Source organism: Hipposideros armiger, unplaced genomic scaffold (assembly GCF_001890085.2).
Source record: "Hipposideros armiger isolate ML-2016 unplaced genomic scaffold, ASM189008v1 scaffold_1, whole genome shotgun sequence".
In the NCBI taxonomy this organism is placed as follows: domain Eukaryota; kingdom Metazoa; phylum Chordata; class Mammalia; order Chiroptera; family Hipposideridae; genus Hipposideros; species Hipposideros armiger.
The window spans coordinates 3,844,209-3,916,297 of NW_017731351.1; positions in this window are offsets into that span (position 1 = coordinate 3,844,209).

Sequence of the window (72,089 nt, forward strand, 5' to 3'; positions counted from 1 at the left end):
TTCAGCGGTAACTGCCCTAGTCCGGGGTTCACAAAGGCAGAGCATTAGAAAAAGGACTTGGGTGCTCGCGTATGGTTTGAAAGGTGACCAGAGGACGTAGGAGATGGACTTGGGGGAGTGAAACACGGAGAAGGAAAGCCAGGGAGAGGTGTTTCGAAGGTTCCTTTAGAGGCAACACTGACGTACTTGAGGAACTTTTGAGAAAGGTACAAATTATTTTTTCTTCCTCGTCCATCCTAAGAATGGAGGCTAGAACATTTGTCGCTTGGCTTCCACGGTCCCTCATAAATTGAAAATCATCCTCAGAGGCATTAGCTCCTCTCCCACATTGCCTTTTTGGGTTTCCGCCACTGGAAGTATAAGTGAGCTTTACCCTTCAAGAGAGCCCTGACGCGGGAGCACAGGTAGCCTCAGAGCTTAAGGGAGCTGAGGGGCCTTTGGCATGTTCAGAGTTGCCCACTGCAGTTGTGGCTGACGTTAGAAGCTGCCCGAAAAGCATGTGACATAGGCAACAAAGAACACCCATCTCAATGACCAAACAGATTTATCTCACTATACAGTTAGAAAAAAATCAATATACTGAGATTTTTTATTGGAATCATCTAGGGCGTGGATATATCCATTTCAAACTAAACTTCTCCACTTGTAAATTTCCATTTAAAATTGGAACCACTTATATGAAATGACTGTGTTTTTATCCCTATTCTTATACCAACAAGCTTTATTTACTAGGATTGTGGGCACTTCTGCTGTAAGTATAGGTAAATATCTTTAAGCTAACAATGAAATGGAAAAAGTAGAATAAGATATTTTCAGTTTGCCTATGTCAGGATTTTTTTCTTTAAAATATTCCACAAAGACTTAGGTGGAATTCTGTTTTGTCTGATTCAACTTGCTATGTATCTTTCATCCCAAATGGAGTGATGTCAGAAAAACACAAAGCGGTGTTGATTCTAGGCAGGCTCTTGATTTAATGTTGGTGAATTAAAACTACATCAGTTTGGTGGCTGTATCTGTGATGAATGGCAGAGACCTGAATCCTGTGCAAGTATGTGGCAGTCGTCCACACATTACACAGAGGCGTAAGCACATTGTTCTCTGGGCCTTACCTCTGGCAAATGAAATGTGGTATATCCCGTGTAGGAAACATGTTGTTCAGTATCTGTGCCTACTCTGACAGGAATAAAGTCAAATATTGTTTACCCATCTTGTCTGTATGTAACGTCAGTGCAGCTGTAAGTCTTGAATTTGTTTACTCTGAAGTTTGGGAGGAAAAGTGTCTAGACAAAAGAATGGTTTGTTAGCTTCGTGCCACTGTCAGTCAAAAGCACCACACTCTTTGTGCCACGGCCCTGCTGTTAGGTCTGGACCCTGCAGATTCTACCGAGGCCGCTCAAGTCGCCGCAGATATAGCCGGTTCACTCAGTGAGAAAAATAGCTGTTCTGTCCTGCAACCAGACAGCAGAGAACAAGAACAGTTATAATGTTAAACACTTGAGAATGAGAATCAATTTTTTTTTCTTTTCTCTTACTGGCACTGATGCAAATGTGTAGATAAGTCCAAGAAAAATACAAAACATCCAAATATTATGAACATAAATTATGCTAGTCTCAAAATCCCTACAAGATACATCATACATAGCAGTTGGCTCACATGTCCTTGAAATGAAAAATAAAATGTTGAACAGCTTTGCATATTCTATGAAAAAGATTATTCAAAGATGTTGACTATTATTTAAAAAAATGATTTGGCCATTTTGTTATTTTAGAGTAGAATTGGGAGGTTTCTCGCAGCCTACTTCCCAGGTTTTTGATGGCTCCATTTTGTCCCCTATAGATTTAGAATTATAGTGTAATATTCAAAGAGTGTTTTTAAGAATAGCATTGTGAAAATAAAACTTCTTTATAAATTCTGGGCAACAGTTTTCCTCAAAAATAACTTTGTTGCATATAACATTTATCATAACAAATTCTGAAAATTGCCTGTTTTTACATTTTATTTATTTGCAGTTTTCTCCATATGATCATGAAAACAGGCAATATAACTTTTTATTCCACCGATTGTGTTGTATGTGAACTTTTTTTTTTTAATATTAGGAAAATGTTTCTCTAAATCATCTGAAAGAAAAGTTAACCAATACTGTTTAAATGTATGGTAAGAAATTCAAATCCTAGGATCGCCTTGGAAAAAAGCATGTGACCAGGGTGCTGGAATTAATATCTAATAAGCTGATAAATGTGTAATTCCTCTTTGTGTTAATATGACTAGAGAAGACAGGAGAAAGGTAGAGTGTCTTCCCAAGTGAGGCTGTATGTGCCCGAGCTGTTGAGACAGACACCACCTCCAGAATACACGCTGAATTTATCCACTTCCCTCCACCTTGGCCTACCTTCTATATTGTCTATGCTGCCCCGATCACTCTCACAAACTACTGAAATTGTCTCCCGGCTTCTACTCATGCATCTCAGAAATCCATGCTGCCAATATGTTCGAGGTGTGATCAAAAGATATGGTGAATGTTTAAATTAAAAAAAAAAAAAATATATATATATATATATATATATATATATAAAACAGTAAGAGCTACATTGCCGTTAATCCCATTCAGAAAACTCCCCCTCACTTTGAGCACAATTATCCCATTGTCCGTGCCACTTTCTGAAGCAATTCTGGAAGTCCTCTTTTGTGAGTGTCTTTACTTCATCCTCCATCATGACAACACTCCGTGTCACACATCGCCTCTGGTGTACGGCAATTTCTGTCCAATAAAAACATTATCGTGTGTCCTCATCCACCTTATTCACCAGATCTGGCACCGAGCAACTTCTGGCTCTTCCCCAAAGTCAGAATGATTCAGGGAATTGAGGCAGGGACAACAGCACAACTAAAGAAACTTACGAAAGAGGACTTCCAGAACTGCTTCAGAAAATAGCAAGAATGATGGTATAAGTGTGTTCAAAGTGAGGGGGAGTATTTTGAGGGGGATTAGTGGCAATGTGTCTTTTACTGGTGTGTGTGTGTGTGTGTGTGTGTGTGTGTGTGTATAATATATATATGTATATATTTTTGTTTGTTTGTTTTTGTTTTGTTTTGTTTTGTTTTTTCGCTGAGCCATCCTGCCACCTGTTGGCAGCTCAGCAGCAGCTCAACTCAGGCTGGGAATCGAACCACTGGTTGCTCAGAGCCCGCACTGTTGAGCAAGCTCTTAACCAACGGAGCCACTTGGCCAGTCCTCACTGTATTTTTTTATCATGCCCCGTAAGTAGAATAGCACCTAACTTTGTAATTGGGTGATACTCGGCTTATACTATGTTGTTCTTGACTCTTTAGTCTTCAGTCAAACTGTATGGCCTTTTACTGTCCTGGTAATCTTAGAAATCATACACCTGTCTGCTTAAAGTTCTATCAAGAGAAATCATTTAAGTTTAGGTTTACTTGTGAGTGAAAAAGTCTCAAAGTATCAGTACTCTAAATAAGAGAAATTTGATTTTTATCTCAGATAACAATACAAACGTAAGAGCAGGTCCATGCCAGTATGATGACTCCATTCTCACAGGGTCCTCAGGACCCTAGTTCATTCTATCTTACTATAAAATGAATGACTTCCAAATCTAGGATCACTTCCTGGTCAAAGATGGCTTCTCCAGCTGTAGTCATCTTGTTCACATTCCAGCTAGCAAGGAAGAAAAATAAATGGAGATAAACGGCAACAGGAGACACATAATATCTTTTTTTTTTAAGGAATGTTATTTGGACTACCAGTCGACACATCTGCCTGTATCCCATTGGTGCAGACTTACTCATATGGTTGTGTTTAGTGCAAGAGATGTTGTTAAATGCATCCCCCCAACTTTGGAAGGCTATATGTTCTATCACTATGGAAGTGTAATGCATATGGGGAAATGACAATTATGAGTCTCTTCCCAACTTCCTATCGCATTTTGAATGAACTCTAAATCTCATAGTAGGCCTCCAGAATACAAGGTTATCTGGCACGTTTTCAGCCTCATGAGATGCGCTCCCTTCTTCCTGTGTTCCAGCCATATAGGAATACCTTCTGTTTCCAGAACATTCCAGGCTCTTTCCTAACTCCTACTCTGATGCTTGTACTTCTTTTAACCTAGAACTGTCTTTCCTCCAATCTTCTCATTGATAGCTCCATCCAGTTGCATCCTCAACAATGCTTTCTGCCAACAACTTATCTAAGTCAGGATGCAGCTCTCTTCCCATCCCCATCATCACTCTTCAGTATATTTTATTGCCTACACAGAAGTTATGTCACTGTCAGAAAATTGTCAGAAATTGTTTGCTTTTTAATTATCTGTGTCTGCAGAGGGTATTGTCCATCTTCTTTGCCATTTAACCTACAGTCCCTGTTGATCTGCCAGGCATGTAGTAGGTACTCAGTGTTTATCGACTGAATGCGTGCATATATTAATGGTACGTTCAGTGTAAAGCTATGCAAATGCAGGTGTTTGTATCTGAGTGCTTTATAAAATATTCTGTGGTGGTAGTGTGGTTGTTGGTTATACTCACCCATACCCCTCAAAAAGCCTCTTCTTAATAGCTAGTTTTTCAACTAAGGTAATCCTAATGTTTATTTAAATGACTTGAAAATAATATCATTTTCCAGGAATAAAAACCAAAACAGTTTGCTTTCCTTAAGAACAGTGGGCTATATCACTCTGGGAACATTCAACAATCTAATTTCCTACTGTTTTTTTTTTTTTTAACAGTGTATGAACCATAGAATTAATATTCCCATTTAGATAAACCACAGAGAATTAAAGTGTCCTAATTTTTGTCCCTGTTAAATTAAATTGTAATATTTCAATCACAGGTTTAGTTTTATCCTTTTACTTCCATAGGTAAAAATAACTCTCAATAGATACTTAATGGTGTAAACCATAATGCCTTTTTATTCTTAAAAATACAATTGTTTTCCCCTAAAGGCTCCTAAACCATGGATATTGCCTAGACGTATAGCTTAACAATACTAATAGTGTTACTTTTCTCTCTTTTCAGTGGTTTTTTTTTCCCCCCACAAATTCTTAGGACAAATACTAGTATGACCTTTTGTTGTCATATTTTGAAGCTTGGGTAAGAAGCAATGCATTTTTCCATTGCATATGATTCTCCTACTGTGTTATGTGATTATTTTAAAAAATAGTGTTGCTGTTTATTTAAAATTGAACAGTGCAAGACAGTCTTACATATACAACCTCTGACACTTGGAGGTTTTGAGTCACCCGAACTGCTTCTGTGAACTGATTTGCTGTGCAGGGTTTCTCTAGCTTTTTCTTTTAATGTGTTTATACCATGGACGTCATCAATTTATATTTTCTATGACCATGTATTAGGTCTTTTATATACATATTTTATAGACTTTACATATGAAAACTATCTCTAAATTGCCTGAATCTTCTGATCATCTCTAAGTATGCACGTTTTTGCATGTATCTAAAATACATGTGTGTGTAATGGACATAGGCAGCACCTATTCGAAGCACTAGCACGATGCAGCCTACTTCGCTTTGCTTAATTTCCACATTCTACCATTTTTGTTTTTCCATGCGAATGGTTTACAGAATATTTTGTGGACACACATTATGCTTTTATTTTTCTTCATCTTTAATAATTCCCTCTTGCATATTCTCCTTATCCTTGCCTTGTTTGTGTCCCGTGTGTCTGCCACCTAGGACTCATCTGCACATGAAGAAGCTTTGTTCTCAAGGAGGGTGTACCCTCTTCCTCTCTACTACCCAAGCCTTTTGAATCTCCTTTGTTTTAACCAATTTTTTTTACCTTAAATTGTGCATTACTGAAAATAACTGTATATGTGTATAAATAATTAGTTGGGCAATATCTTAAGATATTGATGATTTTCTGTGTATGTGTCTTGATAACCCTATTAACTCATAAATATTTGGTGTGCAGAATCCTCATCTTATTTACATTTTATCTGATAAAATGCCAAATAAACTTGCTTGCCTTCAGTAAAACTTTGGTAGCACTCATCTGAATACATATGAAACCTATTTTCTGTGAACTTCTTTAGTGCCTGAGTCAGTATTATCAAAATCATCATTTTGCTATGAGCATCCTGGTAAATCCGTGCCCCCTGCCTTCCCCCTCCCTTATATCGCATCACCCTCATCTGTATTCTTCAAGGCAGGTATCTTTACCTACATTTGAAAGCTAGCATAGTGCAAATGTATATGAATACAGTAACTAATAAAACACTTTATACTTTTAAGCATAATATTTCTTACCTGTTTCATAACTGAGAATACTAAGTTCAGTCAGGTGTGGAGCCTCCCAGTTTTAGGAAATAGGGAAACCACTGTGGGTTGGAAGTTTGTGATTTAGGAAGACTATGATATCCAAAGGGTTGCCATCTAGAGAAAACAACTGATGTTAGGAATCAAACTAGTAATATTAAGAATTAGTATAGAGATAGATCATCTATAAAACAACATTTGAAAATGCACAGGTGGGAAGGTGATGGGTATCAGAGAAGTTTACCATCAGTTAGGGCTACCAGATACTTAGAACCATGACATTAATCAGGGAACCCAGACACATCAACACAATTACAATGAATTAAATAAGGAAGCTGTTGCTACCCCTATGGCAAAAGTTAAGAATTAAGGTTTCAGGAACAAGTTGAATGTTAGTGTCTCAGATTACATTATCAGGTCAATAATGGAGAAGTAACAAGGGACTAGTTACAGAGATCTCAAAATTAGTCCAGAATACCTAATGGATCACCTGCCTAGGATTAAGATGGATTCTAGTGACCTGCAAAATGGGTTAACGGGGTGGAGCAAAAGGGAGAAAAAGGCTAGTTAGCTTAACTAGACACGTTAGTGTACTGCCAACATAATCTTAAAACATTGTCCTGTATTCTTACTGATTTGTCCCATATCTGAGTAGCACCACTTTCTTTTAAACTGAGTTCCTTTAAAATTTTAAATAGTTTAAATATATATTATATCATAACAATAAGTGAAAAGTCTGTAAGAGGTATCATCAATTAAAGTAACTGTGGATATAAATAAAAATAAAATAAAAATATAACACTGTTAAATTTCAGCTAGTTTCATTTGCTTGCCAACATCACAACTTCCGTGCCTGCTTTGCTCCATTAAAAGGGGAGATTAGCATGTGCTTAGAGGGAGACTAAGTTTCCCCACTGTATAAGCAGAAGATTAAAAGTGAATAATTTCATAACATTGTGGTTCAAAGTTATTTAAGTACAATGTCTCTGCACCCCCTAAGGTCTTCTGCAGAATCACCAGAACCCACTCTTTTTGGCAAGTGATTCATGGAGCCAAGTTGTTTCAATGCAAATTTTAATCACCCTGGGTTCAAGGAAAAATGAATAAAAAGAAAGAAACCCTAACCACAAATTTTCTATTCAACGTTTTTTCAAACATTAGCCAGATTCTTTCCAATAATTGATATTTAGGGTTATTGTCTTTAACTGTAGTATTAAAACTCATACTGAGAAATATATTTAAATACTTGGGTCTTTCAATTTTAGGTTAACAAGATTGTTTTTTTTTCTACCAAATCTCTCCCTCTCTCTAGCATGTATTCTTTCCTTTTCTTAATCATATATAGCTAAAATCTCAGTTACATACATACATATATATTTAGAAGGAAAAAATTAAAATATGATGTTTCATACCATGCAAATGATTAATACCTAAAGTTTTCTAAATATGAATATAGTGCCTATACATAATTACTTTGCAAAATGTCCTACATAGTTAGATGTTTGAAAGGTGAATAATAACTTCTTATTCTGAAGACATATTGATTCAGTGTCATGAAAATATGTGGGGAAGTAGCTATCCTCATTTGAATAGAAAGTTCAGACATCACTATTCTTAGTCCCTCACTTTTTATTAAATTTAACCAGATGTTTTCAACTTCTGTGTGAAAACTCAGCATCCACCATTTATCGAAGGTCTTTCTTTGGGGATATAAATAAATTATTTCCAATTGGAATGAGGCTCATCTCATCTGTGGTAGACACCTGTCTTCGGTAACAAGACTAAACCCATCACTTCATTATTCAGATGCTACATGGCAGATGGCAGATGACAATGACCTTTAGTCATTTTGTCCAGTGAGAGATTAAAGTTAGCTCATAAATTGCCAATCTGCTGAGCCATCTGGTCTTTCATGGTGGATTTTTTTTAAGCCATTCAGAAGGCTTTGGGACATAATTTATTGACCACCTATGTTCTATATGTCATCGTCTTACAATGAAAACCTGTAAACATTTGGGGATGTACAATGGAAGGTACTCTATAAATCCTCCATGTGAAATATGGGTCATGTATCTTGTACATATACGTTTAGAATATTTTAATTTCTTTTACATTAGGTGTTTTGACATCTCATATGGTTTCTGCTATGGGAATGGGGTGGGATAGAGTATAATTATGCTCATTGTGAACTCAAATAGTGAAGAACTTTTACTTAGAATTAGCCATAAATTTCCCTGAAATAATTTTTGCCATACTGGTAAGTAGGTAGTTTATGTATTTTTTAACAATTATGTATTCTGTCATTATTGCTATTGTGTTAAAGTGGAATTGGAAAGAAAATTACTTAAATTTAAGACCCAATGCTTTACTTTGTAACATGGCAAAAGATTTCAGTAAGTCCATCTAAACTTGCTTTCCATCAGGTAATTTGTAACTTTCCATATTCTAGATATGAGGGCTCTGAGAAGAGCAGATCACCTATACATTAGGTGTTATTATGCAATTTTGGGGGATTTTGTGGTTGTGAACATCCAAACCAGTGTACACTTTTGTGAAACTCTGAGATTATTTCAATTTAATCACTTTACAATGAGAAATAAATTACATATCAGTTATTATGAAAATAAATATGATGATTGAAGACCTATCATGTTATATTTTTTTATAATTCCTAAAATTAATATACCAAGCAATCATTTTCTGAAGGTAAAAGTGACAGTCCTGATTCCATAAAGGTACAGGCAACCCTTTAAGCCAACTGCTTCTTGGACAAGCAGGCAATAGGAATTATTTATTTGTTTGTTTTTTTAAATGTATCATCGCTATTATTATTGGTATTATTTTATAAAATAGGGATCATAGGCAGGAATGATCCACACTTTTTTTCTTTATTTCCTCTCCTTTTTTTTCTTCCCTTTTTAATCCCAATTCCGTGACTGCTATATTGGTAATAGTCTCTGACTTTCTAGTTTTGCCAAGTGAGAGAAGTGTGAGTGTGGTACTGGTTCCTCTGGGTCCGGCATTCCTTTGGGAGGCTGCTATTCACTGTGATGATGGGGGTCTGAGAAGATTCTGTCCATCTGTCTGCTGGCTCAGTCCAGATGCTGCATTTGCCATTGCTAAAAAGGGAAGACAGTGGGAAACACTGAGCATAAGGGCACAGAATCTGGGGGGCTGAGCAAGATGTAAAATTATATTTGGCAAACATGTGGATGTTCACAAATGCTTTATTTTCAGAATCTTTCCTAACAGTCATCCTCCCTCACTCTGTGTGTAAGGCGGTGGGGTATCCTGAACTCAGGCAGGTGACTGCTTCCTCTTCATAGGTGATACACATGTGCTACCACCTTAACTATCATTTGTTTACTATTTTCCTTTAAGTTGGCTTGCTTGAGATCTGAAAATTTTAATGTAAACATATTAGTAAATGGAAAACTAATATCCCTGCCCACTAATTCAACTAAAAATAAGCATAGTGAAAAGGAAAGAAATACAAAAGTTTCTATAGATGCCATTGCCTACCAAAAGCTCTAGCTTGAGACCTTCTGTTTCTTTACTTAAAATGGGAATCGCCTGATCCCCCTTTTCCTTATTTCATAAATGATGAAAACATTACTTATTTTAGAAGGAAGTGGTGAGGATTGAATGAGGATGTGTGTAAAAATTGTTCTGTAGGTGCAATGTACAGTTTCTGCAACAGTTAATAGCTATTATAATTGTCGAGAGAACATTGGATGAAAGCATGACAGTGCTAGTCAAGGCATGCCGATCCGAGTACCGCCCAAGAAGTCTGCCAATGTCCCATTTCTAAAAATATGTCCATTAGCATATGTGTGTGGTTCTTTGACATAATTTTTCCTCTTCTTGGATTCGTTTTTCTTTCCCTCTTGGATTACTTTTGGGTCCAAGTGAAATATTTTATAAATTGACATGAGTTTTAATTAAAAAGAAAACATTTTTAATAGAGTTGCATTTTTCAAAGATAACCTCAGTGATATCTGCCACCCCACTTGCTCTTCTTACAACGTGAAGGTGACACTTAGAACTGGGCAGGGTTTTGTGACTGTTTCCAAACTAGATACAGTGGGAGTGATGCGAGGTGGCTTCTGAGGATGGGTCAGCAAAGGCCATGCATCTGTCACATTGTGTCACATGCACTGAAAACGTCAGTTGCTGTGTGAGGAATTCAGTGGTCCTGCTGGCTGCAATGTGTGAAAGTCCAAACCAGGTCCACAGAGAGCCCACATGGGAAGCCCTGGCAGGACAGGAAGAGTGAGGGATGCCAGGGCAGGCCCCGGCTTCTCCACATCCCCTCCACCGGTCCATCTCCAGTCCCCATCTGACAGTTACCATGTGAGAGACCCTGAGCCAGAAATCCCAGCCAAGCCCTCCCTGCAGAAACCATGAGCAAAAATGAAATGATTTTCATTTTTTAAGTCTCTAAAATTTGGATTCATTTGTTATAGAACAATAAGCTGTACAGCGTCCAATTTTTGATCCTTTTGCGCGTACAGCCATAGACTGCAAATGGTTTTCTCTCCCCTTCCTCTTTCCCAAATGGCGGTGGGCTACTGATCTCTCTGGAACTGTTATTTCCCAAATGGTGCCTTCTGGGAATCCCGGGACCTCTTCTGTTGTTCGACTTTCTTTTTTTTTCTGGCAATGGTATTTTTTAAAATATGTTTTATTTTTATTTAAATAATAAAATACTTGAAAACTATGAGATAATTTTAAGTAGTCAGTTTACAGTAATTCTAAACTATCATCTATTTCTTTGAGGTTGGAATGAATTTTTTTTCTTTTGATTAAAGGTTCACATTAGAAAAATAATCAGAAAATGCTGATATTAAAAGACCATAAAGAAAATACATACCATCTTGAAAAAAGATCTTTCCCAATTTCTAATTAGAGGATACTTGGGTTATTCTAAATCTCCCTTTCTTTTTGCAGAAGTCCAGAGAAGGGGAAAAAAACAAAACAAAAAAAAACAACAACCTGGCAACAATAAATCTAAAACATATTTTTTAAGGAAAAAATATTTTAGGGAAAATAATTGTTTGGGAAAATAATTTTGGGTACTTATAAATAACTGAGACTCTATTCCCATAATATGACAGAGTGACCAATATTAAAAGAAATAAAAAGAATGGCTCAGGGAATATTATTTTTTAGCCATCACCTTGGGGGAAAAAAGTGGTTAAATTATTTTTGGAAAAGTATTTGGAGCCATAACAAGAGTTCAACATTTCTTGAGGTCTAGTGTCTCTCCAGCTGACCTCTCTTTATAAACCACTCCCCAAAGTTTCTCTCCTTCTCTCTCTCTCTTTTTAAAATAATGAATAGAAACATGTGGTTACCTGGTCCATTTTGCTCTGAAATTTTTCAACCAAAATATCAATTTAAGAAGCAGTTTTGTTGGAAAATAGTTTTATGTGCTTCTACTTTTAAAGACTGATAACAAACAACATAGAATTTTTACAATTTTAGTTTGTTTTGAAAGATAGACTCTGAATTGCCTATGAAGATTCTGAAGATCCATTTTATGCGAGCAATAAGCAAAGCTCATGTGAATTCATTTTGATATCTTCTGGCTTCCAAGAGAGTAGTAAGCTGGACTTCCATGTTTTTTGTCTGTGTGTTGTTTTAGCTCCACAAACGAAGTTTATAATAGGCCATCACCCAGGTAAAGTAGCATCCAGTCCTGGCCTAATGAGCTGCATTTTGCTTCCCATTTTAGCCGCATTTACATCTTACTCCTTGCCTCACAGAACTAGGGGAGTTTGCACTTTAAAATACACATTTTATAATGGGGACTTTCTGTTGTTAAAAATATCCCTTTGCATGCAAGTCATTGCTTGTATATTTCCATAGAATACAGCCATGTACACACATGAGAGGGGGGAAGAAAGGGTGACAGGAAAAAAGAGAGCGAGCGAGCGAGCGAGCGAGAGAGAGAGAGAGAGAGAGAGAGAGAGAGAGAGAGAGGAGATTGTTTTCCCTGTTTATAATCAGTCATATCTCCATCCATCAAGATCAGGCCATAAATATTTTATAAATATTAGGTTTTTTCCAGATAATTATAGTAACATTCTCTCTGAAGCCAAGTAAAGACCGTGATGACAAATCTAGTCACATGAAAGAAAATATATAATAGCATTATATGACTCAACATTAATGGAAAAAAATATTTCCTTCCTAATAGGGTGAGGTATGCTAAACCCCATTGCTTTTCTGAGCTAAGGGGGTTTAGCATGCCACACACAGTCACCCCCTTAATACCACGGAGCTTTGTCATTCTTGTATTACGTTTCACCATGATTTGCTTATTCTTGACCCAGAAAAGGAAAGCCATTTCCAGTTCTAACAGGAAGATGTGAAGATACTTGCCATGTATTTCCGGTTTTCCCCCCTTTGAAACATGATAATGTGTATTGGTGGCTCAGCAAGGTCTACAAAAATATCTTCCAAGAGAAATTACTAGAATGAAAGTACTATGTACATGTCTGGACAGACTCTGAAGGTTCAATTAAGAATGAATTTCCTCAACAAATTTACTATGATCATCCTCATGGCTACTTCCAGTATTTGTTTTTATTTTTCCCCTCCAATGCATCTCAAATTCTCAGGAAAGTTTATTTATAAGAGTACTGTATAATCACATTGACATGAAACTTTAAAAAATGAGTATTCATAAATTTCTTCAAATTAGCCTCTCTGAGTTAAAAGTTTTAAAAATTCATGTAGACTCTGTCTCATGGCATGGACATTTTGTCTGAAGTTCTAGAACTTTCATTGTTTAAGTGTCCAAAACGATATATTAAAGTAATCTTTTGTTGAAGACAAGTTTAAAATAATCATTATAGCTCTTTATAATGCCCAATCAAAATAGAGAATTTTAATTGCTGAGCATAGTATGCAGTTAGTGCTGATAAAATGTTATGTGCAGAACACAAAGGTTTGTTTCACTAGAAAATATTTTGCAATAATTTGCCTTTTACATTATGCCCTGATGGAATGGGGCATTGCCTACTCTCAGAATTCAAATAAAACACATAATTTCAAGTTAACCTAAATTTGAGCCATATAAACATTTAATTAAGAATGAATGAAATATTGTACTTGAACAGATTATAAATAAAAAGCATCTGTTGGGCAATTTCTGAAAGACGAGCTGTATTACATTCTGGTACAGACATTTTTAAAAAGAAATGTATAACATAATTTAAAATGGCAGACGTTTTTTTCTTATAAATACTGCCAACTAGTTTTATAGATAGTGTTATTCTAGAATGCTACCTACATCTTGCCAAAGTACATACCAAATAATCTTTTCCCCCCCTGGACTTACCCACCCTGCAGAATTTGACTTTTGTTAGGAACTGGAGCACATAAGACCTGACATTACCTGCACTGGATGAGCACCAGATGGAATCAGTTTCAGTTTATGCAAAGATCGGCTCTTATTCAGATTTTCAAATTCATTTTTGGTCATTTACTCAAACAGATATTTGTTTTCACTTTTAAATACTATCCTTTAAAATGATAAAAATGTAGCTACACACAGTGGAGGGCATTTTTTGGTGAAGTGCCGTTACGGAAATTTATGGAAGATATTTTTAAAAGCCCCTAACAATTTAATTATTAAAACAGTAATTTTTTTTAACTTGCTAGTTCACACTGAAATCTTTTCTTGTTCTTTTGTATGTGAAATTTGAAGACAACTGTTTAAAGTTCAAGTTTTTTTTTTAATCTCACCTTTACTGAGGTAAAATTTACATAAAATAAAATTTACCATTTAAGGGTTTGATCCAAAGAGATTTGACAAAAGTATTCAGCTATGTTACCATCACCACAGTCAAGATATAGACCATTTTTATCAGCCCGAGATGGTTATACAATATCCCACTTAGTCACTCCACTCCTCTACACCTAGCTCTTGGTCTCATTTCTTCCTCTAGCCTTGTCTTTTAGAGAATAGCATATAAATGGAATCATACAGTTTGTCACTTTTGGCATCTGGCTTCTTTCACCATGATGCTTCTGAGATTCATCAAGATTGGTGCATGTATCCGCAGGTCATTCCTTGTAATTGCTTAGTAGTATCTGAATGTATTTATATATCACAATCTGTTTATTCATCAGCTACTTGATTCCTTACAGGTTTTGGCTAATTTAAATAATGTTGCTTTGACCATTGGAGTACAGATTTTATTCTGGACATGTGTGTTGGTCAGGGTTCTCCACAGAAACAGAATCGATAAAATATATAGAAATATCTTGATAACTTTGAGGTCTGTGGTGAAGTTTCCTTTTTCTACTCCCACCCAGTAGCAGGAAAAGAGCTGTTTCTCAGAAGGGCTGTAGTTACCTGCAGAGGCTGGCAGAGCTTTGCTCCACAGTCCTAAGGGCTGAATCAGCAACCCTAAGGGATAAATCTGCCCCCGACACTTCAGGCCCCATCGGAGCTGCTGGGTCATGTGGCCCAAAGGGCAGAGCAACTCACACAGAAGTCTGGACCCTGTTCTGGGCCTCACTTGAAAGTAGCAGCTTTTTGGGTCACTCAGTAAATGGGCCAGAGTAACACACCCAAAGAAGGGACATGTTACCTCCAAAATCCAAAGAAGCCCACTCGGTGTTGTGCCTCTTTTTCAATTGTAGGAGGAGCCAGATGTCACAACGTAAGCTTCACCCTAGAAGGTGTATCTCACCATGGCCCATACTACTGGAGCCCTAGAAATTTCGCTCAGGTAGAAGGCCTCTGTCAGGTTTATTTCCCACCCTCTGACATGCAAACGTCTTACCAGTGAGTCTAGAGTAGCTGTCACTTCTCGCTCTCTAGGCTTGATCAGCATAATGTCATTCGTGTATTGGGCCAGCATGCTATCTTGGGGAAGGAAAGACAATCAAGACCTTTGCAAACCAAATTACCACAGAGAGCTGTAGAGCTGACATATCCGTGATGTGGGGCAATGAAAGCATATTGCTGGCCATATCAACAGCTGCATACCCGGAACCAGAGGGTGCGTTCATTGATCCAAGCAATGAAACTACATCTGGTGTAGAACCTTCAGTTGTAGTCACCACCTGGTTAAACTGTGGTTATCCATGGTTATTCCCTGAGATCCATGTGACTTCTACACAAGCCAAAAAATTAAGTTGAATGGGAATACAGTGGGCATCATCACCCTTGTTTCTTTGAAGTCCTCGATGGTGGCATTAATCTCTGCAGTTCCTCCTGTAATGAGGTGTTTGGTTTGGTTTACTATTTTCCTAGCTAAAGGCAGTTCAGTGGCTTCTAATTGGCCTTTCTACCTGTTACAGCTCTCACTCCAGAGGCCAGGCTACCCATGTGGAGATGTTGCAAGCTGCTGAGTGTGTCTATGACAATTAAGCATTCCAGAACCGGGAAAATAACCACAGGATGGGCTTAGGGACCTATTGGCCCCACTGTGGGGTGAACATGGGCTAAAACTCCATTCATCACTTGACTCCCAGAGCCCCTACTCTGACTAGTGAACCACAGTGGGCCCCCGTGAATTACTGTCAGTTCAGAGCCAGTGTCCAGTGTTCCTCAAATTCTGATTATTTCCTTTTTTCTAATGTAATTGCCCTGGTAGGAGTGTAGGTCCCTTTATAGAAGTCTGGGAGAAAAATTAGTCACATGAATGTTTAGCAGTGTACCAGGTTCCTTTTTCAAAGGGACCCACTCTCGCCTTCAGTTAGGAGGTGCTGGGTCAGTGAACTTGCTCACATATGGGAATTGATAAAGGCGCTGTGCCTTTCTGTCATGATTCAGGTTAGAATTTATGCACTTGACCTAGAAATTTTTTGTTTATACAGATCAAGTAAGACTTTTGTAGGCCCCTCTCTACTTCACTTTAAAAAATACCGTGGTCAGGCAGCCCGTGCATAGATCTGAATGAGTCAGATTCTTGTTACTGATTCTTTGACTCTGCTGTCTATTAAAGAAACCACACCCACTTTGTCTTCAGTGCTGCACTTGGCCCCTGCCACCCCGGGATCCTATTGCCCCATTGCATTTAGGTTTCCCTGCTCAGTGACCGCAGTCCCCACTGTAAGGTCTGGCCTACGGAGAAGAGCAATCACAGCTCCCCTCCAACATTTGTTTCTCACAGTATTGGACCTGTCTTCTAGACTGTCCAGCACCAGTGAGGAGGTCTTAAATGGCAAATCCACTCTAACATTCCAGTCTCCCTAAGCCATTGAATCCCTTCCTTTACATTAAGCTGAGGCAGAGCTAGTATTTCCAGCTTGCTCACTTTGGGTCACCTTTTGGCCAGTATGTCAGCCAGCCAACCAACCGACCAAACTGTCAGAGCCCCTTCTGCCTCCCAGAGTTGCAACGTTAAATGAAGAATCTCGACTTTACATATCAATAAGTTCTGACTGACTGAACTTTGATTTTCTTTCCACGATAATCTTGTACTGTTAACATCCATTCCCACACATGTTCCCTTGGTTTCTGTATCAATTAGAAACTCAGACAGGTCTTTTGGAGCACAGTGTACCTCTGCTAGGTCACACTTCGTACATCATCTTCAGAGCCCTGCTGGGACTTGAGTCTAATTCTAGATCTAGAGTGGAGCATCAGGGCGTTTCCTGAGGACACTCAACACTGTCTTGCATAGCAGCTGCCTTATAAGCGGCCTTTACAGTTTCCTCAGGCAGTGCAGGATGAATCTCCTCAGATAGCTGTGGTGAGGCCGCTCCCACTGGCAGAGATGACTCATTGGAATTTAGGGGCTCAATGTCCCTAGCTTCATCAGGGTCCTCCCACATGTTCCTATTCCAACTTTAAGGAGCTCATTTCTTCCCAGTCAATGCCCTCACATTAACAATAGACAGCCTGTGAGATTGGGAGTTCAACTTGGGTGGTGGTTCAGCCAATCACAGGACGGGGTTATGAGTTTGATGTCCAGCAGTCTCAGTGCTGTGGCCACAGGAGAAGAAAGGCTCCTTCAGGGCACGTGTGGAACTTTCCAGATCACTTATGTGGCACTTGAGCTGGAGATTTGAATTCATGAACTCATCCTTTTCCTTTCTGACTTAGGATCAACCAGCCAATCTCTCATTATATTTGTGAAATGTCTACAAATGTTTGAAGGTGTATACATGCATATATAGTCATCCAGTTCTTGCTTCTTCTAAGTGGTTCATTATGACTATGGATGATCATATTTTGTGTATCTCTATTGCCAGATCATGCCGTGGACTATCAGTGTTCTCTTTACTACTGTAAATAGAGTCATCAGAGTCTTTAAATGTCATCACAGATGATTTCACAAATCCCAGAATCAGTCAGAAAACTTATTTGTGAAGCTCTTCCTTTAGAACCACTCTTAGAATGAAAATCTGTATTGGTCAGGATTCCATAGGGAAACAAAACCAGTAGGATACAGAATAGATGAAGAACACACACACACACACACACACACACACACACACACACACAGTGCCAAAAAATGTATACACATTTTAAGAAAGGAAAAAACTGTATTAAAATTGTAATACTAAATATATACCGATAACAAAAGATTGATACAAGTCATGTGTATACATTTTTGGGGGGCACCCCCAGTATATATCAACAAGCTGGACACCCAGGAGAGCCAACGGTGTAAGGTCCAGTTGTTGTTCAAAGACCTGAGAACCAGGAGAGCCAATAGTGTAATTTCCAGTTTCAGACTGAATGCTTGAGAAAGAAGAGAGATGATGATGATGTAAGTTCTAGCCATGGGAAAAGACCATTGTCCCAGCTAGCAGTGAAGCCAGGGACTTACCCTCTTACTCAGTCTTTTCATTTTATGTAGAGCTTCGCTGATGGAATGAACACCGCCGCACTAGGGAAGGCAGTCTGCTCTACTCGGTCTGCTAAACGCATCCAGAAACGCCCTCATAGACACATGTGTAATGATGTTGGACCACATATCTGGCCCAATCAAGTTGACACATAAAATTATCTAGCAGAACAGGTTTTTATTTCTCTTGTGTAAAAACTTGGGATTGAAATTGCTCAAACCTGTAAAAAGTGGATGTTTTCATTTCTATAAAAAGACCATGAAACCATTTTCCTAAGTGTCTGTACCATGCAACATTTCAACCATCACTGTGTGAGAGTTCAGTTGGCTCAGACTCTCGCCAGCACTTGGTATTGTCAATAAATGTCATTTAAACCATTCTTCTTGAATGTGTGGTGGCATCTTTTTGATGACATCTAACAGTAGTGTTCTTGATATATAATTGACATATAATACACTGCGCTTATTTAAAATGTTAAGCTTGATAAGCTTTGACATTCTTTGTATAGCCATGAAACCACTACTACAGAAATTATGAAAATATGCATCATCCCCAGAACTTCTTCCATGCCCCTTTGAAATCCATACTTCTCTCCTTGACTCACACCCGCTCTATATATTATTTTTATTTGGCTTTTTTTACTCAGCATAATTATTTTGAGACTAATTTGACATACTACCAAAACAAAGCCCTTTTGAAGACTACTCTGTACCAAGTGTATTAAGATGTCATTTAACTCTGGTTTGTAAATACACAAACTAGTCCCTTCTTTAAGAGAGCTTCAAAATTGTTTCACCTACTATTTTCTGGTGGAAAGCTTAAATTATATCATTTTGGAAAAACTAATGATATTGTTTTTGGAAATACTAAAGTAGGTTATTTTAGTTTATTATTAATTAATTTTACTATTAATTAAATATAACCTATATATATGTGTATATATATATATATATATATATATATTATGTGAAGATGTGGAAATTTTCAGAGTATAATTTTAAATTTACATTACAAAGTATTCACAATAATTTATATAGTATGGTCCCTTGTATATAAACATGTTATTGCAGGTATCTGCATGTGTGATGAGTGTGTGGTTTTATATGTAGAGAATGAGATGGGAAGATATAAATCACAAGTAAACAATGTGTTTATATTTTGTTCTGGAAAAGGGCAGTAGAAGTTAGAAAAAGGAGGTTGATGAGATTTCCAAATTTATGTACAAAAAGTTAAACATTTTTTTAATGTACAGAAAGCGTTTTATTCTGATCAGTAATGTAGTCATTTATTAATTGAAAACTAACAAGTAGCATTTGATTCATGATTGAATGCTATATGTATTTTCCTTCACACCTTAAAGCACAATAAAATTGAAAAAATAAAACAATAAACCTAGTAATTTTTGCAAGGCTTAGTTGCAGGCACCTGACCTTACCTAGAACCTACATATAACCGCTCTAAAATGACAATAACAATCGCAGCACACGAACCCTTCTCTCCAAAGAGTCTTATTGTCATTTATAATGTCATTGCACTTACTGAAAACATCTGTGTGTGTCCATGTCACTTTCTTTTCATTTCCTAAACAAAAATTCCAATAAGCTTTAAAATTGAATATGGACAACTCTGTATATGCCCACAGTTGAGAAAAAAAAATTCAAAAAGGAAGAATGACACATTTTTTTCAGAAGCCATTAGATTTGTGACAGGTGCTTTTTATGAGTGAACATTGCAGATACACAGTTTTGCATTTGTGACAATTTTTATAATCTAATTTTTTAAATGGCTGTCTTTTAAATTATATGTTATACAAGATCCTTTCCTAGGATATTATGAAGTAAATTTTTAAGATTTAAATTTGTGTCTGGATAAAAAGCTGAAACATTTGAGAAATGAAATTTGCCTCTAAATATAGTTCAGTTAGTTAGCCATGATTATGTATTTATCATTTTATTTCTCGTGTACTGCATAATCTTATGGAGAGAACTCTGATTATAGATAAGGGAAATTTTAGAGAAGTAAGTAATTTAAATCAAATTATATGATTTATTTTATTCAATCTTCAAGTTTTATGGCCGGCCAATAAAATTCTGGCAGAATCCCTATCATTTTCCAGTAGTTTTGATTATTATCACTTATAGAACTGAATCCAGTGTTATTGAATCAGGTGAATCTTTCTGCCTTGGCAAGAAAGAACATTAAAACTTTCTGGACTTATTAGAAAAGTATTTGTTTGAATTATTAATTATCTAAATCTCATTAACAACTGAAAGATGTGATACTCTGGGGAAATCATTTGAAGGATGCTCACTTTGCTACATCTCTGTTTATTTTATATTCTGTACTTGTGTTCAGCTGAGCATCATAAAAATGAAGAATATGTCCCAGTTATCTTAACCCAGTGGTTCTCAAGCTCATCAGAACAAAAGCCTCCTCACTTTTTACATAAAATGTTTTGTAATAAACATGCTACCAAAAATAAATTAGTAGATAGCATAAGTTTACTCTCATATAAAACTTCAAATTAAAAACTGAATAAACCCTACCTCGAGCCCTAATTTTAATATAAAGGGTAAATAAGAAGGAAGTAATCCATAATAAACTAATACTTTTCAATGTGAAAATATGTGGGCATGACTATACTGGATGGTGTCACAGGTACACACACTTGTACCTACCTAGTCACTGAACCAAGAACCAGGGTCAATAGACAAGTATAGAAAGAGACTGATGCAGATTTGAGGTTGGCGATGTGATTTTTGATGTGATGATATGATTGTCCCTAAATAGAAGAATAATTCTGAATATGTTATCAAACCAAACAAATACAATTTCGATTGTTTTAACAATAGTTGCATTCTGTGCATAATAGATTGTGAAAGAACTATGTATTTTTGTGTAAAATAGAGTTAGTTTCTAAGCTCAAATATGTGAAAATACATTTCCCATCTAGGTAAATATCCAGCATGGCATTTGCCACTCAGGTGGGTTTCTAGAGCTCTCTTTCTTGGGCCAGAGTGCTATGCACATTGGAGCGTGTCTGCTATCTCTAGCCTCTTTCCACAAAACACTGGTGGTGCCTCCCTCACTTCCCTCACCACCACCTCCGCCCCCCGGGAGAATGTCTTCTTGGGAATAACTTTCTTCATCACTTGATAACTCCTGATTAACCTTTTAACCATGTTGAATGTTGATGTTGTTACTGTCTGTGTCATATTTACGATCCCTAAAGTAAACGTAGTGGTGTTCAGTTCATTTTCCAGCTGCTGTGCGATTGTTGCTGTCCACTCAGAACTGTCCTGTGTGGAGCTCCATACAGTAAACTGCATTTTGTATCAGTTGCCAGGATACTCAGAATTGAACTTAAAGCTGAACTATCACAATTATTGGGACTCTTCATCCATGTTTTAAAAGTGACCTGATTTTGTATTTTGTTTTTGGCTGGAATGTTTGCTACTTTCTAGTGTGCCATCATTTTTACTTCTGTGTGTTCAGTAAGCTGCTTCAGTCCTGTAGGGCAAGGTTAGAGAGAAGGAAGTACTGAGAGAAAAAATATTGTCTAGGCAACGTTTACTGTCAGAGGACTTATCTAATATTGAAGCATTCCACAGAGATTTTGGAATCTAGAGCCTCAGTTTGACAACTAGGTGGCCTTGGTACCACCATTGGACTAATAAAGTATCTCCCTCATACATTGTTACAGGGTTTGAATGAAATTAATTAATTAGAAAAATGTTTGGTTCTAAGTGTGGCATAAAATTAATATTGTCTATTTGGCTTAGGTTTTGACGTAATAAAGGTAAGACACTGTCTTGGCTCTTTTAAAGCAACAGTGTCTGCCAGAGTATTAATGTATTGGGAATATTCAAAATAATCATTATGTTCTTCTTGATGGTCCTAGTTGAATTAGAATCTTAGATTCTCATTTATATACTGCATGAACAAAATTGCTGATTATATATTGGTGTTTTTTTTTCTCTCTCTCTCTGGGAGATCATGGTTTAAACATAATAATATTTGCTATAATACCAGACATATTTTGGACTATGGCAAATGTTTATTTCCTTAGGAGAAAAAAAACCAAACAGTTATTACATTTTAGCACTTTGAAACATTACACATTTTCCCAGAAAGTTCACTGGTATTTGCAAAATAATCAAGCAACTGGAAATAATTAAGTAGCAGAGAACCTTTAAATTCAAGCATCAGTAGTGCTTGATGCACCACATCATGAAATATGCTATCCTTATGACAATGCTTCCTTTCGCAGTTCTCTTTTCTCTCCATACCCAGAACATAAAATAGCAATCAATAGTCCATCAAGACTGGTTAATATAGTCATCCATTAGGAATTCCTAAGTTCGCTCAAGTAATATTTTAACAAAAAGACCAGCATTTGTCTTTATGAGATAATGCACTTTCCATTAAGGAAGATAGCATGAGTATTTAAGTGTGATGCTCAAGTCTTAGATGAGAGACCTGCGTCCATTGGTTCTACTTATGTAGAAAGAAGGCAAGATACAGTTCTAGCAAGTGATACCATATGTTTATTTCTCAAATCCATGATGTTTTAAAAATTTTTAGTGGCTTAAATTCTGACAAAGACTCTGTATTTTATTCTTAATGACATATGAAGAGGAGTGACATGATTAGGTAAATATTTCTCAAGACTTATTAACGTGTTGTTTGAGAAAATACTGAAGATGACAAGGGTGGGGGCAGGGCAACGAGGTGAGAAACAATTATTATAATCTGTTCAAAGGATGATGATGACGTAGAATAAGAAAGTTGCAGAGAAAGTCATTTTACATCTATTCAAGAAGCATTTATAGAGAATGAATGAAAATAGGCATGCAATAGATGCCAAGAAACGAGATAACAAAAATGTTAGAATTAGTTTACAAAAAAATTTAAAGCAGCCGTTATAATAATACTTCAGGTAATTTATGACTATTATTCAATCGTCTACCTGATAAAATGTTGTTTATACTATTGAATAACTACAAAAGTAACAATTAGAAGAAATAGTTAAATAAAATATTGCATAATTTGATTTATCTGAGGTGTGATCAGAATCTACAGTGAATGCTTAAGTATAAAAAAAATTACAGTAAAAGACACATTGCCATTAATCCACCTCAAAATACTCCCCCTCGCTTCACACACTTATCCCATTGTTCTTGCCACCTTCGGAAGCAGTTCTGGAAGTCCTCTTTCGTGATTGTCTTTTGTTGTGGTGTTGTGGCTGCCTCGGTGTCCTGAATCATTTTGGCTTTGGGGAAGGGCCAGAAGTTGCACGGTTCCAGATCCGGTGAATAAGGTGGATGAGGACACACTGTCATGTTTCCATTTGGCAAAAGTTGCCTTGCCATAAGTGATGTGTGACATGGTGCATTGTCATGATGGAGGATGAACCGTTTGCCCATTTCTGAGGCTGTTTTCTACCCATGTTGTTTCTTAAATGCTTGTAAAGGCACTCACGAAAGAGGACTTCCAGAGCTGCTTCAGAAAGTGGCAAGAATGGTGGGATAAGTGTGTTCAAAGCGAGGGGTAGTATCTTGAGGGGATTAATGACAATGTGTCTTTTACTGTAATATTTGTTTTTAATTTAAACATTCCCTGTATTTGTTGATCACACCTGGTAGGCATTCAAGTTATATTTCTAAATATTACAATGACAGTATATTGCATAGCATATAATATTAAGTATCTTATATGAAAAAGTTAAAAGTATTTGTTGCATACATATTGTGTGCCTGTTTAAGTATTACATACCTATAGAAAATCATTATATACACACACAAATATATATGTAATATAATTACACAGATAAAAACTAGAAGACATTTTACAAACACATTATTAGGGTTTATCCCTAGAAGTAGCATAATGATTTTTCCCCAAAACGTGGTGCTATATAAGGCATTCTAATCTAATTAACGGAAACCAGAAATGGAGAAGCACTCCTGATCACACGTGTAGGGGTTGGCTTAGGTAATGAAACATATTGATCACAATGGACCTCTTGAGATGCCACTGACCTGGACAATTCCTCAATAATCGGGTCTAGCAGGCTCAATTTCTTCACATTCCCTCTAGTCCATTCCCATTAGTTCATTGTAAAGAGGTTAAATAACAGACATCCCGCCCCAGATGCCAAGAGGCATTTGGTGATGGGTTCGATCTGCCAAGCAATCGCTGCTCTTCATCAGTAAGATTAGCTGTCCATACGAATGTGCCTATAGGAGGAAATCTGAGTGCGTATTGTAACTGTGTGTGGCAATCTGTTGCCATGTAACGCTCACTTCCCTGATATTTCCTGTCAGACTTCATTCACAGATATTCCACAGACAGATGGTTTCTTTCACTGGCTCAGGAGCCACTTCAAAGTGTTTTGATTCCTGACCAAGTCATATATCATACTTCCTTTAGGAAGATTTTCTTCCCAGCTGCAGACTTTCAAATGAAATCAGGAATAATCAGAAGGCCACACAACCCTTTCAGCTTAACCACCTTCAAAGAGCAGACAGCAAAGCCTTCTTCACCATAGCAACATATTAGCAGCTAAATAACATTTAACAGTTCTTCAAAGGCAAATGGACATCATGGGAGAGGCTCTTATTAAGGAAACTGACAGAAAATATAACAAGAAAATCTACAGAGATCTGTATTTGTCATTTACATTACTTTCAAACTAAAACTGAAGGTGTCGAATACTCTTTTTTCTCTTAATTTGCATTCACCCAACCCATTCAACGCTAAATTCTTTCAGCATTAGAACTTTTTTCCCCTGCCTGATCAGAATCTAGTGATTATAAGATACATTAACTTTTTTATACTATGAGTTTAAAATTTGGAGGGCATTTTTCTAGACCAAATTGATTTCACTACTGTTTTACATAGTTTTTAGTTTTATAGGAACATGAAGGTTTTGAAACAACAAAACTCAAGTATAAGATAAATGTTACTGGGGATTATTATAACAATAAACAAAAAGCAGTGATTTTAAATTTTCAATTCTTGTAGCACCTTCTGTTTCTCCTCCTTGGGGTTCTTGTTTGTTTAGGGATGAGCTTCTCACATCTGGATCCAGGCAGGCAGACTTTTCTATATTGTTCATGTCGGAGGCAATTTTGATAAATCTCAGACATCAAAGAACTCAAAGAAGCAATTTTTAACTTTAGTGAATATAATAAACACTCAAATATTGGGTTTTCGGAAAAGTCATGATGCATTTTTTCTATATTTTTCAAAAGTTATTTATTTATATAAAGAACAAAGATCAATCAATAATATATTGGCTGTTTTGTTCGATAACCTTTTGCCATCTTTCAATGAGCTTCATAATTCCTCATTCATAGAAGGACCTGTCTTTATTTGCAAAAAACTGAACAAGGGGGCCTGCTGAGTGGCGCGATGGTTAAAAACTGGCTTGGAATACCAGAGAGCCCCAGTACGGATCCCACATATGAGGGCCAGTGACACTGCCCTCTACAGCTAAGATGCTGAACAACAGCTCAACCTGGAGCTGGGCTGCCGTGAGTAGCTGGCGCAGCATAGGCTTCAGTCCCCTGCTGCAGTGGGCTGCCATGGGCTACCATGTGTAGCCAGCAGCCAGCGTGAGCAGCCAGCAGCCACAGTGAGTGGCTGTCCAGAAGCTGACGACTGATGTGCCTCGCCCGGGAAGAGCTCAATGATGGTGCCAACTTGGGCCAGTGAAGCAACGTCCTCCACAACTAGACTGAGGAACAAAACGATAGCAACTTGTCTGTTCCCCTTCCCCCAATTCCCCAGCACTGTTCCCATCCCCCCAGTTCCCCAATAAAAAAATCTTTAAAAAAAACCAAAAAAAACTGAACAAGGTGCTGATTTACAGCCTCATCTGAATTGAACGTTATACCACACAAGGAGTTTGGAAGAGAGCGAAGCAAGTGGAAGTCTGATGGTGCAAGGTCAGGCGACTATGGTGGGTGTGGCAACACATCCCATCCAAGCTCTAATATTTTTTTATCAAACTTGTGTGTGTCTCGTGTTTTCGCTATGGAACACAACTCCTTTACCATTAATGAGCTCTGGATGTTTTTGGATGATGGATTCTTTCAAACTGTCCAATTGCCCACAGTACACATTCAAATTGATTGTTTGGTTCCTTGGTAGGAGCTTGAAAAACACGACACCTTTAAAATCCCACCACACTGAGAGCATAACCTTCCTCTGATGAATGCCTGCTTTCAATGTCGTTTGGGGCGAATCGTCACATCGGGACCAAGACCGTTTACACACCACATTGTTATAAATAATCCACTTCTCATCACCAGTTATCAGTTGCTTCAAAAAAGGATCGTTTTCCTCACGTTTAATGAGCATATTGCAGATGTTTATACGCGCCGTCAAATGAACTTCTTTGAGTTCATGTGGAACCCAAATATCGAGCTTGCTTACGTATCCCAGCTCCTTCAGGTGGTTGTGAATGCTTGAATGATGGATGTTCAATGTTTCTGCAATCTCTCATGTCATGTAACATGGATTTGATTCGATCAATGCCTTTATTTTGTCGTCATCAACCTTGGTGGGCCTCCCTGACCGAGGAGCGTCATTGAGATCAAAATCACCAGCATGGAATTTCGTGAACCATCTTGGCACTGACATGCTTGAGAGCATTGTCACCATAAACTTTATGCAACTTTTCACAAGCTTGCCGCGCGTTCTTCCCTTTATGGAAGTAAAATAGTAAAATATAGTAAAAATGCACCGTTTGGTCTTCCATCTTCACCTTGTAAAATCTCCAAAACTCAACCAAATCACTCAATTTAGAATGAAGCTGGAACTGTCAGCTGTCAAATGACATAGCAATAACATAGATGTGAATGACTCTAGTACTTCCAAAAATGAACTAGCGCCATCTGTTGCAAACGTGCGTCATGACTTTTCTGACAACCCAATATTAAAGGAAGAAACTCAGTTCCACATGGAAATTTATTCGAAAATTTTGGAAAACAAAAAATTCGTTGAGATAAACCAATTATATTGAAATATATGTACCGAAAAAGAGGGAGATTGAGTTACAATAGAATTTCAACTTTAATGGCATGCAATGTTCCAAGTCTCTCCTTTCCACCCACAAAAAGGCAGATCTCATTTGTCTTGATTTCTGTCTTTCCTAAAATACCTTTATATGTGACTAGGAGACTTTCAGGTTTTGAAATGTTGAGTTCATTTATCTCATTCAAATTACCTAAAATCGACTGTTTTGTTCTTCAAAGAAATTGTCTCTCAGTGTTATCAATTATTCTCAGGTCCCTTCCTATAAAGGCTCTTGGGTTCTCTTGTTTACCTCTGCCCTAGAGTTGATAATGTAGATTACAAGCACCATCAAAGGATTTGCAGATGAACTGCTAGGGGCAGGTTGAATAATTATGGATAAAGTAAGTTTATCTATTTTGTCACTAATGTCAAAACTATTAGCAGTACCTGTGACTTTGTCTCCAAAAGAAATTTATTTGACTCATAACATATTTAAATTGTTGCAAGAATCCTGAAATAGTATTTCCTTGTAACTCCTTTGGAATTATGGTTTTATTTGGACTCAGCAATATGTCTATTTATTTAAAACATAAATAGCCTATCTGTTCCATCATAACTGGATTTTCCTATAACCCTGTGTTCTTAAATTCATGTGTAATAGTAATGTGAGAAGAGGTCCATGTGTGACAACTATGTGAGTCTTTGGTTGAGACACTGGGCTCACCATATTCTATAGGTAGAAGCTGGGGTTTCTTCAATCGAGAGTGCCTTTCTCAATTTCAGTCATTTTGGGAAGAAACTGATCACAGGAAAGGAAACATGAATTGTACAGATGGTAGAAGTTGTTCCTCTCACTGGGTTCTATGTATAACTGAGCCTAGATTCTGAGAAATGTGGATACAAGAAAACTGGTAATATGAAGCAATGTGGCCCCTTCTTGTGGACACAGGTCCTGGCCCAAAATGTGATGCAGTTGCTGAAGGAACCTTAAGTCAGACCTCAGTCAGGTGGTTTTTGGATGAGTCATAACCATTAGTCTCCATAAATTACATGCTATGTTTTGTTTCTCTTCAGTAATCTGCATTTCCTGAATGACTAAGACGCTATCAGAAGCAACCATATTTTCTCTCTTAAAATTAGATAATTAAGACAAGATTTAAAACTATATTGTAATTTTTATGTAGTTCAAATATAGTCAAAATCTAATATTATGAAAATAATTTATATATATATATATATATATAAACTATTAAAAGTATACTATGAACTATGAAATAATGTGAAGTATAAATAAATGTATAATTCATTCTAGCAGGAGCAGAACTTTTCTCCCAAGACAGACTAGACAAATTATTTATTTCTACCCCAAAGGATGTGTTCAACTTGATAAATTATTTCAAATGTATCCATTCACTAAGTGCTAACCTTGGGGAAATTATTTAACCTTTTTAATTCCTCATTTACCAGTGTGTAAAATTTGGATAATATAATGGTAAATTCCATGCATCAACTTGACTGGGATGAGCAATGCCCAGATATTGGTAAAACGTTATTTCCGGATGTGTCTGCGAGGGTATCTCTGGAAGAAATTAGGTTTTGAATCAGTAGACTGAGTAGAGAAGATGGTGCTCACCAATGCAAGTTGGCATCATTCAACCTGCTGAGAGTTTGCATAGAACACAAGATGGAGGAAGGGCTAATCCGTTCTCTGTCCTTGAGCTGAGACATCCATTTCTCCTGACCTTGAACTTCAGCGGTCCTGGTTCTTGGGCTTTTGGACTCAGACCTGGACTTACAAAATCTAACCACCTCTTTCCCAAATTCTCAGGTCTTTGGACTCAGACTGAATTACACCCCCGCCTTTCATGGTTCTCCAGCTGGCAGAAGGCAGATGGTGGGACTTGTCAGTTTCCATAACCACGTAAGTCAATTTTCATAGTAAATCTCTTCTTATACATATTTACATATATATGCTATTGGTTCTGTTTCTCTGGAGAACCCTTACTAATACAGATAATGACAATACTTAACAGGTAGAGTTCCAGTGATGATGAGTTAAAACAGGAAAAGAACACAGAACAGAGCCTGCCACATGTACAGTTGACACTGAGAATTTTAGTTGCTTTTGTAATTGTTGGTGTTATTGTTGTTTTTGATTGATCGTTTTGAAAGCTTGTAGTGCATGTGTCAACTTGCATGTTTTGGCTTCCTTTTCTGGGTGCTTTTGTAGATCTTATGAGGCACAAATAACATGGAATTCCTGACACCCACACTTAAATGCAATTATGCATTCCACATTGGAGTTGAAATATGATAGCCATAATGAAATCCAAACCACAACAAAAAGTAACCAGTGTGTTTTTTTTTGTTAAACACTGTTGGAATCCTGATGTATAATACATAGGATAGAAGTAGATACCAAAATTTTCGGCTTATCCACAGTCGTATTGCTTACAGTCACAAGGTCTGGAATATGTACTCAAATTCTAATTTTCCTTACTGGTTCTCTGCATACCTAAACTGAAGTGCCTCATCCTGAGTCAAAGCCAGTTATCAATGTGAATTGAAAGTTGCAAGGCCCTTAATGATAATTTAACTTTGTAAGGTCACCAATCAGTGTAAAAGTGTGTTAAGGACTCTACTGGCTCAAAGCAAGCTTGAATGTCTGTTGACCAGGACTTCTGTGATTCAGAGGAGACCTGGAATTTCATGTGTCTTCTTCACTATAAGATACAATTCTGTAATGCCCTTAGGTTTACTTATTGTTATGAATGATAATTCCATTTGTTGACTGTCTCATATGTGCCAAGTATAGCGTGATGTGCTTTATATAGATTTAAGTATTAAAGAAACTAAAAACCAAAGAGCCTAAAGTGTATGCCACTTTTACTACATCATATAGCTCAAAAGTGTCAGTGATGGCCTCAAAATGAGTTTTTTCTGACTACAAAAATAGATGCTCAGCTCATCTGAATCGTACATTGCTGTATGTGAAATGCCAAAAAATAGTTATGGGGTAACATGCTGTGGTATGTGGTGCAAATACAGAAATGAATAAGAAACCATTCGATACACGTAAGAGCTAAAATCCATAGGTCTATCCAGAATAGTCTACAGATCCAACAAGCATAGCCTCCCAGGCCATCATACCTGAACAATTGTGATTATCTCTTGGATTCTTTGAGGAAGGGATTTGGATGTTAGCAGGGAGAGCACTCAAATGATAGCAAACATCTAACAAATTTGTTTAACAGAAATTGATCTATTTAACACATAAGAGCCCTTTACATACATCTTGAAGAGCTATTTAGGGACTTAGAATACTTGCTTTTTAGTGTCATCATTGCTTATTTCATAATGTGATTTCTGGTTGACATCATTTTTTTTTAATTTTTTTATGTCAGTGCTCTTCCTTAAATGACCCTCATTCTTTGTCCATTTTTTTTTTTCCTTCTGGAAGATTGGAACTCAGTTCTTTGTTTCTACTGCTATGTCCTGAAGTTATAGTTTTTCTTTCTTTCAACCTGCCACTTCCAATAACCACGAGTGAAAAAAAAAGTGCTATGCAAGCCAGTTGGCTCTATTTAGTATCGTAAGGAAAAACTACATCTGCTTTTTGGATTAAACCATGCTTATAAAACCATGCCTATTTAGTTGACAGGGAGAAAAAAGTATAATTTACATGTTTTAGTTATTCTTGTTTTAGTAGACTTCAGAGCTTTAATTCACCCTAGGTTTACCCTTGAAACTATACTGAGAGTTCCAATGTATTGATTCTTGGCCAGCTGTTTTCTCTTAGACTGGCAGCGTGATGTTTGCCAGAGTTATGATCACTCATGCTAATCCCGATTAGAGACTAAATACTGTTTGCCCCACACACTTGTTCTTCTGACGTAAAATTAGTTTCAATAAACACTCATCAAAACCATAAGTTAATTCAGAAAGTATCTTTTAATCACTTGTTCTGTGCATTGCTTAGTGCTGGTGCTGTGACAAAATATGAAGAAATTTACCTCATGGCCGATGGACTTGAGGAGCTTCCAGCTTCGTGGAGCGAGGGAAAGGGGGTGTAGAGGACATCCCATGTTTGTACAATGGTTATGAAATAAGACTGGTGATCTGTGATTCAAAAGACATGGAGATTATTATTGTGAGATGAGTTAAGGGGGGAGAAATATGTGTGTGGTTGAAGTGTTCAAATAAGGCTTCACAGAGGAGGTATAAAATGGGTAGAAACTGTGTAGGTGCAAAAACAACCCTCCCTTTAAGAAATGTATTTTTAATTAGAAAACAGTTCACCGCTGTGAAGGTGTAAACTATATGACAGTGAAAAGAGAATTTTATTGCTTCCATTTTCTTGAATAATAGATTATTTGTTACTTAGCAAGTATTTAAAATTTTACAAAAAATTACTTCTTTGTATAGAAGAAATGAATGAGTTGCCACCTCAATATGGAACCTCAGTAAAACTTTTTGTTTACATGATGATTAATATTTAAAGTTGCATCTCATGAAAGTTTATATATCTGTCATTCAGAGTGCTACACATCTCAAGGCTCAGAAGGTATACACATCTTACTGACCTCTAAATCTTTATTTTCCTTAAGTTGTGAGTTTGAAAATAATTGGGGGGGAATGGGGGAGAATAGGAGTATAGCCAAATAGACGAGATGTTAAGCCAATGTTGGTCTTACAAAGATCAAAGAAGATATTTCAAGGGTCCAACAAGCCTTTAGTGCTAAAGTCAGCACTTAGGAGAAGTATTATATTTGGGCATGCCTTCCAATGGCTTTTTGTTTGTTTGTTTCATTTGATTTTTTTATTATTTCAAAAATGACTAAATCCATGAGGATAAAAATAAAGAAAAAATTACAAATATATATATTTTTTAAATGTGAAACTCAGTTGTTTGGTTGTGAGCTAATATTCTTATGGTCATCAAAGGATTTTAATCTTGTAAAATGAAACTCAGATACCTGGTAGGCTAAGTGACCTTGATCCTTGGAGAAACAAATGCTAGATATGCAAGAATTTTCAAATTTTGGTTAAAGAACACTTAGTTTTTGTTTTGTTCCTGTTTATTTGTTTAAAGAGAATGTTAAATATTGATGGTTTTAAAAAGTCAATTATCCTGAGTTTATCAAATGTGGTATATTCGATAGCTACTTCAGCATTTTATAGTCATAGCGTCAGCATGGAAAAGCAATTAAAAATGTTTAATTTCCTTACTAAAAAAATGAAGATGGAAGTCTATGTTCAGAATGTTTCCTAGCTCTAACATTACTAAAGATTATATTCTCATTTTTGTTCTATTAACACGTGATAGCATCTTAAATGGGTTGAATTTTATGAAACGACTGATAAAAATAGATACAAAATTGAAATGATTAATCTTGAAACGAGTGTCAACAAATAGCAAGTTAAAGGTTTCATCAACAGATGGCTCTTCAAAGTCTAAATTATTTTCCATCTGTAAATGCTATGATGCAATTTTTGAAAACCTCAGATTTCTAAGTTATTAAGAAAATCATATTTTTTTTACAGACATTTCCAGAGGGGACGTTTTCTGCATTAGTAATTTGTGATTTTGACCTGGATATTAAGACAAATACATTTGTTAAAAAAGTTAAATTATTAAAGAAACTCCTAATACTTTGAGCTAAGGAAAACTTTTCTTGATAAAACTGTCTTAATTTTTAAAATGTGGCACTATGTGGGATATATTGAAGTCTGTGTTTTTAAAACGATTGGTATATTATTTGTACTAATGCTCATAGCATTATAGTATTATCTAATGATCCTTTAAAATGATTTTGAGTTTCATATTAAAAGAACAAAATGCTCATATTGAATATATATTACAGAAGTAAGCAGGAGATACTTTTTATCTCTTGTTTCATCATTTAAAATGTTATTAGAAAGACTGTTATGAATGGAAATTTTACTACATAGTAGATGAATTTAAAATTGAAACACCAGATCTTAGAGTTTTCAAATTATAATTCCCAATCCAGTCATTTGCTGATATGTTTATTCAAAAAACATTGGAGACATCAAGATGAATGTGGTTTTCCCTGTACACAAAGACTCAGAGTCCCATAAGAGAGGCAGCTAAACAAACAGATAATTTAAAATATTGGAGGTATGAAGAGGAATGTGCACTTTACAAAAGAAAATAATAATAATTAAGAGGTGTAAGCATGAGGAATAGATTATTCATTTTATTGAAGAGACCAATTTGGGGAAATCATCAAAATACTAGGAAGTTTATTGGAAACAAGACACCCACCAAAATTCTAAATACAGTTAATAAGTTTCCCAAAGAAAATGTAAGACAATTTATATCCCCTGGGTGGATCTGACTGCATGAGAACACCTTATTTAATTAAGAGCACCCCATTGATGAAGGGTACTGACAAACCAAACCCTGTGGGGATCAGGGAGCTCAACACAGCGACTTAACGGGAAGTGCTTCAGACGAGGAAGGTTTGAGAATACGGAGAAAACAAATTTGGGATATGACACTATTTTCAGATATCTGAATAAGGATTGTAAGAGGAAGGTGTTTCCATAAAGAGAAAAGTAAGGAAAAAAGATACAAATTACTGGGAGGCAGCTTTTAGTTTAATAATAATAAGACAAAAAATTACAAGACCTTTGAGCCATCTAACCACACAGATTTTGTGATAGATGGTATTGAACCCACCATCCTTGGAAGTGTCCTGTGAAAGTGGTAGCACTAGTACAGTTAGAATTGGTAGTAGTAGTAGTATTAATATTAGTAGTAGTAGTAGTAATGATGTTATTGCAATAGCAATATGATTAGTGCAGTACTATTGATGTACTAAGTAATAGTAATGAAGGCAGCTCTTTGTTTGAAAGCTTGTTGTTTACCTTGCTATTTACATGCATTTTCTCATTAGATATTAATTATTTCTGCCTCAGCAAAGGAAAATGATGCATAGGAACACTATGCAATGGCTAAGCCTCACATCTGGTCAGTGCTCTGTGGGCCTATGAGACGAGTTCAGATCCAGAGCTTTGTCCTTAGCCTGTGAGTTCTAAAACAGGTTCACCAAGGTGGCCCGAATGGTAAGGGAGCTTCAGATTTACTGCAAGGATGTTTCTGGGAATGTAACCTGCTGCAGCCCAATCAATGTAAAATAAACTCTCCTTGAATTTTTGTGTTTTGTTTTAGAATTTAGTGAAGTCTTGTATTTGTAAAAAGTACCTATATATATCCTTATTTATTTTAATATAAAACTTGAAAATGTTTGTCACGAGACAAATCATCCTCCGATCCTCCTGTTTAATTGAAGACAATGGAAGGATCATATCAGGATCAGGTTTGCCATTAGTGAGACAGCAGACTGTTCCTTTAGCTCATGGTGCCCATCAGCATGTCTGCCATACCTGCCCGCTACAGACCCTCCAAGGAAGAAACTGCTAGTCCGAATGGTCAAGGGAGGGCATTTATTTTCCATATTGTATAAACAGACATGATTCTCAGGCCCGGCCTTATGGGCCAGTGACCATGGCAGTGTCCCAGCGGTTCTACCACTGGTGGTTAAGCCCACGTGAGAAGAGATTAAGTCCTCCTTCAGGACTGGCCAACCTCCCCTCTCTCTGCCTCCGGCTTCCATGGAGCCACAGATACAGGCAGGGTCCTCGATCTGTCTCTTTCTTCAGCTCTGAACATTTCAGATTCAAGGAGATGAAAACAAGCAGATCTTACTTTAAAACATATTAGTGAGGCTGGATTCTCTTTTGATTGTGACTTTTTCATTTTGTATGGTGCTTGCTTGTTAAGAAACCCTAATTCCTGCTTGAATGTTTTAGAATTATAACACCAAAATACTATTCCTATCTTCTGTTCATATTCAATGCTATTCTTTATTTTAAATTGCTTGTTTATACTTGTGCCCAAAACTTTTAAGAGTCGCAAATTTAAAAAAAATATATTTTTTCTCAAAATATTGAGTGGTGTTAATACTCTAGGAGGGTACTCATGTCCATTTGATTGATTTTGACTCATACCTCTTTGTGATGCAAGGCAATCTATTGCAGTGAATATTGTTGAGGTGCATATTTGTAAGGTAACAGCTAAAAAAACCTTTTAAATTCTAAGATTTTTTTACTTTTGTCTTGTTCTTATTACCCTTGGATTCTATTTAATAGACCAGCATATTGCTGCAGATGATATGCTTTTAAGATTTATTACATAGCCTGAGTGAGTTTCTGATCTAAGCAATCATTGGCTTTATGACATAAACAACATTTTACGTGTATATAAGGGTTGGGAATATTCCAGGTACTTATCCTATTAAGGCATACTGAATCTGAATTCATTTCATGGTTTTTTAAATTTTACTCTTGACATAAATTACAGCACACACAATATGCATTATGTAACCTGAGAATATCAGGCCTTTGAGCTTTGATACTGACTGCCATTTTGTATTCCGATGTAAACATTAACATGTCTGAATTATAAGTTCTAAAATGTTTTAAAGATCTGCACTGGCAAGGATGAAAGTTAACAGGGCTATCAGCTCTCTTGCTTCGGGGCATTAGTTGCTTTCCAGATGGCTCCGAGAAAGATATATCCTGTGGCATAGTACTAGGTACATTAACTAGGGTTTATGCTTTTTTCCTCAGTGCTTGGCATTGGCAACTTTTAAAACAAATAGTCAAATATATAACCCTAAGTTTATTGTGCTTTGTCAGTTCTATCAGACAATATTCAGTTTGTATAAAAATAAAATTCTATTACAACTCACGTTTCCATAGCTTTCACAAAGCATACAAAATTATAGCTATCTTGTGAAGTATTGAACAATATTTTCTGTTTCAGTATCATTTTAACAGATAATGATTATGACTATTTGTAAAATTTGCAAGTAAAATAATTAAGCTTACATCTTTAATTTTAAATATCGACATATTTTTGAAGGACATTAAGAAATGGAAGAATTTGATGTATTCTGATAAGTGTAGAAATGCAAAAATTTAAAGTTGTGGCTTTTGCAGAATTGATTGGATTCAAGGACTGCTTTTTAATGAGAATTTAATTAGTAAACCAAGAAGTTAAAGTCTTAATAAATTAAAAACTGAGTACAGCAATATGATTATTTGTTCTCAAACTTTGGCATGTATCTCAGTCACCCGAAGTTTTTTTTTTTTTAGAAATAGAACACCTGGGCCTTTCCCAGGTTCATGGAGTCGTTAACACTTACTACCAGATAAAGCTTTTAATGCTACACATTATACTAAAATTAACTGTGGTAAGTATTTGCACAATAGTCTAACAATATAAATAATACTTTTATTAAATTTTGTAATGTAAAATATTGAAGTTTTGAGTTAAAAAGCTCAACATGGTTGAGATTATATTGTACCTTTAGATAAATTTGAAAAGATTAACATTTTAATGCTACTGGGTTTTCTAATAGATGAATATGATATATTTCTCTATATTTTAAAGTCTTTTGTTTCTCTGCAGTGTTTTAGTTTTCAATGCAGGTTTTTTTCACATCTTATTATAAACAAAAAAAAATTGTTTTTTTTAACCATTATTTAAAATGCATTATTTTCATACTTTTTCTAATTGATTCCTGATAGTAAGTGGAAATATAATTGGTTTAGTTTACTCCAGAGTAGATAAAAATGTGTACCAGGAAATACAAGAATTGTTTTAGCAGTACTTTTCACAATATCAAAAACTGCAAATACATAAAATAAATACCTACTTATTGAAAATAAACTACAACTTCATATAACACCTTAAATTTTAAAAACATATGAGAATGAAAAAAGCTAATTCTTGAAAATGACACATGGTGCAAAATCATTTTTATACAATTTAGAAACCAAACAGTATGGTTTTATGATGAAACTACACAATTCATAGAAATAACAAATCCCAATGTAATTGAATTGTTACCACTAGAGGGAAACAGGGCAATGGAGTAGATAGAAAAAAGCTGGGTTGGTAATATTTTAGTTCGTAAAATGGGATTATTTAATGAGTGTTTATTTTATTATTATCCCTTGTGATTATATATTATATATATTCTTTGTCCAAGTCAAATAGTACATTAAAAAATTAAGGACTAGCACATTGTTGAATGGTAGGAAAAGAAATCTGTTTCAAAACTGTTTGTATCATTTTATTGAATAACTCAGTGAAATTTATTGATATATGATGTTACTATTAATGTGCAAAGAGCTGTTACAGATCATTTGTTTATACAGTGGAGAGGGGAAAAGCTGAACAAATTTCTCCTTTTGTGGAGGTTATGTTTTCTTAGGTGGAGGTAGACTTTACATAATTGAACAGATAAGTAGGAAACATGGGGACAGGGTTATAAAGAAAAATGTGGCATGGCATATACGACATATGAGATAGAGGCAGAGATCAAGGTGCAGGGACGCTAAAGCCGGATCTGTATTCATGGGCACATTCACATTCAGGGCCATGTGAATGAGTGTTGGCAGAAGGGATTGAAAGGCAGTAGCGTGCTAGAACATGTTTACTTACCCTGTGGTATAAATATTTAAGCTCTCAGCTTGGCACTATTGTATATGAGGTGGAAAGAGATGCACACAAATGCTTCTGGGGAGGTGCTGGGATCTGGCTCCAGCCCACGGTAGCTGATGTATGCAAGGAAGAACTTCTAAAAGTCAGGGCAAGGTGAGGGAAGTAAAAGCTGACATCAGTGAAGGGGACTATATCAAACTGAAAAGCTTCTGTGCAGCAAAAGAAACCGTCAACAAAACAAAAAGGCAGCCAAGTGAATGCGAGGAGATATTTGGAAATAATACCTCCAAAAGAGGCTAATATCCAAAATATACATGTAAGAACCCATACAAGTCAACAACAACAAAAAAACACAAAAAAATGGGCAGAAGACCTGAACAGACACTTCTCCCAAGAAGACATACAAACAGCCAACAGTTATATGAAAAAATGTTCAACTTCACTAGCTATTAGGGAAATGCAATTCAAAACCACAATGAGATGTCACCTTACACCTGTTAGAATGGCTATCTTCAATAAGAGTAGTAACAAGTGTTGGAGAGGCTGTGGAGAAAAAGGAACCCTCATACACTGCTGGTGGGAATGTAAATTGGTACAGCCACTATGGAAAACAGTATAAGGTTCCTCAAAAAATTAAGAATAGCGTTAGCATGCAACCCAGCAATCCCTCTTCTTGGTATCTACCCCAAAAATCTGAAAACATGTATTTGTAAAGATAACTGTACCTCCATAGTCATTGCAGCCTTAGTCTACTTCTAAGACATGGAAACAACCAAAGTGTCCTTCGATAGATGATTGGATAAAGAAGTTGTGGTAAATATACACAATGAAATACACTTGGTCATAAGAAAAGATGAAACACTGCCATTTGTGACAATATGGATGGATCTTGAGATTATCATGCTAAGTGAAATAAGTCAGACAGAAAAAGTCAAGAACTATACACGCATGACTTCACTCATCTGTGGGATAAAAAACTGAAAGCAACAAATGAACAGGACAAACAGACAAAAACTCATATCACAGACAACAGTTTAGTGGTTACCAGAGGGTGAAAGGGGTGGGGGGATGGTTGGAAAGGAAAAAGGGGGTCAAATGTGTGGTGATGGAAGGAGAACTGACTGGGTGGTAAACACACAATGCACTATACAGATGATATATTATAGAAATGTACACTTGAAACCTGTATAATTTTACTAACCAGTTATACCCCAATACATTTAATAAAAAATAATTAATTAAAAAAATAAAACTCAGGTCAGAAAAGATTGAGTTCAAGCTGGAGGGTGAAATATGAAAATATTTAATAAATGACAAGTCCCATTACAATTGACAAGTTATTGGAATTAGCGATTACAGGGAGGATATAACACAGGTACAGGCTGTGGTACAGAGACTGGAGAGGTGAGGACAGGGGTGCACTTATTAGAAATAACAGTTTTTCATAGTCCATCATCTAATTGAGTAGCTGAGAAGGGATACAGGAAAAGAAGTCAAGGTAATAGAAGACCTGCAAGGACCTGATATGTTGATACTGAAATTATTACAAATTATATAAGGAGAAGTGGTGAATTCAGATATTAAAATCTCAATCAATGTGAAGTAAGTGACCCGTAATCCCAGAGAACTGGAGACTCAGAGAAAAAGAAAAGAAATGTACCAAGTGGCACCGAGGAGCCTGGAGGTTGTGTATTTTCTCCAGGTCTATGGTAATGGAGTTTGAGAAAGGACACCTTCCCCATGCATGGGCTTGCTCACTCACTCACTCACTCACTCACTCACTCACTCACTCACAGACACATGAGAGAGTTGCCGTTTGTGTGTACTAGTCTCTAAACAGGGAATCATGTCATCAGCTCTGGGCAAAAAGATGGAGGGTATACTCAGAGTGGGGCTTGTTGTATAGGAGACTTTTCTGATCATCACTGATGATTTCTCAAGAGCACAATGAACGACTTTCTGACGTCAGAGAGGAATGTGAACTGTGAAAGAGCTGGAGATGCGGGATGACCCATGAGTGTTGACTCCTGTTGTGGCTGAGGTAATAGTGATGCACGTCTTAATGAGGCTAGTTCTGCTTGAATCGTGTGGACAGAGGGCTTATCAGTTCTAACTGTAAGCATCTTTTCAGGGAATTCGTCTTCTAGACAGATTACAATGAAGCAGGGGATGTTGGGGGAGATGAGGGGGCTTTGTCACAATGTGTGGAACTGTGGGTGGCCCCCTCTTGTGCTCTGGCTGATGGAACTGAAGAGGTGAGGGAAGTAATGTTTTACTGAAAAACATGGCCATGCAACATTGTTCTCCTCACCCATCACAATAGCATTCAAGAGTTACTTTTACATGTACACTTATTTTAAAGAAAACATACAAGAGAAATATAGACATTATCAATTTGTTTATTAATTTAGTCATTAGCAGAGATTTCTGAGTTCCTACCATGAGAAGGTAGGAACTTGATTCTGCCAGAATTCTGCCAAAATTTTAATATGAAATAATTGCAGATTCACATAAAACTGAAAGAAATAATACAGAGATATCCTGCATACCCTTAACCCAGTTAGTTCAAATGGTAACATTTTATAAACCTCTGCAGTCATATGGCAACCAGGAAATTGAATGCGTACAATCCTGGGCCTTATTTTGATTCCACCAGTTTTACTATACTCATTCGTATATGTGTGTGGGCACGTGTGTGCATATGGATTTAGCTCTATGCAGTATTATCACTTTGTACATTTGTGTGACCACCACCACAGTCAAGGTACAAAACGCATCCACCGCCAAGGTCTCTCCTGGTCACCCTCATAGCCATAGCAGCTCCCTCTACCTTTGCCCTAACACCTAGCAACCACTAAGGCCTTCTCCATTTTTATAATTTTGCAATTCAATAATTTTCCATAAATGTAATAGAACAGTTTGTGACATTTGGGATTGGCTTTTTCCTCAGTACAATTCCATTGAGATCCGTCTGAGTTGTTGAACGTATCAGTAACTTGTTCCTGTCTATTATTATTGAGTTGTATTCCATTGTTGAGTAGCACAGCTGGGGATGTACCCGGTTTGTCTAACTGTTAACCAACTGAAGGACATCTGGATTGTTTCCAGTCTCTACTTATTATGAATAGTGTTTCTATGAACATTTGTGTACAGATTTTTTGTGAACATAAATTTTCATTTTTTCTGGGATAAATGCACAAGAATGCACATGCTGAGCCATGTGTAAATGCAACTTTAATTTTGGAAAAAACTCTCGGCAGATGTATTATTTTTCATTTGCACCACAATATGTGGTCCTTACATTTTCTGCATCCTCACGAACATTTAGGTTTTCACTGCTTTTCATTTTAGTCCTTCTTATGGCTGTACAGTAATTTCTCACTGTGGATTTAATTTGTAATTCCCAATTAAACATACTGAATATCTTTTCCTGTACTCATGTGCCACGTGTATATATACTCTTCAGTGAAATGTTTGCTTATAATTTTCATCCATTTCCAAACTGGATGTTCTTTAATTTGAAGTTGGACTGTTCTTTATATATTCTAGATACAAGTCCTTCCTTTTTTAGATATGTGGTTTATAAATAGTTTCTCTAAGACTGTAGCTTATTTTTCCATCTTCTTCAATGAGAGTTTGTAGAGTAACAATTTTTAATTTTGATGAGATCTAATTTATTAGTATTTATGTTTATAGAACATGATGTTGGTGTCAAGAACTCTCTGCCCAGCCCTAGAACCCAAAGTTTTTCTCCAAAGTCTTTTTTCTAAAAGTTTTTTATAGTTTTACATTTTATATTGTTTGTGATCCATTTTTGTTTCCATTAGCTCTAGTACCGTTGTTGAAAAGGCTGTCTGTTCTCCATTGAATTGCTTTGCATCTCATGAAAAGTCAGGAATATTTGGGGGTTTTCTATCCTGTTCTAGTGACCTGTGTGTCTAGTTTTGCACCGATAACACTGAGTAATTCCTTCTTATTTTTCAAGATTGTTTTAGGTGTTCTAGGACTTAGGACTTTCTATATGAATTTTAGAATAAGCTTGTCTCTGTCTATAAAAAAAACAAAAACACTTTCTTGTTTTTTTTGTTTTTTTGTTTTCCTGTTTTTTTTGTTTTTTTTTTTTTTAGCAAGTGCATTAATCCTCTTTTGATTTGAGGAGAATCAGCAACTTTACTGTTGAGCCTTCCAATACAAAAACATGGTGTGTCTCTCAATACACTTAGATCTTGTAAAATCTGTCTCATTACCATTCAGTAATTTTAAGCATGCAAATCATGCTCTTGTTTTACTAGAATTATACCTAAATATTTCCTATTTTTTGAAGCAATTGTAAATGATACTGTGATTTTAATTTTAGTTTTCACATTTGTACTGTGAGTTTATAGATGTACAATTGACTTTTGTGATCCTGTTTACTGCTACCATGCTAAACAGTTCTACGAGATTGGTTGGTTGGTTGTTTATCATAGCTGTCTTGAGATTTCCTGTGTAGACAACTTTGTCTTCTGCAAATATAGAATTTTAACTACAAGAAGAATTTAATATTTTTAATTTAATTTGAGCAAAACAACAGAAACATCATGCAAATAAATGACAACTGATAGCCACACGGTGTTCATTTAATAAATCTTATTTATGCTCCTCTGTACACCAGGCTCTATCTAGGTCCTGGGGAACATGCTAAACAATTAGACAGTCAATCTTCATACACTTGGGTGTTTATGTTCCAGAAAAATTTGACTGATCATTAACAAGTAAACAATGAAGCAACATTCAGTAGCAATAACTGCCATGAATATAGTGGAGATAAACAGAATAGAGGTTAAACTGAGTGGGTGGACGGTCAGGGTGGCTTTCAGGTGGCTCCATATGAAATCTAACCTTCATGACTTAGAGAAAGAGAGGTCCAAGTTAGGAAAAAAGGTAAAACGAGCACCCTAATATGCAGCCGCTTCTCAGATTTAGTGGATTGTTATTGTGTGTTAATTGGGTACCATGCTACCAGATTTGCTCCATTTTAACATAAATTTAAAAATGGATGTTCATAGGACAACTAAAAATTTTTACCTGCCGACAACTACATTAAATTGGGATTCAACACTGCCTACCTACTCTGTTCAGTGCAAAGGCAGCACATTCTTAAGCTAAACCCCTCAGGCCCCTGGTGTGCAGCCTCTTGGATAGTTCTTCCTTATGTATTTTTCAGCCATATAAAGAATTTATTTGCTTCATAAAGAAATGAGAATTTTTTAAACCCCATAAGTCCAGTGAATATTTACTCCCTTAATCCACCAGTTTGTCATCTCTATTCTAGATCATTAAATTTGACTTCTACCATTCTTATGGAGACCATGTTGCTTCATGGAAGAAATGGGAATTCTGAAAGTCCAGAGGCCCAGTGACTCTTTACTGCTCAGTGATTTATATCATTTCGCTCTATAGATTTCATAGGTTCACTTGCTGTGGTACATGATAAATACTCTTTGTCTGAGCTGTAGTTCTGGGATAAGCATCAGGTCGGGAGCCCCCAAAACAATTAAATCACCTCTCATATTTTTTAATGACTGCAGGGAGCTCATTATGTCTGATTTTACTGAAGGGGTGCAAAGAGATATGAGCCTCATATATCATTTTTGTCTTTTCCAATTATATTTTGGAGTTTTAAAAACATGCATCCTTAATCATTATAATTTGAGGCATTATTTTCATAACATTGCGATGTTCCAAAGTCTCAATTTTTTAACTCGTTTTATTGATTTAACAGTGGCAATAAAAAGACTGAATAGCAATTAGAATAAACACTAAAGCTTTTCCAAGTTAAAGTTCACAAGCAGGCATAAAATAGTTTTAGTACTCTGAAAATCAAAAGCAAACTCGAATTATATATTCTACTTAAGAAAGGCAAAAATATGTAATGATTAATTTTATAAGGTGAACATTTCAAAATATTTTACGGACTTTAATCAACATCCATGATCTCTACTTGCATTTGATATTATTGTATATACATGGGTATAGTATGATAAATTTTGTCCACAGGGCAACTTTACTTGCCAAATTTATTTTCTCACACTGACCATATGTTTTCTGAGAGAAGAATCCTGCCATTATGAGCCTACATAGAATAGACTTTCTACAGCCGAGTTCTTGGGTAATAACAGATGTATTAAGGGAAACTCAGGCATTTGATAAAGGGCATACATGTCCTTACAGATTTAATAGTTCTATCAATAATTTTCTGGAAATTACCCGTTCACATTTTTCTTTGCTTCCTGATTTCACAATCTCCCCGATTATAACCATCTTCAAATAATAAAAGAACGCGTAAGTCATACAGCACTGGAGGAGCTTCTGCAATTTTATGTTAATTAATTTTTTTGAGTGAAATCTATGTCCAGTGTAAATTTCTACAAGCAAAAGATGCTGGAAAACTTTTTAAGAATGTTAAGTAACATCGAAAACCTCACTAAGTTTCCTATTTTCATAAACTTGATAATACATTAATATTAGTAATAATACATTAATATTAGTAATAACATTTAATATCAGAGCACATATTTTCTTTTTTATCTGTAAATGTTACATTTTATTTATTTTTATTATTTTTATTATGTATTTTTTTCAGTTAGAGTTGACATTCATTATTGTATTAGTTTCTGGTGTGCAGCATAGTGGTTAGACATTTATATAATTTATGCAGTGATTTCCTGATTAGTCTAGAACCCACCTGGCACTATACAAAGCTGTTGCAACAATATTGACTATTTAAAATTTTTTCTTCTCTCATCGTTTTACCACTTATAGAAAACAAATATCTACATTATATTGAATTTAATAATTTTATAAACAAATTTAGTGAGAAATGATATTTTGGCTATATTTGAATGATTTTTTAATATTAATGATCTAGAAAATATTTACATGTCAGTGTTAAAACACATAGATTATACTTTCCTAAGCTTATTGTTCATTGGTAGTATATTACTGAAAACTTCCATTAATTAAAAAATGAAACTATCAAATTAAAAGTGTATTGATTCTTGTTTTGACAGTAAATACATTTTTAAATTACTTATAAAATAGATATTCGTTTTCTCTGTAGTGGTATTGAGACATGCATATATAAATCAAATAAGTATTGTGGGAGCGTTAGTCTGATTCCTCTTTTGTTGAAGTTAGCCAGGCTTAAAAAATTATTGATTGTTTGAGATTTTGTTGAAAACAATCCCATCTATTTTGTATTTTATTTGAGCTTTTACAGTTTATCATAATTAAGGATACTTGTAGAGACTCATAATACAAAAAAAAACAGCAGCACTGTATTTACAATACAAACACTATCAGCTGGGGTGTATGCAGTGTTTTAGCATGTCAATAAACTTAAATGACTGTATGTCATAAATTCATGATGATAAAAATATCAGACACTTAAATATAGTTTAGAGTACATAGTTTATTCTAATATATAAAGCCTTTGGAGGTAAATAATTGAAACATTTGATGCACTGTAACAGATACAGATTGTTTATTTTTTAATCCCACATTTTTATTTTAAAGTAATTAGAAGATTAGAAAAGTGACGGCCCCGTTTCTAATTCAGTCTCTGACTCATTTTAAGTCTTTTCATCATTCTATATGTATTCCGGTAGGCACAGAGTTGGATGTAACTATATTTTCTTGGTCTTATAAAAGAACAACCCTCTTCTAGAATACCAAACGAAGTACTAATAAAGAAGAATTTTACTCAAACTAGTAAAAGTAGTTTATAGAGATTCTTTCCCAAATTCCTCCTGGAGCAAGTCGGATATAAAACATGTGCACATACCAATAGGCACAGTAAACATGTGAAAAAATACCAATAAACTGAGTCATCTTGACACTAAGGAGAGTCTGAAGAAATTGCAATACTTCCCCAAAAGCAGCTATCCACCATTTTAGGGAAATAAATGTTTTGACAATAACAAGAGTCACAAATGAGAATTAGATTCATGAAATATTTTCCAAGCTTGTTCCACTTAAAATCATCATGAAATATGATGAGGAGGAAATATAGAAGGAAAAGAATTTAAAAATCATGATTTCCATAGGTAAGTCCTAGGGCAGTGTTTACTTAAATCATACCAGAAAGTTTGACAGTGTTTGTGTATGCCGGTGTGAGGGTGTGTTCTGTGTGTGTACATTTGTGTCTGTGGATATGTTTATTATTAGAAGACTACAGTTCTTTCAAAACACTTATTAATTTTGCTATCTACTAAAGGGTCCATTTGCAACATAAAGTTTTGTAATTTGAGTTAATAGCTTCTCCTATTGACAATAGAACTTTACAATAGATGGTATTTCCATCACATAGCTATTCAGAAAGAGCCATTGTTTAATGGGTTTATGGCCTTTGAGCATAGATAATGGACTGTAAATCTTTCAGTGGCCCAGCTGGTTTTCCATATGACTGCAGAGAAGCGCCATATGGCCTGTCACACTCACAGGGGTCCCCGGCACTCCCAGGTTGGAGATGGGAAATCTGTCACAGTATGAAGAGGCAAGCTGCTCTCACACTAGCACAGCATAAGTGATATTCTCAGATAAAGTGAAGAGCAACCCTTTCTCCAGTAAGCTGACGGCGATTTCTGCAGTTCTCATTCTCTTTTGATAATGTCCATGTAATTCAAGGTCTTGAACAACTCAAGAGGTGTTGTGTTATAAGGTCTCTTTGCCTTGGAGGAAAGCACCGTGTTGAGATGGAATCAGTCATAACAGGATCTTGGACATCGTGTAGGGCTTACAGTCTCCCGTCCCCGCTTTCTTCTCCATCGTTTTCTTTGCTTTTTGTCCAGATGGTTGAAAATAATGGCTTCCCAGATAGCTCCCTGCTGTCGCATACCTCGGCCTCTGTACTGCATAGAGACCTGTTCTCTGCACCTAGTTTGAGCACAGATAATCCAATGGCAGGATGGATTACGCTTGCCTCCTTCGGCCTGTGGCAAAAACACTGCCCTCACTAATGGTTATTAAAACGAAGGACAGCAAGTTCCCCAAAATGTATGAGTGGGTGTACCTGGGAAAGAATTAGTTGCTAGAAAGATGATGATGATGATGCGTCCAATCACTTATTTATGTCAGCTGGGATGGATAGACCATGCCAGCAACCAGGATAAGAACATATGATTCTATTTAACATGTATGTAAACATGTATGAAGATGTATGTAAACATTTTCATGTTCACACCAGGGAAACAGAGGCCATGCCCTCAGAGGAGTCTTTAGAGCCTGATTCATGACCATCCAGAGCCCACAGGAGCCCCTCCTGGACTGCCTTCTAGGTGGGCAGTGCCTCCAAAAGTCTTGCCCAAATGGCTCGGAGTTGTTGTCCCAGTTCTGTATGGGCCTCTTGTTTGAGTCTGTCATCCTTAGTGCAGAACATAGCAGCATATAGAAGCTTTAGGCCCAAGGCATGGTCAAGGAAAGGCTCTTTACAGAGGTGTTTGAATGGAGCTTAAAAGGAAAGCTGGGATGTTCACACTTGTGAGCCCGAGGTCCCTCCAGGAATGAGGAAAGACAGGGATTAGAAGGCAGTGGGTGCTGAGGACTTGGGGCTTGGGTCAGGCTCTCCCTGATCAGCACATTCAAACACAAACATCTGCAGATCTGAGAACTTTAAATTCTTACTGGTCTTCCAAGTTGTTGTGAAGGCATGCTTTCCATGGTAAAATATAGAACTAATTTTGATAGTTGGTTAGCTTGTTTTATTTGACAGTTGGTTAGCTTAGTTTAAAAATCTTTAATTATTTATTCATGACCATCCATTTTTCCTCAAAGTTTAAGGTCTGAATGAAACTATCTTTAACATGGCTGAACTACTAATCTATATTTTTTGTCTCCTTCTATGTTTTATCAAGGTGATCTGAGAAATTATTAATACATTTAAATACTCTGTCTTTCAAGTGTCTACAGTTACAACTTCTCAGAATACAGGAGTTTTTTTAATGGAAGATTTATGATTTGTATCGTGAGTTTACAGCATTCAATAAAGTACGAACCTTTGAGAGGATGAAGCTCTTCAGGCTTTAATAAAACTTTTAGCAAACAGAGGATCAGAGAGTAATATTTATTAGTAGTCTTGTAGTAATTGAGGTTCTTCATTTATAAAATGAAGAGTTATATGTCTACCCATCTATCTATAATAGCTTTTTTCCTGATGATCTATAAAGCCACAGGCACATTGCAAATAATCACTGATTATTAATTCTTATTGTATTAATAGTAATTCAAAGGACTTGAATTAATTAAAAAGGCAATGCTATCAGTTTGATACTCCTAAAGTGGACCTCTATACACACCAGCTTGACTTAGTTCATTATAAAATAAGTGGTGAATGAAGAAACTCCTTTTCTGATATATATCACACTACTCTAACTTAACAGAGTGTCTAATTTTCATGTTATTTTAACATTTGATCAGCATCATTGTAAAATTTTAAAGTTCATAGACAAAGGAGACACACATAGCAATGCTTTAGTAATTGCCTGTGTGTGTGTGTATGTGTGTGTGTGTCTGTCTGTCTGTCTATGTGTGTCACAGCCAAAATAAGACTTAGAAATTATATTTTTGACTTAAAGGACACATAGCACTTTAAGCATGTCCGTATACACTGGTCAGAATGTCCTCAAGAAATTGGACTGTGTTTTTAATAGCTCAAAATTATGTAGGTTCTCATGTGGTGTTTTTCAAACGTAATACTACATAAGTAAAAAAGAAAAAGATTTGCTGACTTGGATTATTTCCTTATATTTTATTTAACTCTAATTGTATATGATGTAAGAAATAATTTAAGAGTTCATTTTATAAATAGTTAATTTACTCTTTCTGTCATTGGCCTTTCCTCTCCCTACACCCAACCCTTCTAGAAGAAAGTAATTCCTGTTTTCCAAATTGCTTAAAATATTAAAGAAAATCTGTTTAATGTAATCACCATAGATACACTTTTAAGCACTTAAACTGTATGTTATAATTCCAGCAAATCTAACCCATTTTATAGTATTTATATTGAGAATATTTTTATTTTGTAGAAATTAAAAGTGTGTACTGTCACCAGTAGTGTCTCCTATCAAGCGCTGTTCTTTGCTCTTCATATTGTTATTCCTTATCTCATAAAAACAGTACATTTAATTAGGTGACCAAACTAAGGCTTTCATTGGAGGTTTTTGGAGAAATTCCTGAGCTTTGTGCCAAGATTAGTCCTGCTGTTTTACTTTATATTTCACATAAGAGTGCATTTCTGTGTGTCATTATTAAAATTATCATTACTATCTTAACAGAATGACCCAGCCTGAAAAGTAGGATAGTGACTTGACAGTGAGATGAGCCTTGAGCTACATATTGGGTCATCCAGAGCAATGTGACCTAGGGAGTTAGGGAGACTTCTAATTGTGATATTGCTATAACTGAAGATGCAGCATTGTTCATGCAGAAAAGATAGACATAAATTAAGTATACCTAAAGAGAAGAATTTAATTAAATAAATGTAGTGATTTTCAAACAGTATAATACTGTCTTAAAAGGAGATTTATGGCTAGAGGAAAATATCACAGTGCAATGTTAAAATAGTAGGTTGCTCTGTGTTTGTGTGTGTGTGTGTGTATGTGTGTATGTGTGTGTGTGTATTGCGTGCAAGCCTGTGTGTAACAGAGAAAGATACAGAGAGAGAGAGAGAGAGAGAGAGACAGAGAGAGAGAGAGAGAGAGAGAGAGACAGAGAGGGAGAGAGAGGGAGAGAGTGAAGAAGGGACTTATCTCTGGGACTTAAGTGATTTTTATTCTCTTCTTGCTTTCTTATCTGTATGTTTTAAATTTTTATGATTATTGTTACATTTCCCTCAGCTAGTTTAAAATATATTGTTCTAACTATAAACGTATTAAGTTATAAATTAAGTGTAGATTGTAATTTGCTATAAATCACAGCAACATTATCATTAAAATTAATAGATGAAGAACTAGAATGAGATGCTTGTGCAGCATCATGCCTTCCATATATGTGTGATGCCCACAGGGTGAGCTTACAGCTACGTTCTGAGTTTACGATTTACATATATGCTTTTGTGTACATTGACTGTAAGTCTGAATGCTTGTATTCACATACTACTAAAATCAAAAAGGCGTTATGTGGAAAAATATATTTAAAATATAAGGAAGCCTCTTTATATTTTGATTGCCCTCTTAGTCATATATCTGATCTCATAGCCATGGGGTGGGTCTCAAAAATATCTTCCATTGTTTACATTTCATATATTGGATTTTATACCAGTCAGGACTTAGACGTTCCTTAGTAAAAGCTATTAATTTTCCAAAAATTGAAGAGCTATGAAAGCTATTAGCTGTCCAGAATGAGTGGTTGTCTACCACCTCCCTGTAGTAATTGGCAAGGTGGTGCCTTAACACCCCAAGCAATTAGAAAAATGTAGTCTGTATTTAACCTTGGTAGCAGTAAATAATTGTTGATATTAAAGCAGTGATTGAGTTTGTTCAGGTTTACATTTTTGGATAATTTTTTAGACTATAGACTGAAAGAGAGCAGCACTGAAAGTAAGGAGAGTGAGGTTAGAAGGCAGTTATAACAATGCACATAATACATCGTGACAGTCTAAAACAGGACGATGGCATTAGGAAGAGAGACGAGGGGTTGAGCTGAATGGCATCTCCAGTTCCTTTGCTTTCTGTAGAGTTGTACCAGGCAACGTCCCACAAGGAAACATGAGACTCATTCAAATCGTATAATCGGAAGGCAGGTTAACACAGGCTTATGGACAGAGCTGGACAGAAGGCGGAACATGGTTCTGAAGGAGAAATACATGATGTACTGCACAGCATATTGCCTTCGAGTCCATAGAAAATAAATAAAACTTATTGTTACGAAATGATAAAACTCAGGCTCGGCTGTTTTTCACTCGTGAGCCAATAGTTGAGAGACAGGGTTGATGGAAAGAAAAGCAGGTTTATGCAAAATACCAGCATTCCAGGAACATGCAGACTGTTGACTCAAAGACCACCTTCCCGATTCCTGGGATGGCTGGAAGGGTTCAGAGGTACACAAGAAGAAGCAGAACAAAGGAAAGGGGGGGTCAGTTATGCCTCGTCAGGGAGAGCATCTCCTGGGGTCCGGTTGTTCTGCAGCGGTCATCTCAAACCCGGCCTTAGGGGTGACTCATATGTCATCTGACAGAATGGCTGTTCAGAGTTGCAGCCTGGCTGCTGGTGTCCAAATGGCTGAGGGCTGACTCAGTTTGTTGCAAGTTAGTGTTCTGCTGATCAGCTAGATTAACAAGGTAATAACTTTCCTGAACTGAAATCAGCATGGTCTCTATATGTTTCGTTCCCATAATGGCATAGGATTGGATACAAAAGCGTTGACCCCACAAATTCAGTTTATTTGCAACTGAATTTATCTCTCATTTTTAACAAAGAAACATACAAAAATATCCTGGCTATAAAAATATGTGATTTTTAAAATATGTGCATGAAAGTAGGAAGCTGGTACTTTGATGATAGCACACTTCTTTAGCTGACCAAAGTATATTGAAGGAAAATGCAGCGTTTTATGACTTGCAAACCTTTCATTTTGCTTTAGTATCAGGAGAGCAAATAGGCTGGTAATCCATGAATGTTGGAATAGGGGCATGTACAGTGGTTGTAGATTTTTTTTACTTGCATTTCTTGCTTTTTTCGCTCCTGTTTTTGCACTCATACAACCACTGTATAAGAAGTACCCAGTTTTTAGACCCCAAATTTTTTGAAAAAGGGTGTGTCTTATACATGGGGAAATACAGTAATATCCCAGGTGTCTCTCAGCAGCCCCTGGAGAATATGGCTAGGTCCTTTGAAAGAAAGTCATATACCCTATTTCAAGAGAAATAGAAGACTTTTATGAGCAGGCTAGGGGTTGATTAACAATAATGAGTTTGGGAAAGTTGATGCCTCCAATTCATTCAAGGTAAAATTAGGCACAAGAGAAGAGGAGTGTGGTGGAAGTTTAGTGGTTGTGGTTGATTTTTCCACAATAGTGCAGCAGGTTTGAGGACTTATCCTGCTAATCATGCTTTTCCTGAAAGAACCCTAAACTCTTCTGTAGAGCTGCCACTGTTTGGTTTGGGTGGAGAGTAGTTTTACTGGACTTCCATTGTGAAATATCCAGATTTTTCCATGGAGTGTGCCAAATTCTGAGAAGGCGAGGGGGGCTCAACACATGATTCTTAGCCATATGAAAGAGGAGGCACTTAGAAAATTAGTTTCAAGTGACTCAAGTCAGCAGCTGATTATTTCTCACACAGGATGTGTTGGTCTGGAATGACATGTGACTTGGAAACTTCACTGTCGTTATGGCAGACTCAGCCTTAGCCCTGTGCTGAGGAGAGAGTAAGGCCCACAGTGTTGGGACACAGTGATGAAGATGATGGAAACTTCCATTGCCCTGCCAGGCACATCCAGTTACCAATTCTATACTGTGCCTTTTATGCAAGAAATCAAGAGGCCTTTGGGAATGGGAATATGTGTATTGCCCTAATTTAACTGAGCATAGTGGGGAACCAAAGAAGTACCTTAACATATTTAAAGGTCTCGCATGTGAATAAGTGATGACGCTGATTTGCTTTAGTTTCTGGAGCCAGGTAGGAGAAGAGAATAAGGATGGGCAGGTGACACATTCAGGGAGGTAGACTTGGTGGCAGTGAATCCTCTGTAATGTCCTCAACTGTATGAATGCTCAGCCTTTATGAACGCCTCATTTTTGAAGAATCTTATTGTTTCTGAAGGGAGCTAATTGTACTGCTGTATTTTAGAAGGATTTCTTAACTTCAAGACCATTGGAACTCTAAATATTTTTTGAGATATTAACCCTGTAAGCCCTTTAACAACTGCATTGTGGGAGAAAGGGACGAGCCACTGGATGGCAATGCAGCTCTGAGGATCAGCCCTGTGGCTCCTGCTCCAGCCTTCATGTTATTAGAGTGATTTTCTTTAATCAGAAAACCAAAGTCCTCATGACTAATTCTGACATGGGCTTTACCCCCGTGACTTTCATCATTTCTGACTCATGTTCAGCCAGTCGACACACACCTATATCGAATGCCTCTCTGGACTGAGCCTAGAATGACCTCGACTGTGGTGCACGGGCCAAGATATACCTCTTAGACTGGACTATCATTATACAGTTAATAATATTGTGTGCTCTGTGTTACATAGACTGTACAAGAGGGAGAGCTCACAGCCAGCCAAGGAATACATTCTAAATTTTCTATTTGAGGGCTTATATCAAGAAAAATGTATTTCAGCTTCCAAAACAGTTGTAGGTAATTTTTGACTACATAGTTCTAGTTATTTTATAGGAAAACAATTCATGAAATTCTATTTCCCTCCAAATTATTTAGATATTTGAAATATTATGTTAACTATATCATTTCCAAATATTTTATTGTTGCTTAAATAAGAGAAAAAATCATTTGTTTTTCTTTTCTGTAGTTATCAATGAAATATAACTATTTACAATGAAATAGTAATTTAATATAACCACATTATAGAAAATGAAATATGGATGAATAGAAGTGTAGTCATTGTATTAGTTGACTAAGGTAAGTATTGCTATTGTGATCCAATGTAATTTGCTTATTAATACATATTAGTTATTCAAAAAGTTACAAGAAAAAGAAGTGCACACTGAAATCATAAACTTACTCTCTGCTAGTTGAAAATCTAAGTTTCAAAAGTTAAATAACATTTTCCTACATTAAGAGAAAATTATAAAATAAAAACATTGATAAAAATTGCTCAAAATACCTCAGTCAACATACTGGCATAGCACAGAACTCTCTCTTATTATGTGTGTGCGCATGTGTGCAGTTGTTTATGTTTAGGAAATGCCTGAAGGAAATGAGCCTTAAATTGTAATAGTGATGTTGTAAGCAGCATGCTTCAAATTGTTGAGGTAACATCAGGTCATAGGATATTTTTCTCCCTTAGAAATTTTGGTTAATGTGGAGGTTGCAAATTATTTATTTAGGGCTCATAGGCACAGTATCAACCTTACAAGCATTTACGCTCTGAGCCAAAGACCTTCGAGTTAACTGCTCCATATTTTGATTCACAGGAAATATTTCTATAGTCCTGACAGGGTCAGGATTCAAACCCAGGCAGGCTGGCTCCAGAGGCCATTCTATTAACCGCAAAGCAACACAGCTTGTCTGACTGCACTAAAGTAGACAAACTTGGAAAAATATGCTGACCATGTGCCATGGTCCTGAGAAGTGAAATAACAGTAGGAAAAAGGGCATCAGTGGGGACTTCATAGATACAGAAAAAATGGCAGAATAAGTAATTAATGGGTGAATAGAAATGTTTTAGATTTAATCGTGGTGTTTTGATAATGGATTAAACCAAGCTAATCTCCGCTGTAATTTAAAAATTCAAGATATTCATCAACACCTTTAGAATGTGTTCCATTTAAAAAATATTTTCCAAATACTCCAAGATATACATTTTGATCTGAGAGTCAGAAGTAGAAATATGAATTATAATAAAAACTAATCTAGTTACAAATAATCTTTTCATATTATTGATATTCCGTTTCAAATTTAAAAACCTATTTGTTTCACTTAACTTTGTCAATTATTTTAGAAAAAATAAAGAGGAGATTAGATTTGATTTATTTGATAAACTACTTGGATGCACCAAATAATACTACAATAAAAAGTTTTTAAATGGACTCGGAGTTCATCTCATAAATCTTGGTTAATGTAGCACTATTAGTTAAGGAGGAACACATGAGCACTAAATATAGCTCAAACATAGTTCCTGTGTTTTGCTTTAAATCTCAGCTGTCTTTAGAGTCGTGCATAGCGAGGTCATGTAGGAATCCTGTATCCTAAAACATAATCAAATGATTTAATCATGGCTATATTTAGTCCATCCATTCATTATCAAATATTTGTTATCTCTTTAATATATGCCAAACACTGTTAACACTGGGTACGTGTGGATTTTACTATCTGGGGTGGAAACACACGTATAAAACAATTAAATATACATTTAGTTAATTGTCAGGAAGAAAGTTTAAGTTCTTTCAAAGTATAGGATGGAGGACTTAATGGAATCTGGGCAGAAAGCTTGTCAGAGAAAGAGAAAGACCTACGAGGGAAGTTGAATGAGGTGTGGCCTTCCTGAACGGTGGGGCGAAGAGTGTGCCATGCAGGTGGAAAGGCATGTGAAAAGGCCCTACAGGCAGGCGGAGTTTGAGCTACTTGAGGGGCTGAATACCTCCAGTCACTGTGTTAGAGAATTTGGAGGGACAGGCAGGAGCCAAGCATATCTGGAAATATATAGGTTTTGTGTAAGAGTCACTGGAGGATTTTAAGCTGTTGAAGTGTCATAAGAAGCACAATCATCTGCAATTCTAATAAAATAAGAGCAGTTACAGTGAAATAAGAGTCTACATAGGGAGATTAATTAGAAATTTGGTAGTGAAAAAGGATAGTAGCCTGGACTTGACAGGATGGATAGAAGTGGTTTGACTGAGATAGTTATAAGACATGAAAAGTATCGGGGCCCTAGTGATAGATTAATATGGGAATGGTTATGTATGAATGGAATAGTGATAGATTAATATGGGGATAAGAAGAAGGCTGTGTGGTGCACTGAAGTCATCAGGCTTGGTGTGAATACTAAAAGGATGCTTGTAAACTGCCCATCATAGCTAATGGCACACAGAGGCACTCAGAGAAACTTAACTCTCCTTTGCTTTTTCCATTTCGTTGCTATAGTTTACCTAACATCTACTCTATTCACCCAAGGTCAGGGCACATTAAAGATTAGGACACATAATGAGTACATATTACAGTATTAGTAACTGTAGGTCCTATGCTGTATGGCAGGTCTCTAGGGCTTATTCACCCTGTATAACAAAACTTTGTACCCTTTGACTACAATTCCCTGATTTACTAAGGGGGTAGATCTTATGTTACATGTTCTTCACACACACACACACAGACACACGCACGCACACACACAAACACACAATAAATAAAGGAGAAAAACTTTTGGAGGCAATGGATATATTATGGCATAGGTTCTGGGAATGGTTTCACAGGTATATTTATCTTTAAACTCATTAAGTTATATGCATTAAATATGTACAGCTTTTGTATATCTGTTGCACCTCAATAAAGTAGTTAAAAAGAAAATGTATTGAGAAAGAAACCCAAATTTTATAAGAAATCAATCAAGGAAGAGTCACTTGGACACAGAGAGTGGCTAAAGATAAATGCACTGTAGTGACCACTTAATGGACACTTAAGAAAGGACAAGTAGAATTAAATTACTTGTGTTGTCTTTTATACTGTTTATTCCCTGAGCTTTTGATTTATTCTTTATACCTCGCCGCTTGGGGTTTCAACATCTTTAGCTTTTCTAATTTACAGGAGACCAAAGTATCCATAATGCATAGTGAACATTAATTTTGCTGTAGTACAAATAGTGTTTTTTATATGCCCAAGTGTGAAGGAATAGGCTACTTAGCTGATGGGTGAGTGTTGCTGATTACCCAGTTTTGTTAATATTTAATTTAAAAAAATATATGTATATAGTAAAAATTTGCACAAAACTATGAACTTGGAAACGTAGTTAAAAAGAAGCTTGTTTCAAATACTCTTATTTATTTCAAATAATATATAGTAGAAATTAAAAATATGAAGCAATCACAGATTTGTCTTTTAATTATTCTTTAAACATGCTACAGGAAAGTGACAGATTAGGGTGATATTTGTAAATTTTGGAAATAATTAACTTTTGAGAAAATATAAAAACTAAGGATCTGATATATTGATATAATGCCTGAGAAAATATTTTCCTTTAAACATTGAATTCAGATTTGACATCTTACTAAAAATGCATAAGACACTGGGTTCCCCATGTGTGTTTCTGAATACTTTAGGATGAATCGAAATATAGTTGGAAGAAATTGCTCAGAACACTGTAGGGTATGTTAAAGCAAATGGATATTTCAGAGGATATATTTTAAAATAATTTAAGTGTAGTTATTTTAAACTGAAATATTTAAAATGTTCTAGCTGTCTACTGGACTGAGATCATAATAGTCATGATTGGAAAAGTACCTGTTAGGTTATTGTGTTCATCCCTGTGCTTGGGCAGGACAGGCCGCAACCCCGAGAGAGAGGGGTTAGCACTTCACGTCAGCCAAGAAAGCATGGTGCCTTATGGGGTGCGTAAGGGAAACCTTGTTAGAGCCAAGTCAATATAGTGCTTGAGTTCCATCCAATAAAGCCCTCAAAATATATAAATGTGCTTCTGTCATTTCAACTACACAGATCCTGGCAATCACATTCTGTTCTAGTTGGAGCATTTGCAAAATCTTATCAAGAAACCTCTCCAATAAGGATACATTACTGTGCTATTTAAGGAAAGACAAGTACAAGAAAATATCTTAAAGTTTAGAGAAGTAGAGCAAATGCATTCCTGAAATATGTTGGAAGTACAAAAAAATGTCAAACCACAAATGATAAATATTTTTTCAAAAGATGAACTATCTCTTTCAGTTACTGGTAGAAAAACTAGGGCTGCAATTTATGCACAAGGGAGCATAATAAATCCTCCATGATGAAGATGAACAGTAGGAGATGGAAGATTGGAGGCAACGTTGTAAATACTACCAATACAGGCTGTGAGTGTCTGAAGGCCTCTCCACGTACAAGGATCTTTTATACCACAGCTCATCACCACAGGGCTGTGGCTCTCAGGGAGTCTGTTAACTCTTTATGATCAATCACGGCAACTGGGCACCTTCATTCAGACTTCCTCAGCCTATTCTGTTACTACTTTTTTTTCTCATCTCATTCCTTACAGTGGGATGGGGTGTCGTTAGGTAGATCTGATCCACAGTGGTGTTTTGTTCTGTACTCACACGATAGCTTTGCTAAAACAAGTAGTCGTCAATGTTTAAAAATTATATTAACATCCAGAGTTTGAACATTCCTTGAGAAAGTTTCGAATTAAGAAAAGCTGGTTACGCTAACTAGCAGCACTGCCATGGAGGCTTTTGTTCTAAGACCACCACAGTCTCCATCATGGTCTGTGAACCTTGACTCCAAGTCACAAAGCCAGTGGTCAGTTACCATCAGTTTGTACCATTGTTGTTATTAATTATTATTACATCTGACTGTTATATTAATTTATTTCACCTGTCTGGCCTCAGAAAAAACGAGTTTGAAAACCCCATCTCCAACTTTGAATTCCTTCAGGATTCCGTTTAAGAACATTTTTCCTTTTTACTTTCTGCCATGTCTCTGGATGGGAGTAATGACTTCTAGGTCCCCAGTTACCAGTCGTATGCTGGGACACCCCCACGTCCTATGCCGGAAGCTCACTCTTCAGTCTAGATACTTTATCTATTTGCCTGTAGGATACTTTTATCTTATAGCATGTAAGAAGGTCAAATTCAATACACAGAAGCTTAATCTCATCACTAGTCTTCTCTCACTGTGCTGCTTCTTTCTTTCACGATCATGTTCTGTGTGGCACAACCAAACACCAGGAGTCCCACCCAGAAATTTGCGAGACTTCCAGAGATTTTCTTTCTTCTCCAATCTGTCTATGCACAACCCACTGCCTTCACTGCCTCCCCTATTAACCAAGTTGCTAGCATATTAGTCTGTGCTAATCCTCGGTGTTCTCTGAAAAACAAAAGAGGCTTCAAACTGGTATCCTCACCTCAAGCTATGTTTTTCTGCAATCAATGATCAACACGGGCTATGGTGTTCTTTCAAATAAACAAATCTGCTCAAGTAAGTGCCCTGTGTAAAACACTTAATATTTCTCTAATTTTCTTAGAGCAAAACCAAAACTCCCAAGCCTGCCTTACCAGGTGCAGGGCAGCTGTTCTCTCCCTGTATTGCTCTTCTTCCCCTCGCGCCCTCACTCAAGGAATCCCACCCTCATTTAGGCCCTACAATGCATTGGACACCTCTCCCCACCCCCTCCTCTCGGCAGTCATTTCTATTATTCCCAGTTTGAAATCCTGTCCTGTTGTCACATAAATAATGCCTACTTCTTGTTAAGTTTTAAAATATTCTTAGTGTTTATTAACTCCTCTAGATTATGGTATAAGCTTTTGTCACCTCTGGATACTTTATTTCTTTAGTACAACCCTCATATTTGTATTCAAATATCTAAATTGCTATTAGACTACATGTACTGGGTAAGAAAGAGTGAGTCTGTTTTATTGAAGACTTAATTTTCCCATCTACCACAGTGCCTGACATAGCAATTCAGTAAGTATTGTTTGTATAAATGAAGACAGGAATAAGGACATATTCATGCATTGCAGCAATAAGGTCTCTAGTTGAAATATACACTCATTCTTCTTGAGGTTTGATATTTGCAAAAATAAGCTCTAATTATTTTCATTCTATAGCCTTGCTAGTCATTAAAAGCAGAAAAAAATTGCTTTTTTTTTTAGTGATCACAGACCAAATTATTGTATTTTTATATGTACAGCAAGATGTAGGTTTTTTTAAGTCAAGAAAATACAAATAATAAAACTTATAGGACAATCATGACACTGAAAACTTGTTGATGTCTTGCTTTCAATTGTCATTCAACTTCATCAATTTACTGCTCATGTTATGCTTCCTTCTTTCCCACAAGTCTGCTTGATTGCTAAAATTCTATCTGCTGCCAAAATATATGCAAAAAATTATTTGGCCAACTGAACAAAATTAAGCTATAATGTAGACTGTTCTATGACTAGCAGCCCTTATGGGAATGCCCTCCATCCCTAATATTACCTATCATGAAATAACAGAACATAGATTGTAGAACACATAAAAAATTATAGAACACCAAAGACATAAAGACCGTAACCGTTACTAAAGTATGTTGCAATTTTAGCCATAATGGTTGCTGAGAATACTGAGGAGGTGTGAAAGCCTCCACAGTAGACATCCTCAGTCAGGATCAAAAGTCACAGCCTTAAGCCACTTTCAGAGTCTTACGTGGAGTGCCGTAGCCAATGGAGCTGTAGAGAAACTGAGGGTTACGAGAACCCCATGTGGCACAGAGGAAGGAAAGACAGCTAATTGTCTGACAGACTACAGAGTTAAAGCATTATATTGACCAAACATACCCATAAAAATTAAGATATCTTTGAAGTTGGTAAGGATTAAACAGCATGACAGTATTCAGTGTTAAGAAAATTATACTCACATACTATATTATTGAGTGATTAAATATCTCCATAAAAATAAGTATATAAATTCAAAAATTTTAAGTCTAGAAATTATTACCATGGATGCAAAGTTTGCGCTGTAGAAATCTTGCTACATTTTTACAACAGCACAACAAAGCAAGTAAGTCAACAAAGGGGCAAACAGTAGTGACAGCTTAATGACCAGCAGTAGGGATACACTGGGTTTATCGGTGGTGGACACAGACTTTTATGGTGGTTATTTCTGAGGACTGGGTGTTTACATTTCCATTAATTTTATTTTTATTTCCTAATTTAATATTTCAGCATTATGCTCCGTCTCATATTGACAGCATCCAAAATGACATAAACCAGTCTCAGTGTTTTATGAGATAATCTTCTCAGCTAGAAAATATTGTACTGATTTCCAAGCCAGTGTAAAGTTTAACCAGATGTAAACTTAATTATTATTTTATTGAAAAAATTATGAGACAATTAGTTTTATTTTCTAACTCTTGTATAAAAGCATCATATTTCTGTGATCTCACACATTCAAATGAATAGTTATCAAGGGCCTAACAAAGGACTGTTCTACATTAAGGAAATTTTCACTGATGAATAAGAAAGAGAAAATGCTTGTCTGCAGAAGTTTATATTCTAGCAAGTTTTTAACACTTTAACAGTTGTTAGACGGATGGAAACAAAGACTGTGAAAATTAAGGCCCTAACCATATTTGTTTATAATAGTCCCCAAAACACTAGGTAATGTAGTAAAAGTATAATATTAATAATATGCAGAATATTGTTGAAAATAAAACAGTATCTCATTATAACTTTTACAGATAAACAAGTACCTAAATATTTTTATTGTTCACTACTTAAAGGACTTACGTTTTAAAATCAAACTCTTCTGGGAAAAGCTTTCCTTCCTTCCTTCCTTCCTTCCGTCCTTCCTTCCTTCCTTCCTTCCTTCCTTCCTTCCTTCTTTCCTTCCTTGATCCACAACATTTATTAAATACCTATATGTCAGTTACAGTGCAATGTATCATGCTAAATGAAAATTCATGGCAGCATTATTCATAGCAGCTGATCCTGGAACAACCCAAATGTCCATCAGATGCTACATAGATAAATGAATGTGGTGGATCAGTACAAAAAACAGACAACTTATCAGTAGAAGAGAATAGACAACTGACGCATGCTACAACACAGATGAATCTCAAAAATCAAAGAAACTAATCATTTTGCTCATGAAAAGAGAGATAAAAGACCATAAGCTACTTGACTCCAATAGTGTGCAATGTCTAGAAAAAACAAATTTATAGTCAGAAAGCAGATTAAAGAGGGATTAATTGCACATGGGTACGAGGTAACTATTCGGAATGGTGAAAAATGTACTAACAGGATTTTAGTGATGGTTGCTCAATTTGCTCAATTTATTAAAAATCATGAATTATACACCTACTGTGGGTGCATTTAATGGTATAGAAATGATCTCTCAATGAAACTGTAGGGAAAAAAGAAAATTGCATTGTGAAAAACTCTGTTGTTTAACACCTGCACGTTCCAGGATTGAATTTCATCAGGTCAGTTCTTATATGTCCACTCCTGAAATAATTCCTGCGGCTACAGGGAAGAGATAAGCTCATCAGCCAAATATGAGGCATGTGCCAAACTAAACTTCTGGTTCATCTCTCTCGATCAATAGAAACATTATGGGGGAGTTAGTCTACCAAAGGGAACTACTAGACTGAGAATAAATGCCAGGCAGGCAGAAAAAGACTAAGAATAAAAAGGGAAGAGAAAGGGCGAGTATGTCACATCAAGGCAATGTCAAGTTCTGTTTTAATCGAAGCCAAGTATGTCCTTTTGTCAGGCTAAGACAGTAGCCATGATATGAGTAGCCTGTAGGTCAGTAGCAGAACCAAAGAGAAGAAGTAGAGATGTCATCAGTGGGTGTGAAATCTTTGTGGCAGGTGTCCTGATAAGGTGAGGATACCTGACTGGCTCCTCACTGCTGGTGTTGGGTACACACATGGGTCTTGCTTCACAGCGTGGGCACCTGTAGCTCTATTAGGATCCACAGTAACACTCTCTGTGGAAAAGTTTCTTCCTTTTTAAGTTAACAAACAGTCTGTTACACTGAAGGAAGGCAGAGAGAAAACATACAATTATATTATATGCATACTTGTATTAACACAATTTAGCCTTGTTAAAAGTAGCTGAGGGGGCCAGCCGAGTGGCTTAGTTGGTTAAGAGTTGGCTTAAGAGTGCGAGCTCTGAGCAACAGGGCTGCCGGTTCTATTCCCACACAGGCCAGTGACACTGCACCCAAGGTGAGCTGTAGCTGAGCTGCCAACAGGTGGCAGGATGGCTCAGCTGGTGTAACAACAAGACTGCCTGTTCGATGGTGGGCTACGCCCACCCGCAACTAAGACTGAACTTGGCACCTTGAGCTTAGAGGCCATGAGCTGCCAATTGGCAGCCAGATGGCAACTGGCGCCCTCCACAACTAAGATTGAAGAACAACAACTTGGCTGGTCCCCCTCCCCAATTCCCCAACACTGTTCCCCTCCCCCAATTCCCCAATAAAATCTTTAAAAAAAAAAGTAGCTGAAAAAAAAAAAACCCCAGCACTCTAACATATCCTAGTCCTACAAATGCCTTAAGAACCTCCTTCGATGTTTTTCTTTAAGGCAAAGTTGAAAACAAATCACTGAGTTGGGGGGTCATGTCTGCGTCCTGACTCTCCCATGTGCCGACTCTGGTACGGCTCTTGCCATGCCATCTAACAGGCCTGAGCTTCAGTTTCCCCATTACGAACTTACGAATAGCAATATCTTTTCTAACTTCTTATAAGAAGTGAAAGACTACATGAAATCACTCAGTAAATAGCAAAGCTCTTTAGAAATTGAAGTTCACATTTTATTTAACTTGGAAAGAAATCAATAACTAAACTTACTCTTTTGAAAGCATACAATAACTTCTAAATATATATTACACTGCCTCTCAAACAACCTCTAAATATATACTATAGAAATCCTGCTTTAAAAAGCCAAGTATTTTGCTATAGAATGAAAAAAGGGAAAACTGCTTGATTGTTCCACTGAGTGTAGAGATCTATTTATAATCCTTCTGTCAAAACAGATTTCTTAAACAAAGTTTTTATTTTAGACTACTAAAGTTTTTGTTTTAGAAATACAGCAGAAATATGACAGAAAGTTGCCATATACTCTACACTCAGTTTTTCCTATTATTAGCATCTTACATTAGTAAGGTACATTTGCCACAAGCAACCAATATTGGTTTAGCATTTTTAACTGAAGTCTGTACTTGATTCAGATTTCCGTATTTTTTACCTAACATCCTTTTCTGTTCCAGGATCCCATCCAGGTTACCATGTTACATTTAGTGATCCTGTCTATGTTTCTGATGACTTTGGCAGTTTTAAGCAATACTTGTCAGGTATTATGTATAATAGAATGCCCCTCAGTTATGATTTGTGTGTTGTTTTTCTCATGATTACTTTGGGGTTATGCGTTTGAATAAGGAAAACCACAAACTAATGTGCCATTCTTATCATATCATACGAAGAGTACATACTATCAACATGGCTTATCGCTGTTTATACCAATCATGATAAGCTGGCTGAGAGAGCATTTATTAACGTTCTCCATTGTTTGCTCTTCTGCCCTTCCCCCTTTCCATGCTATGCTCTTTGGGAGGAAGGCACCGTGTTCAGCTCTTGCTTAAGGATTGGGGAATTACCCTCCATCTCCTTGAGGGCGATGTAACTCCATAAATTATTGGAATTCTTTGGCATGAAGGATTTGTCTCTCATCCATCATACATTTATTTATTCAATCTTTTATATCAGTATTGAATCTAAATATTTATTTTATACATCGAACTCTAATCCAGTAATGCTTTAATTTATTGCTCTGATTGTTCTAGCTTTGTCCATTCGGATCCTCTTTCAGTCTGTGTCTGACACACCTCCACCATCATAGGGTTTCTTTGTTTGAACACTTCCTTTCTTTCTAGCACTACAAGATGCCCCAGGCTTATCTTGTATGGCTCTAGGATCAACCATTTCTCTAAGGAGTCCTGCTTCTTTTCTCTGGAAAATGGTATCAAAAGCCAAGATCCAGTGCCCTTTGCTGCTGTGAGCTCTTGCTTTTAGTCCCTCTCAGCCGACAAAGCAAAGCAATGTATGTGTGTATGGCCTCCCGTGCACATGCACATGTCTAAAAATAGTCCTGTATGTAACCAGCTAGATTTATATTAAATTGAACACGAGTTCATACTGATGTCCACACTTCTAATCCATTGCCATATGGATCATTACAGTCTCCTGCCTTTGCCTAAATCTAACCTCTCATGCCAGCAGTGAGAAATCTGAATCCTGTCACTTGTCATACATTCACTTAGCCGTTTAATCCCAGGGTCGATATGTCTGTCCTAGGATCCCTCATCTCCTGATTTTTAAAAAATTTGCATTGCTTCATTCTTTATGTTGTTAGTTTTATGAGTTTTCACAGATTTAAGAAAAAATACCTTCTGATCACTATTAATTAAAAAAACTTACAAAACTAATCATCATGTAAATTCAGGATTATTACAGTATCTCTGATCTATATTCTGTGGATCAGCACTTTGCTCTCCATGATATCCATTATCCCAGCTATGTAACTAATACCTTAGGAGAGAACATGGAAGGGCAGTGGTCAAGAAATGTAATGACCAGGAAATTGCAGGTCTTCTCTTTGACTAGGGAATTCACCTAAAATAAGTAAAATTAATTAAATTAATGAAAGCTTTTGGCAGCCAAAGAGTAAGAGAGCGCGCAGGAGGCACCTGGAGGAGCAGAACAGGCACTAAGAACCTACACTGAATAGAGGAACTGGGAACTGGGGGTTAGCTGTTTGTTTAACAGGCTTTGCATAGGACACACTTCAAGTTTAACTAAGGTTGAAGCTTGTTAAGGCAGGATGGAACGAGGCCAAAGCAAACTCAATTTACCAAGTGAGGTTCAAATTTGTTTTGGTTCCAGGCCTCTTATCAGAATTAAACGTGAGTAGGACTACGTGTCTGTGGTCACCCAGATCGACATTAGACAGGAAGCCAAGGACATGTCAATTCTAAATCCAGTTCTGCTTATAATGTGCTGGGTCATGTCTTGTTTCATCATCTATATGGGAGAATTAGGGAATACATGCATTGAATGCACCTCTGTATAAAGTAGATAGGCTCATCTTTCGATAGCAATAGTTGAGTTAATCTGAAAAAACAACAACATGAGAATCTTGAAACAGAGGCTTATGGAAATCATTAAACTATTAATTTAAATTTCTTTGTAATAAATCCTTTCTGTGTATCTAATCATCATGTGACATTACAAAAGGTGAAATTTCATGGAGAGGAAAACATTATAAAATGTGCACTCAATTAAATCAGCCCAAGCAAGCAAACCATACTTATAGTTGAGCAACATGTTTTTATATGGGAAAGCACTGAGCAAACTCAAAGGAGCAAGTTGGTTTTAATATTAAAATAAGTTGTTGGAAAACCTAAACAAATTATGATAAAACTAAAGACAAATCTCAAGTCTGAGTAACAGTGAAATGAGAAAGAGAAGGAAAAAAGAAGACAGGTGACAAAAGAATGAGAGTCATTTTGAAAATACGTTTTTGTTGATTCAGTGTTAAAAAACCACAATCTCTTCTCAAAAAATGCTATTCTCCTTAGGTGTTAAATCTGTTTTAAAGTTGTTTTCTTTATTCATAATTTGTAATTATAACCTACCAATAATTTATTGAGCACTTACTATGAGTCAGGCATTGTGTTCATCTCCTTCTAGACATTACTTCATTAAGTCCTCCCAAGGATCTTGTGAGGCTGGTATAATTATCTCTAGACATTACCAGACAGGCACAAAGGCTTGGAATGTTTCCATGTTTGCGGTTCACAGTCACACATCTAGAAAATTCAGATTGAGTCATTAAACCAAAGTTTTACTACAGAACTCATGTCTAAAAGCTATATTAATAGCAGCATACTTTGAATTGAGAAAAAAATAATGTCACAGTTTTCTAGGCTGCATGCCTTTGTGTACCTATCCCACGAGAAAGGTAACACTTGCCAAAAAATCAGAAAGCACAGGTATCACCAGCATGTCCTTGAAAGTTTCAAAGTGACATGAATGCCACATGAAGAAAGGCAATGGAGACTGTTGAGCTCATGTCCGTGGTAGACGTTTGTCCATACAGGAAGTATGCATATGCAGGAATGTGTGTGTGTGTGTGTGTGTGTGTGTGTGTACGCGTATGCGTGTGTGCCAAAGCGCACACACAGGTGCACACCTGATGATGCTGGTAAGGAGTTATCCTCGTTGCCAGTGTTTCAATCCCTGGGGATCAGAATCTTTCTGGAAAAATTTCCAAAATGTAACTTTGGGAAAAGATTTCAGAATCATGTTGTATCCTGTCATATATTGGTAACGATGACGAGGTAAGGCATGTGTGAAGATGGGGACATGGTCTGACAGTACTTACTTCCACATGGAAAACTTGGACAGCCATGAATATATAAAAAGAATAGTATGGCTCTAGACACACTTTTAATATTTTTTATGGTATGTAATTCGGAGCTATCTGCATTTCAAACAACCACCACCTGTAAGATTTTAAAGAAGGTTCTGTCATGTTAAACCTATGATGCACAGCGTTTTTATATAAGCATGTTCTCTTAGTGGAATTCAATATGAAAGAAAAATACACTTGTCATGTATTTCTCGGTGACAAAATGACTATTTTTCAGTTTATATTCTATTAAACATAGTGAATTAATAGCAGCTGTTTGCAGTGACCTTTTGTAATCCATAGAGGGCCAGGGTTTCCTTGGAAGTTGGAAGTTCAGATTGGAATATTTCTTTGAGTCCATCCAATGCTGTGAGACCTCCAAGCACTCTAATATTCCCCACACATCTGAATGTCCTGACACAGTTCCACACACGCTTGGTATAGTATTAACCATCGTTGGTTTTTTTTTTTCACACTGCCTATTGTTGCACAGATAAAACGGCAGTCATACTGTCTAAGCACAGCAAACCAATAGCAGCTACAGACCTTGCAGCTACCAACACTGGACGTTCCAGTTCTAAGCTGCTACAGCCACGTTCATATTGTTCTGTGTTTCAAAGGTGCCTCCACACATCTCCACCCAACACTCAGGCTTGTGCTTCCAAAGCTTTATGAATGTTTTCATGAACGTTTGCTTCTGTGCCCCGCTGTGCTCCGTCCTCCTGCTTGAGTCCGTGGTGCAGGGGCTGAGGGCACGCTGCATGGTCAGCGCTGAGTTTCCCTCAGAATCTCCACAGCCTCTCCCCTTGGTATGGAGTCTTCCAGGTAAGGAAGGCTCCACTATCCCTCTGACCCCTTGTCACCTGCCAGCTTTTCTGGAGACTTTCCATGCAGACATGACCCTTCCCCTCACCATCCTCTCAGCACATCAAAGGAACACCACTCACACTATATTTCCTCAGTGCTGAGGCAGCTGGCCTTCTGCAAGGCACAGGGAATCCCTGCTGAGCGACTTGCCCTCACAGGCCTTGGGACTTAGCTTCTGTGACCTGGGGAGTCAGTCACTTCTAATACATACTCATACATAATACATACATACACAAGTAGCATATTATAGAAAGAACATATATAGTGTCTGTAGTATGCAGAGAGAGAATATAGAGATGATTCATAATAATAACTTAACAATTAAAAAAATACTCTGAGCATATTCCAAGAAATTAGAGGAGTTATTATACTTGCTAAAATGTATCTGTTAAGATGCTATTAAAAAAAAAAAGAGAACTCTAAGGAAAGGCCAGAGAGAAGCCAGTAAACACATGAGCCTTCTACCCACAGGCAGGCTTCTAAGTTCGCTCCTCCTCGAGGGTCTGTCTCTCCAGTGTGAACTCATAGCTGAGGATCGTCAGGCATTTGAAGGAGGATGCTATGACCAACCAGGATCTTGGTGGTGATGGGGGGAGGGGGGTCTTAGATTCAGGAGGCAGACTTACACCTACTCCTCACACCTCCCTCTCGCAGGGACTCAAGTCGATCTGTCTTTTTTCCAACTGTCTGCTGGTAAAGACGGACCCTTGAATGTGGCTTTGCAGATCGCTTGTCAAACCCCTCACACCCAGTCCTCCTTTGCACAGTTCACTAACATATTCAAATAACTAGACAATGAATAGAATCTAGTTAAGGGCTTCCTGCTAGTCTATGTGTGAACTTTATGTTTACACTTTTATTTCACTCTCCTAGGCTGACTTTCATGCCCATGTCAGGAAATAAAGTGAGGCGTAGTATCTAAGAATAATTGATTTTTTTTTTGCTTCTTAATTAAACCCACATTGGATTGTTCACGGTAAACTTATACTGTTGGTGGCAAAGTGTAGAATGGAAAATGAACAGGTTTCAAAGGAAAGACAGTACTTCCTAAAATGTTGGCATGGAGCACCGGATTTTAAACTTATAACACTGTCAGTGTCTTTATTCCCCCTCTAGTACTTACTAATATATTTTGAGCCACTTTAATAGGTATCACTTCAATCTAAAATAGTGTCATAGTTTGAGTTACATTTACTTAAAGTCCATTTTATGTCATTCCAAAAATATATACTTTGCACATGTACTTTAAGTGAGTTAGAAACACTGACTTCTTCCATGTCGTTTTTGGGTTTTAAATTCTATTTCATGAATGTTTACTTTTAATATTCTCCCTTTTTCCTTCCTTAGGTCCATGTTGCTAAGTTTACTGCTGAATGTGATTTTCCTCATTTATATAAATTCCCAGTTCACCTATCTACATTTTTGTTATTCTCTCTTTCTTCCTCTCCAATGCCTTGCATGCTTCCAGACCACTCCTTTGACTTCCTCCCCAAAATTTCAAGGCAATATATTACTCAGCAATGAAATTGTACCCATTTACTATTTTCATTATTAATAATAAACTTGAGAACAGACATATATGAAACAACACACTCTGCAGAGCTCCCACAAATATGATGGACAATATCAAATTGCATATAATTGCAAACATGGCTTCAGAAATTACCTTGAAAATACGTTGGTTTTCTGTAGAGCTTTTTCATCTTGAGTAAACATAGTAAGTAAAACTCCCAATGGGGAAATACATGGCTATTATTTTCAGTTAAAAATAAAATAGAAGATTTCTGTAATGGTCTGGTCTGAAAATCTAAGAACAGAAGAGATCATTTCTGGAGTGGAAATCACTCTAAGGAAGTTCTTACTCTTATTTTTACAGAGTATATATTTTTGTCCTTTTGAGTGCAAAGACCACTTGTATGGTATCTAAAATAAGATACAGAAATACAAATTGGTAGTTACAAAATAGCCACGGGATGTAAAGTACAGCAAAGAGAATAGAGTCAATAAGGTTGCAACAACGATGTATAGAGCCAGGTGGGTGCTAGACTAATCGGAGGGAGGGGAGGGTCCTCTGCATAAATTATATAAATGATGACCACTACGCTGTATACCTGAAACTAATATAAAGTAATATTGAATGTCAACTGGAACTGAAAAAAATAATTTAAAAAATAGCAAATTAACTTTGCTCAACTAAACTGGAGAAACAATTGTGCTAAATGTTCTTTTTAAGTGAAAACCAAATATAAAGCAGAAATCTTGGTTGCATTTTTTAAGATCTTAAGGATTCATATCAACCCAAAATATTGAAATTAATTTATATGAGTGGAACTTGGGAGAATAAAAATATTAAGGAATATGAAATTAATTAATTAATTAATTAAATATGATGTAGAAACAAGTATGATACATAAAACAAGATTTCGGTCATTAGTGAATTGTTTGATCCTCACCAATAATTCAAACTTATTCTAGATATTCCCACATATATTTTCTGTATCTCACCCTGTCTTTAATTTTCTTTTCCTGGAATTTCATAATCAGTAGTTCTGGGCTGCATGCAGGATAGTCAGATTTCTTTAGCTGAGAATCAGGTACATTCCAGCTCTATACTTATTTCCTAGCTACACTTATTTTTCAGTTCCTCTTCACACAGACAAACACACTGTTTTCCAAGTATGCCTGGATCCTCTCAAGCTCCACGCCTTTGACAGTGTCACTTGTCAAATTTATTTTCTGTCAGTCCACATCGTCTTCCTTTCTTCACACTTAAGCCCAAATCTATCTCCATAACAAGGCTTCTCTTACCATATCGCCTTTGTTATTCTCCTTTGAATTGTGATAAGAGTTTATTCACTAATGTATAAATAACTAACATTTTTGATATTCCAAAATAACGTAGTACATTTCATTGTATGTTGTAGGTATTCCTAAGAAATTCTTATATGCTTAATTAATTTTCAATATACATTATTGATGAGAGTCCATGGAACTATGAGGTGTGACAATTAAGTTTGCAAACTTGTTACAACAATGTTGCTAACCTTTTGATATCAGAGGAATTATTCATTATGAATTTGTACCAACTGGACAAACAGTTAACCAAGTTTACTATTTGGAAGTGCTGAAAAGACTGCATGATAAAGTTAGACAACCTGAACTTTTTGCCAACAATTCATGGCTCTTGCATCATGACAGTGCACCAGCTCACATGGCACTGTCTGTGAGAGAGTTTTTAGCCAGTAAACAAATAACTGTATTGGAACACCCTCCTACTCACCTGATCTGGCCCCTAATAACTTCTTTCTTTACCCAAAGATAAAGGAAATACTGAAAGGAAAAAATTTTGATGACATTCAGGACATCAAGGGTAATATGATGACAGTTCCGATGGCCATTCCAGAAAAAGAGTTCCAAAATTGCTTTGAAGGGTGAACTAGGTGCTGGCATCACTGCATAGCTTCCAAAGGGGGGTACTTTGAAGGTGACCATAGTGATATTCAGCAATGTGTAGCACTTTCTCTAGGACGAGTTCACAAACTTAATTGTCAACCTCGTATTACTTTCATTTAAATTAAATGTATGTATTAATGCACAGCATTGGTTCTCTATATATCTAGTTGTAGATGAACTTAAAACAACCATAATTATTTTTATATATATTATATTAAGGAAACACTTAAGGTTTAGTAGAATTGAGTTTATATTCATTTTAGATCACAATCTCATTGGAATATGTTTAGGAAACCAGTATGGGTGTTGTACTTTTATATTTTAATAATGTGAAAATTCTTTGTCAGAACTGATCCTATAAAACTTCTAAGATTTCTCATATATGAGATCTTTTTTTTTTAAATGAGAAGTCATTTTAAATGGGAAGACTACATTAGAACTTAATGTTAGAGCATCCTTGGATAATTTTTTATTTATGTAGATTCTGATGGGAAATACTGCGAGTATATAGTATGTATGAATATTTAGAATGTTGACAGGAACAACTATAAGGGGGCACCATTGACATGCACTGTGATGAGAATGGATCACTAATGTTTGTACAATGCGAACTAGTACAACTATATGCAGCATTTCTGCATTTATCACACCCCCATACAGAATCTATGAGTAATCTATTTCTTTAAAATTAATGCAAGTTTGCCTAATTAATTTACTAACATCTGATGCAACATTAAATGTTTTATTTAGACATATATGAACAGCTTGCTCATATCAAAAAAATAACATGAAACATTTGGGAGCAAATGTTATTTATCTAAAAAATTATACACAAATGTTTATAGGGTGATATATTAAATATTAGAACATTTTTAATCTTTTTAAAATAGTTTTGAATAAATAGAAACCACTTTTTCATCTTATTAAGAAAACGTTTACATGTATTTCCTCTCCATTGAATTTAAAATGGATCAATCTAACATGACTAATATTTAGTATGTGGTACGTATTATACTTTAAAAATATTTTCATTGAGGATAGCAGAATAAAGTGCATTAGTCTTAGAGATGCAGTGTGATGAGATACAAAACATTTTTAGCACTCAACAAGTATCCCTCAGGTCCTATCCCAGTTAATATCAAGCTCTCACTCCTCCCAACACCCCAGCAGAGATAACTATTCTAACTTTATCACCATCAAGTTTTTTATTGTGTTCTTAAATAAAATTATCAAGTAAGTGTAGTAAATAGGCTTTTGTTCCTGATTTTTCCACAAGACATATAGCTGTG